Genomic DNA, 60,948 nt, shown 5'->3' on the forward strand with positions numbered 1-60,948 from the left:
AGGGGCCTGCTGACCCCAGACACTGGGCTATGTGACCCGGCCCGGCTTGCGGAACACCATCCTCCTGCTGCCACATCAACCCCACCTGCAAGACCCCGTGTTCGATCCGCTGGAAGGCTGCCTGGAGGGAAGGCTGGAAAGAGGAGGAAACGTTGATTTTCTGCCTTCCATTTCCTTCCACATAAAGGACATCTTGTTTGTACTACCACAGTTTGGGTTCCTTTGTTTGTGTGCTGCTGCTTCATATTTTTGTGTTTGGCTCCTGAGGCTTGGAAGTTTATCCTTCACCATGTTGGAAATGCAAGTTTGCATATAGTTTGCTATCTATTCTAGTGCTGCCGTTCTTTTTATTTTTTGTGATGACATTTGCCTGAATAAAAGGCTTTTTGCTTTCATTTGAAAACATGTCTATTGTTTGTTATACTGTGGGGATTATTAGGCAGCAAACCTTTAATAAATATACAATGGGTAATTTACAAAGGACACACTCCTTGGGGGGGGGGGGGACATTTGGTGTGCCAACATGGTTTAATATTCTCTAATGAAACACCAAAAAAAAAAAAAAAAAAAAAAAAAATTGAAAAAAACATGTAAAAAAAAAATATTTTAAATGGTGACATAACTAGAAACAACAAAAAAAAAAAATATATGCACATTTCTTTACAAAAATGACTACTATAAATTATGGAGGACCACCAACCAAAACACACGTCTGGCATAGAAAACATTATTAAAGGATTACATCACAAGCAAGAAATGTGACATTTCAGTATGGGACAACTCTATTGAAATTGCATCAGCAAGAGAACGGGGTTATTCTAGCAAGAGAAGAATTAATAAAACGAGGCTTGAAAATGTGGTTTAGTGCGCCTTTTTAAGACATTGTTCTCTTGCTAGAATAAAAGGTTTCTAATGACGAATGTGCCATATCCCAAACAAACGCGAGTTTTACCTGAACGAGCGCTCCCGTCTCCTCATTTGGACTGAGCATGCGCGGGGTTTTTGTACGCTGCTTTTGTGTACAGACGACCGAACATGTCTGACGGACACGATTCCAGCAGACTGTTTTAAAGCAAGACCAGGAAACAGTTGTTCGTTGGAAAACGGTCTGGCCGACGATTGTTTGCTGGAATTCTGTACGTTACTGCCTACACACGAACGAACATGTCCGCTGAAACTGGTCCGCGGACCAGTTTCAGCAGACATGTTTGGTCGTGAGTACGGGGCCTTAGTCTAATATTATGCTGCATTTCTTAAGATTATTCACCAATAAAGAATGTTAAGGAATTATCATTAATATAAAACATACAGGAGCCTATGTCAAAAATGTTGTATAACCAAATACAGTAATTAAAGGTTCTGCAATTTGAGCCAGAAAGAAAGAAAAGAAGGGAAAAAAAAGGATAAAAGAAAAGTATAATAGAGAGGAAGATAGAGAGGGAAAACACTTAGGATTCTATCTATAATGTGTGGACAAACCTCCATACATTTAAAACAAATATCTCTGTATTTTCTAGTTCCTATATTGTCAGTGCCACCTAGTGGCCATAAGGCTTTTTTCATAAATACCTCAATCTGCAAAAAAAATGTATTATGGCGACAAGGTGGTGCTTTTTTTACATATAGACCCTTTAACCACTTAACCCCCGGACCATATTGCTGGTCAAAGACCAGAGCACTTTTTGCGATTCGGCTCTGTGTCGCTTTAACGGACAATTGCGCGGTCGTGCGACGTGGCTCCCAAACAAAATTAGCGTCCTTTTTTCCCCACAAATAGAGTTTTCTTTTGGTGGTATTTGATCACCTCTGCGGTTTTTAGTTTTTGCGCTATAAACAAAAATAGAGTGACAATTTTGAAACTTTTTGCTTTAATAAATATCCCCCAAAAATATATAAAAAAAACATTTTTTTCCCCTCAGTTTAGGCCGATACGTATTCTTCTACATATTTTTCATTAAAAAAATCACAATAACCGTTTATTGATTGGTTTTCCGCAAAAGTAATATCGTTTACAAAATAGGGGGTATTTTTATGGCATTTTTATTAATATTTTTTTTTTACTAGTAATGGCGGCGATCAGTGATTTTTTTCGGTACTGCGACATTATGGCGGACACTTCGGACACTTTTGACATATTTTTGGGACCATTGGCATTTTTATAGCGATCAGTGCTATAAAAATGCATTGGATTACTATAAAAATGCCACTGGCAGTGAAGGGGTTAACACTACGGGCGGGGAAGGTGGTAAATATGTTCCCTGGGTGTGTTCTTACTGTAGGGGGGGTGGCCTCACTAGGGGAAACACTGATCCTCTGTTCATACATTGTATGAACAGAAGATCAGCATTTCTCCCCTGACAGGACCAGGAGCTGTGTGTTTACACACACAGCTCCTGGTCCCCGCTCTGTAACGAGCAATCGGGGGTGCCCGGCGGCGATCGCGCCTGCCGGGCATGTGCACGGGGGTTGGGGGCGACCATGGGGCGGGCACCTAGTGGCCTGCGCGAGAGCCGACGTTATATTATGCGCTCTCGCGCAGGGGAGCCGACCTGCCGCTGTAAAACGACGGCGGCTGGTCGGCAAGTAGTTAAGTGTATGTTAATCCACACAATGAACTTCTCTGTTTCTTTTTGTCTCTTAACTATGTTATTGAAAGCATTTTTTTTTTCGATAAGTGCAAAACAATACCTGTCGATCCTGCCAGAAATCTTGGGAGCAGATAGCTTCCCGTCTCTCTGATGCACTGTTATCAGTTTTCAACTCTCCTGAAGGGTGACAACATTAACACTTTCAAATATTAAATCTTGAGACACACACACAGGAAATACAACCTACCAGTTGAGTTATTCAATTTTTTATCCAGATAGTGCTGTACTACTCGCCCCATTCCCTTCTGTCAGTAATGTGGTAATCCTGGAATGAAGTCACTTCTAGCGTTCGAACACTTTCTGCGTCTTCCTTTTCTCATACAGCAAGCCTGAACTTTTTCACAACCAACAATCATACTCAAACATGCCTTGGAAATCAAGATGTGACTGGCAGTGCAGCAAGAAGAGAGAAACGAAGCAGAGGTTTCAGAAGTTCACACCTACTGACCCTCCATGTGTGCTTATCCTGCAGAGGATCACACAAAATGCAGATAAAAGGTAATGTTAGAAAATATTTAGCACAGCTGTTTTATCTACTGGATAACATTGATCACTCACTAATCAGTTATACATTTTACCTGGCTTTGATATTTGACAATACCTTTCCCCCTTCCCTATTCTATAAACATGTGAAGCACTACCCCCGAAGGAGCTGCTGGTTTAGTTTTGGGCCTGCCGTTACCTTCCTGTTCACCACACTCGATCTAGGGGTCTCTCCTGAAGAGTTGTTCAAAAAGAATGTCCGCACCAACATTTCGGGTTTCCTTTTCTTCAAGAGTTTTATTAAACAGGTTCTCAACAGAGGGGTAGAGGCAGGGCCGATCCGCCCTATAGGCTCACTATGCAAGCCGCTTAGGGCCCAGCAAAGCTGCGAAGGGCCCCCCAAATTACTAGAGGCCCCGCCTGGTGAGAAGTCATTTTCGCCCCCTCACCCCGCTTCTCAACTCGCTGGCTGCATGGGAGAAGAGGTAAGAAGTCAGCACCCCCTGCTTCTCAATTTAATGTAAGATGTCATTTCCGACAGCAGAACACCCCCTCCCCCCCGCTTCTCAACTTTCTTTAATGTGACATGTCAATATCGTCAGCGCCTCCCGCTTCTCATTTTTAATGTGCCATGTCATTTTGCTTAGGGCCCCAGGGAGGTCAGGATCGGCACTGGGTAGAGGGATAGGGAAGATTCAGGTACCTTGCTTTGCGGATCACGGGTACAGTCTTAGATCCAGAGGACAAATCGGTTCAACGGTGGATTTAGCAACCACCGGATAGGACCAATCTCACTGATCTAGCAGCCGGTGCGCAGCTCGTTCAAAGTCTCTGCCACAGACTTGATCAGTGTCGTTGGGTTGTTACACAGCCCTCTGCCACATGATTGTGTAACCACGCATACACTTAGCAAAATGTCAAAGAAACTATACAGCTCACGGTACCAGGATCTTTCAGCCAGGCCGGCAGCACAGTGAGGCAAGTTGATCCGGGTGCGTCCTTCAATTGGGTCCCCAATTGCTTAGCTTCTTCCTGCAGGCAAGACAGCACAGGACCACCCCTGGACCAGTAGGCCCCAGAAACTCCTATATATATATATATTACACATGCACACACTGAATATCTATACACACACAAATATATTGTACATACAGACACATACACTTTTAGAAATAAATGTAAACATTTTAAAATGTATTAAAACATTGTCGGTTTCAGTAGGGCAGTGGATGGTGTCAGTAGAGCAATAGACAGTGTTAATAGGGAAGAGGTTGGTGTCAGTAGGACAGTGGACGGTGTCAGTCAGTAGAGCAGTGGACGGTGTAGGTAGGGTAGTGAACTGTGTCAGTAGGACAGAGGACGGTGTTAGTAGAGCAGTGGACGGTGTCAGTAGGGTAGTGAACTGTGTCAGTAGGACAGAGGACGGTGTCAGTAGAGCAGTGGATGGTGTCAGTAGGGCAGAGATTTGCATCAGTAGGGCAGTAGACGGTGTCAGTAGATTTTTATTATTTGTAGACACATGTAGGTCATTAAGGAGCCCCTCTCTACCAAGTTTGAAGTTCCTAGGAATTTTCCTAGGAGCCCCTCTCTACTTGACAGCTAGTCGAGTTCTGGTGCCACCTTGTCGGCATGAATTTTGGATTCTCAGGAGCCATATCTCCGGAGCCATTAATCTTAGGAACTTCAAACTTTGTAGAACGGGTCTCCTCAATGACCTCTATGTCAGTAGCAGTGCCTTTTCAAACAGTCTACATTATTCACATAGCCACCAATGTTAAATTATTACCAATTTGGGATATTTGTCAATATCTCCGGAGCCAAAAATCCTAGGAACTTCAAACTTGGTAGAGAGGGGCTCCTTAATGACCTCAATGTGTCTGCCATGCTTAGTTTTGTATTTGTTGGCCGACAATTATTTGCCGTTTGTATGGAAGACAAGTTCATGGCCAACACCCTTCGTACAAAAGTCCTATGTTTTGTCTGCGGAAAATCCGATCATGTGTACCAGGCTTTACTGTGTGCCTAGCCAGTGTTTTTGTGTACACAGTGTGGTGCTTTTACTAGGGAGAAGAGATTGATTCTAGTCCCTGCTTTGCAGGAACACACAATCCATCCCTTCCCCCCTGTCAGAACAGAAATCTGCCTTGTTTACATAGGCAGATCCCCATTCTCTTTAAAGGTAAGTACTTAACTGCTGCAAGCACCGGTTAGCTAATCCGTGGCTAATGTGTAGTAACTATTAAACAGTGTTGGTGGTGCGCCATTGATATATATATATTTATATCTCTGTGCTCAATATACAGTGCATCCAAAAAGTATTCACAGTGCTTCACTTTTTCCACAATTTGTTATGTTACAGCCTTATTCCAAAATGGATTAAATTAATTATTTGCCTCAAAATTCTACAAACAATGCCCCATAATGACGATGTGAAAAAAGTTTGTTTGAAATCCTTGCAAATGTATTACATTTTTTATAAACTTTGAAAATTCACAGCCTCTGCTCAATACTTTGTTAAAGCCCCTTTGGCACCAATTACAGCCTCAAGTATTTTTGAGTATGATGCTACAAGCTTGGCACACCTATTTTTGGGCAGTTTCTCCCATTCTTCTTTGCAGGACCTCTCAAGCTCTATCAGGTTGGATGGGGAGCATTGGTGCACAGCCATTTTCAGATCTCTCCAGAGATGTTAAATCAGATCCAAGTCTGGGCTCTGGCTGGGCCACTCAAGGACATTCACAGAGTTGTCCTGTAGCCACTCCTTTGTTATCTTAGTTGTGTGATTAGGGTTGTTGTCCTGTTGAAAGATGAACCTTCGCTCCAGTCTGTGGTCCAGAACGCTCTGGAGCAGGTTTTCATCAAGGATGTCTCTGTACATTGCTGCATTTATCTTTCCCTCAATCCTGACTAGTCTCACAGTTCCTGCCACTGAAAAACATCCCCACAGCATGATGCTGTCACCACCATGCTTCACTGTAGGGAAGGAATTCCTCCAAACATGACGCTTGCCACTCCCAGAGAATTTTGTTTCTCATGGTCTGAAAGGCCTTTAGGCGCCTTTTGGCTAATTCAAGGTGGGCTGTCATGTGCCTTTTACTAAGCAGTGGCTTCCGTCTGGCCAGTCTACCATACAGGCCTAAATTGGTGGAGTGCTGCAGAGAAGGTTGTTCTGGAATGTTCTCCTCTCTTCTCAGAGAAACGCATGCGCTCTGTCAGAGTGACCATCACTGTGCTCATTGGGACCTCCAATGCTGCAGACATTTTTCTGTATCCTTCCCCAGATCTGTGCCTCGATATAATCCTGTCTCAGAGGCCTACAGACAAATCCTTGGACTTCATTGCTTGGTTTGTGCTCTGACATGCACTGTTAACTGTGGGACCTTATATATATATACAGGTGTGTGCCTATCCAAATCATGTCCAATCAACTGACTTTACCACAGGTGGACTCTAATTAAGTTGTAGAAACATCTCAAGGATGATCAGTGGAACCAGGATGCACCTGAGCTCAATTTTGAGTGCCATGGCAAAGGCTGTGTATACTTGTGTACATTTTGTTTAAGTTTTTTAAATTTTTATTTTAAAAAAATTGCAAAGATTTCAAACAAACTTCTTTCACGTTGTCATTATTAGGTATAGGGAAGGACAGGCAGTACGTCACCGCGTTGAGGAGGAAGGGCTCCGTGTTGTTTGCCGGCCGGCTTACTTTTGATTTTAAAAGCCAATGCTGTTTTAACCGCGATGTTTGTGAGTACCTCATCTGTACTTTATTAAATCCTTTTTACTACTGTATTACGCTATGGTGCATCCTTCTTTTGTTTCATAAATTTACATATGGGAGAGTGTTATCTGGCGAATTCCTGAGAGCTGTCCTTTTCCCTGGTATTCCTCGGTACTCTGTGGATGAAAGGCCGTGGCTGGGTTATAGCCAAACGCCCAAATTGGCTTACCCTCTGGTAAGCAGCCCCTTTTACTGGTGGAGGGATCACCTTGGTCATAATTAACCTGTCACTTAGCGGTGTGGTCTGTGAAGGAACATCTGCATGTGTGTGTCCATTAGAAGATCTATCCTTATTTCTTCCATGCTGTTCATAGAAGGAATACCTGCATGAGTGTGGACATTAGAGGATTCATCTTAAATTACTTCCATGCTGTTTCAAACCTATTATGGACTAATCCCATACTTTGCAGACTCACATTTGGATTGTTTTTTCTGAATACTATGCTATATTATAGGGGTTATTCCTTATAATTGTATTTTTTTTTGGCGCAGCTTTATTTATTGTTTTCCTGTTATATTGTGTATCACACGTCTGCTGCAGCCTTATTTTTATTTTATTTAATTTTATTTAGTTTGATCAGCGCAGTTTTTTTGTTCCTATTAGGTATTGTTTGTAGAATTTTGAAGATAATAATAAAATGTATACATTTTTGAATAAGGCTGTAACAAAACAAAATGTGGAAAAAGTAAAGTACCGTATTTTCCGGCGTATAAGACGACTTTCTGGATGCAAAAAAATGCATCCAAAGTCGGGGGTCGTCTTATACGCCGGGTACGGTCTCTGCCATCACTCACTTTTTTGTGAATAGGCGGTGCGGTGCGGTGACAGTCTCCGGCTGCTGCGAGCGTCAGTGATTTAAAAGACACTCCTTCTTCTCAGCGTGTTCTGCGATAAGTGGAACACAAATCTTCCCAGCAGCACCTCTGTTCTGTGTTCTTCCTATCACAGATGCCTTCTCATCCTCGGACGAGATCAGAAGACGACCGTGATAGGCGGAACACAGAACAGAGGCGCTGCTGGGAAATGTTGTGTTCCGCCTAACACAGGACAGTCTGAGGAGAAGTCGCGTCTTTTAAATCATTGACGCGCGCAGCACGGAGACTGCCACCGCACCGCACCGCCTGAAAAAAAAGTGAGTGATGGCACTGGGGGGCAAGTTCAGGCACAGTGGGGGGCAAGCTCAGGCACAGTGGGGGCAAGCTCAGGCACAGTGGGGGCAAGCTCAGGCACAGAGAGGGGGCAAGTGATGGCACAGAGAGGGGGCAAGTGATGGCACAGTTGGGGCATGTAATGTAATGGCACAGTGAGGAATGTAATGTAATGGCACAGTGAGATTTTAAAAAGCCTGTTTCTGTCAGCGGTTCTGGCTACCCCTCAGCTTCCAGAAAGACTAGTAGGAAGGGGGTAGTCTTATACAGTGAGTATATCCCAAAACCAACATTTTTCCTGGAAAATTAGGGGGTCGTCTTATACGCAGAGTCGTCTTATACGCCGGAAAATACGGTACTGTGAATACTTTCCGTATGCACTGTATGTAACACATGGGGGGTTATTTACTAAAGAAAAATCCACTTTGCACTTGGAAGTGCAGTCGCTGTAGATCCGAGGGGGACATGCAGGGAAAATAAAAAAACAGCATTTTAGCTTGTACATGATTGGATGATAAAATCAGCAGAGCTTCCCCTCATTTCAGATCTACCCCTCAGATTTACAGCGACTGCACTTCCAAGTGCATTTACAGAGCACTTTCATGTGCACTTGTAGTGCAAAGTGGATCTGCCTTTCATTAATAACCTCCATGATATTATTGCCAAAATAAAAAAATACGCAGACTAAATAGAATTCCCAAAATAGTTATTCAGCATTACTAACAAAAAAGATCCATTCAAGTTGCTCATTAATCATATGCATAGTAAATAATACAATGTGCAGTTTGTGTGAGACCGCAGACATAAGTACCGTATATTAGACAATGCAATTTAAAACAGTGACTGGTTCAAAATAAACAAACATGAATAAAGAGTCAGTTTTTAGCCCAATGCAGATGGTAAATTGTTATTATAGATGAGTTTATCCCCTCACCCATAACCACTTGCTGACCAGCCACCGTCGTTATATGGCGGCGCGATCCCGCGAACCGTCGTAGCTGTACGTCGGTCCCGCTGCATTGCGGGGGTGCTGATGCTCGTGACCGGCGGTTGCGATGACCGCCGACTGCGAGCGATTGCGGCCACGAGAGGCAGAACAGGATCGTGTGTGTGTTCTGTTCTGTGAGGAAATACAGATCGTGAGTTCCTAATAGCTAGGAACCACAATCTATCATTTCCTCTAGGTCAGTCCCCTCCCCCTACAGTTAGAAACACACTAGGGAACACAATTAACCTCTTGATCTCCCCCTAGTGTTTAACCCCTTCCCTGTCAGTGACATTTTTACAGTAATCAGTGCATTTTTATAGCACTGATCGCTGTATAAATGCCAAATGGTCCCAAAAATGTGTCAAAACTGTCCGATGTGTCCGCCATAATGTCACAGTCCCGATAAAATATTGCTGTCTTTACTAGTAAAAAAAATAAAATAATAAAAATTATATAAATTCCCTATTTTGTAGATGCTATAACTTTTGCGCAAACCAATCAATTAATGCTTAAAATATGTAGAAGAATATATATCGACCTTAACTGAGCGATTTGTGGCCAGAAACAGGACCCGCTCCTAGTCTCTCCCCCACTGACTGCAGGACTATGTCACAGCTGACAAGAAATCCAAGATGGCTGCCGCATGAGACACAGACACGATACTGCAGCTGACATGCAACGCTCTCCCTTTCCTGCTTCTGCTTCTTCCACACCCCTCTAAAATCCTCCAGCACCAGCCGCCACTGCCTAGGGGTGAGTGGATTTACCATTGGTAAAATTTCACCAAAGTCTCAATTTCACTCATGGATTTGCTTAGGAAAAATAAAAAATCTACTTTTGTATAATTATTTTTTCATTATTGTGTTTTTTTTATGGGGTATTTAGGATAGTTTTGCTTAGTAAGTGGTCTTTATGTTTTTTAAACACATCCATAAACATGTAAAAAAAAAACATTTATATCAATACCAAAACAAGTCTCTTTGATACATCTATGAATCAACTTTTTTCACAGTATTGTTTCACAAATAATTACAGTGAACTCAATTATATAGGTTGTTAACGTGTTGCACTGATTAATAAATAGATACGGTATCAATTAAATTGTTTTACCCCAGTCCCCTGCCTGTTTTTTTCTTTAAAAAAGTTAACGAATAAGAGGAAAGCTGACTTTATTAGATATTGACCACTAGCTATTTTATGTGGTTTTGCTGCCACCTAGTGGGCAAACGTGAAATAACCACACTGACTCGTTTAGTTGATAGAAATTAATTTAATTTTTTTTTTTTGCTTTTATGGTCTATTTATTAATGGTTTCACGTGTCCTAAATGAAAATATGTGAATCCGGAGTGAAAACATTTGTGGGCCCCTTATGCCGCGTACACACGATCATTTTTGGGCATGAAAAAAACTAAGTTTTTCGGCATGTAGAAAAAACAAAGTTTTTCCAACTTCATCATTAAAAAGACATTGCCCACACACCATCATTTTTAAAAAATGCTCTAGCAAAGCGCGGTGACGTACAACACGTACGACGGCATTATAAAGGGGAAGTTCCATGCGGATGACGCCACCCTTGGGGCTGCTTTAGCTGATTCCGTGTTAGTAAAAGACGATTCACGCTTTTCTGTCTGTTACAGCGTGATGAATGTGCTTACTCCATTACGAACGGTAGTTTTACCAGAACGAGCGCTCCCATCTCATAACTTGCTTCTGAGCATGCGCAGGTTTTTAACGTCGTTTTAGCCCACACACGATAATTTTTTACAACTCGAAAAACTATATTGTTTAAAACGTCGTTAAAAAATGCAGCATGTTCGGAAAAAAAATGTTATCGTTTTTCAGAACCTGAAAAATGATGTGAAGCCCACACACGATCATTTTAAATGACATTTTTTTAAAACAACGTTTTTTTCATGCCGAAAAATGATCGTGTGTACGCGGCATAAGAGTTAGCATTCAAATGCTAACGGTACTCTAGCTTCTCAGCTGTTATATTCTGTGGTTAACATAATTTTTAGAATTCTTTTTTTTAATCATAATTAACTTATTCCACTACTGAATTCTGTATATCACTAAGGAAAATGACAAGGTCAAATGTGCTCAACAATAATGAGAAAATATTGGTTAATAAGATCAAAGGGCCAGATTCACAGAAGAGATACGACGGCGTTTCTCTGAAACGCCGTCGTATCTCTCAGAGTATCTATGCGACTGATTCATAGAATCAGTTACGCATAGATATCCCTTAGATCCGACAGGTGTAATTGTCTTATACCGCTGGATCTTAGGATGCAGTACCTCGGCCGCCGCTGGGTGGAGTTTGCGTCGTATTCCAGCGTCGGGTATGCAAATGAGGTTTTACGACGATCCACGGCGGTTTTCCGTGTTCGTTATGTCGTTGCTAGTCTAGTTTCCTGTCGCAAAGTTAGTTGTCGTTTTACCTGCCCTAACTTTACACAGCCCATGTTAAAGTATGGCCGTCGTTCCCACGTCGAATTTCAATTTTTTTTTTCTTGCGTAAGATGTCCGGGAATACGAAAGTACGCTTAGCACGTCGCCGTTCAAAAAAATGACGTCACTTCAAAACGGAGCATGCGCAGTAGGTCCGGCGCGGGAGGGCGCCTAATTTAAATGGAACACGCCCCTTTGAATTACACGGGCTTACGCCTGAGGCCGCCGGCGTAAGTTTTCACGCAAGTGCTTGGTGAATCAGGCACTTGCGATGAAAACTTGCGGCGGTGTAACGTATATACGATACGTTACGCCGCCGCGATTCTATGTGAATCTGGCCCAAAATGCCCAGTCTAAGAACTGCCATTGGTTATCTATTTTATAGCAATGAAGCACAGTTGGCAATCTTCTTTACACTACACCTTGCAACTAGTTCACTTACCACCAGTGCACAATGGATTTTACATCTCAAACCATAAAAAAACAAATGTAATCAACAAAAAGACAAATGACAAATGTTGTGGGTAAAACTTTCGGTCCTGACTCCCTTATTGGGTTTTAAAATACATTTAATTCTATGCATGAAGGTAAAAAAATCCTCTGTGTGCAGCAGCCCCCCCAGCCTCCCTAATAGTTACCTGAGCCCCCTCTTGATCCAGCGATGTCCACGAGAAGCTTGCCTCTCCAGGGACTCGCACTCCTGATTGGCTTTTGGCTCCCGTGGCTGTCAGCTAGTTAGCCAATCAGGAGACAGAGGGGGTGAGGCCATGCCAAGTCTCCGTGTGTCACTGGACACACAGAGCTGTGGCTTGGGAGTGCACCTGCTGGGGTGCCCCCACAATAAGCTGCTTGCTGCGGGGGCACCTGGCAAGAGGACAGAGCCAGGAGTGCCAGCGTGGGAACCGAGAAGAGCGGATCAGGGGTGCTCTGTACAACACCATTGCACAAAGCAGGTATACAATAGGAGAGGTAACTGTCTGCGCAGATACAAAGCACATGTATAGGTAGGGGTATGGTGATTAGTCCATTAGAAATAATAGTAAAAGGCAGTTCAATGGTTAAAAATGCAGGTGATTTGGCTGTTCAATGGCGGCTGCTGTCCTCAGAGAGCTGACTCTGTGGTGAACAAAAGAGGGGTAGAGAAAGGAAGCGCCACCTAAGTGCAGTATTAAAGGGGTTCTTTTAATGACACATTGTACAAAACACACTTACAAGAAGGTAAGGAAAGTAGGCTCATCTGTAACATCCTGTAGTCCTCGTCCCGGATCCATGGGCTGCTTAGAAGTGAAGATAGCAGAATGTGTGGAGTCTTCAGGCCTGTCCTGTGGCCATCAGGGTGAGGCCTGTTCCAGCCTCACGGGTCACAGGGAGGAGGGTCAGACAGGGAGAACAAAGGCTGATTTGGCTATGCGCTTGGAGACACTGCTCCTTCTATTGGCCTCTATTGTAAAAAGAAATGCTTTAATATCGCTTTAAGTGCTTGGCACCTTCACCAGAGGCGGGTACCATGTTTCTGGGACCGAATCTGCAACACAGAGTGCCTAGGGACCCAGCCTAGAGTCACGGGAGAGACCTAGAGGGGCCCTGGCAGGTTGCTGTTAAACTCAGAGCTCCTGTCAGTGAGTTACATCTTCAGCTGGACATCAGAGGATCGCAGGTGTTCAGGCAGGAGTCATTCTTAGGAAGTGCTGCCAATCAAAGTGGATATGTTAACCACTTCAGCTCTGGAAGATTTTACCCCCTTCCTGACCAGAGCACTTTTTACAATTTGGCACTGCGTCGCTTTAGCTGACAATTCCGCAGTCATGCAATGCTGTACCCAAACAAAATTTTAGGGCTGTTACTGATCAAAATTTTTGTGTTCGATTAATCGACTAATTTCGATTAATTATAACGCACATACAGATCCAACTACTTTTAGCAAAAGCAGTCATAAAAACATGTAGCTAAGTATGATACTGGTATAAAAATGTGTACAACGATACCACTGCTGAATCCACATGAGGAGAGGTTAACATGAGTCTGTCGGCATGTAGATGTCCCGTGAAGGACCTATCACAAATCCCAGTGGATGGCTGTTGAATCCCAGGTTGATAGAGAGAAGTGTAACAGCTAGGGTTGCCACCTCATCCCTTTAAAAAGGAACACATCTGAATTACACAGGTTCTGAGGCTAATTTGATGCAGATAAGGCAAGTGAGTTTAATTACCACCTTAATCAGCCACAGAACCTGTGTAATTCAGATGTGTTCCTTTTTAAAGGGATGAGGTGGCAACCCTAGTAACAGCCCTTGCGTGTGGCAGATAGTAAGGTCCCACCGGCATGCAGATATGAAGGCACAACAAAGGAGCCCTTCAGATGGACACGGCAAGCTCCGTGACGTCACCGGAACTCCCTGAAGGCGGCGGAGAGGTGAGTACCAATCAAAATAATTATGATCGATCAAAAAAAATTGATCGATCAAAAAGATTAAAGATTAATCGATTAATTAATAGTTAATTTCCACAGCCCTACAAAATTTGTGTCATTTTTTTCCACAAATAGAGCTTTCTTTTGGTGGTATTTAATTACCTCTGCGGTTTTTATTTTTTTGTGAGATATTTTGAAAAAAATATATTTTTTACTTTTTGCTATAATAAATATCCCTAAATAAAAAAAAATTTAAAAAAATGTCTTCATTAGGAAAAGCTTTTTGTTTGTGTCGAACATGAGTTTGACTCGAACATTGGCTGTTCGCCCATTCGGCGAAAAGCGAACAATTTTGGGTGTTGTTAGCGGCAAATTCGAAAACCCGCAGAACACCGTTAAAAGTCTATGGGAGAAATCAAAAGTGTTTATTTTAAAGGTTAATATGCAAGTTATTGTCATAAAAAGTGTTTGGGGACCTGGGTCCTGCCCCAGGGGACATGTATCAATGCAAATTTTTTTTTTAAAAACTAAAGTTTTTTCGGGAGCAGTGAATTTAATCATGCTTTCAGACGTGCGGACCGTATGTCCGCTTTTTCATCCATCCGTTTGCAGATGAAAAAGGGACATGCATTGGTCCCTATGTGATTGCAGGTGTCAGCAGATAAACATCCTCTGACACCCATAATCACCCGCCTCCGCAAAGATCCGATTTTGCAGACGGAAGAATGTCCTATTTTTTCTCCCGTCTGCGGATCGGATCGGATGAACACGGACACGCGGTCCGTGTTCATCCGATCCCCCCATAGGGGAGATCAGAGAAAAGACAGGGCGGTCCCTGCACAGTGTGCGGGGACCGTCCTGTCAGCCGCCGGCTCAGCAGGGATATACGGAGCGATCCCCGCTGAGCTTACGGACACACGGAGGCGGATCATTACTGATCGGCGCCGTGTGAAAGGGCCCTTAAAGTGAAACAATAAAAGTGAAATATTCCTGCTGGATAATGAGTGGAGACTGCAGCGTCGCTGGAGAATGGATCATCGTTGGACATCGAGAGACATGATTACATCACTGGAATTTATTTTTTTATTTTTAAATAAAGGACTTTTCCAGCTGTATCTGTTTTACAATGTACCCCGTTACCAATTCACATGGGGGGGGGGACCTGGAGTACCCCTTTGTTAAACATCTTTACATACATCTTGATGGCCCCTACCACATCTAAAGTGTGGGTGGCTCTATCATCTGCCATGATAAAGTACCAAAAAAAACAGCTCCTTGCAGGAAAGAGAGGTCAACTCCAAAACACTTCGGGCCAGATCCACAAACAGCGGCACAAATTAAGTTAGTCAAAACTTATGTCATTTAAATTACGACGCCCTAATTTTGTGTCGTAAGTGCCGTATCCACAGCGCATTTGCGTCCAAAATTACGCAAGTGTAACTTAAATTCCGAGACGGTGTTATTGCAAGTGGGAAGGAAGTGGGCGTGCTTCATTGTAATGAGCCGTGACCCCATGCAAATGAAGGGCCGGCCGTACTTCGCATGCGCGCACGAATCTGCTCCTCACTGGGCATGTGCAGAACTTGGCTCGGCGCAATCAGTGAGATAGGTAAAAGGCCAAGTGTACTTAGTTTGAGGATCGCCCTGTGTATAAAAAGCCCCAGATAAACACACTTCCCTTGCAAAAGTATATCCCTGTGTTCCCCTTCCTAGAGCAAGTTGCTTCTGCTCTGTCGTTTGTTGGTGTGTGTTGGTGAGTTGTGTGTGAGATAAAAGTTTTGGAGGAGTAGTAGAGTGTAGTTGGTGTTTTTTTTTCCTAAGTGTATTTTCTGTTTGTTTTTTCTGATTGTTTTTTGCGTGTTTGTTTTTGAATTTGTAGTAGCTGTCTGCTTGTGTGTTTTGCTTTTTGTGTGTGTTTCTTCTGTGAGTATTTTTGTTTGTTTGTTGTGTGAGTATTTTTGTTTGTGCTGAGTGGTGGCTGTGATGGCACCCAAGCGCAGAAAGTTAAATTTTTCTGTGTTTGAGAAGCAAATACTTGCTCGGGGCATCGTCCAATATGGGCGTTATTTACATGGCCCTGAGAGCCAGAACACCTCCCCGGCCCAGAGGAAGGACATGATTAAAAAAATCACGGATCAGATCAATGCGGCGGGCGGGGGGGGGGAGACGAGGACCACCGCTGGCATACAAAAGAAGATCAACGATCTTAGGAGCCTGGTCCGTGACAAGATGGCCAGGATCAATGCCCATGCCACGGGCACTGGAGGAGGCGGACCCTGCCCCGTCAGGCTGACTGAGGAGGAATGGGCAGTGTCCCGGTGTTTCCACCCACAGCAGGTGGTGGGCCTTCGTGGCTATCAATCAGATGTTCCTGTGAGGACAGGTACATTTTTGGTTTTTCTATCTGGTGATTAGCATGTGTGGGTGGGGGAGGGAATATGTGCCAAGTGTGTGGATCCTCAAACCTGTGATTGTTTTGTGTCCTCCACAGATGGCCAGGAGATTGCTGGCCCATCAGGCCAGGAGGTTGCCGGCCCATCAGGCCAGGAGGTTGCTGGCCCATCAGGCCAGGCTGCTGCACCATCCCCAGGACAAGAGGCTGCTGAGGAGTCTCAAGAAGGGCAAAAGTCCCCAGGGGAGGGGATTGGCCACACCTCCCCTCATGAGGAGGTTGAGGGGGAGGAGGATGAGGGGGTGGAGGCTGAGGAAGAAGATATGCAGATTGGCAGGGAAGTCCTTTTGGCCTCTGATTTGTTTCCCCCTGAGGCTACCCCTGAGGCTGGCAGCAGTCAGGCCACCATCAGGGTAGCCCCTCCCACTCCTCCCCCAACAGGCCTCAACCCACAAGGGTCATTCTCTCCCCTCCTCCCAGGCCACAAGCCTCAGGGGCAGGCATGATGGCGACCCAGGAGACCAGGGGGGTGGCCGAGCATCTGCCGGCCAATCTGCAGAGGGACAATGCCCGGCAGACCCGCAATCTGGCTCAGATAAAAGAGACTCTGAGCCAGATGCAGACAAGCCTGGGAGGCAATCACTGATGGGGCCACAAACTCCTTGGCGGTCATCACATGCTTGTGTGACCTGCAGACCGCCACAACAGGCGTGGCCCAGGAGGTGAGTGCCCTGACCCAGGCTGTCCAGGACAATACCCGGGCTGGCCAGGCCAATGCGGCTGCCCTCACAAACTGTCTGACCAGGATAGCAGTGGCCTTGGAGGGCAGGCCAGCAGGAGGACAGTCACCAGGGGAGGCTCCTCCTTCCCGTGCTCACACCCCCCCCATGAAGATCCTCCTTCCCCTGCTTACACCCCCCCCAGGAGGCTCCTCTGGTTGGCCGTGGCCGTGCCCGTGGGCGGCCCAGGCGTAGCAATCGCCGCCGCCGTTAAGTTTGCAAGGGTACTTTTGTTTTTTTATTTTTATGATTTTGTTTGGTATACTGTACTTATGATTTGTTTTATGTGTGTGAATGATGTGTGAATGTGGGGGTGGCATTCCTGATTAAACAAGGGTGTCACCCTCAGTTTTGGTGGATTAGGCATCCCCAGGACCAGGGAGAAGTGATCCCAGGTCCCTGAATGGTGTATGAATGCACAGTGACATAATTGGAGCCGTGGCGGGGCGTTACTGCTCCCAAGTACCATTGGGGGGGTACTTGGATCTAATCCAATTAGATGTGCATGTGATGTGTATGTGCTAGGGACCAGAGTGGTGTGCATTCATGCATTCTCATTGTGACATAATTAATGTGTGTGTTTACTGTGCAAAGATGCATTCTGCGAGGCGTCTCCTGACTGCTGTTCCCTCAGAAGAGGGGGTACCCTCGGTTACTAAAGTCACTAGTCTAGCTATGCGCATGGATGCCCCTGGCATGTTGGCATACAGATTGTTGTCCTGCAAGTGTGTGTGCTCAGCTCTTCCTTAATGGTGTTGCTTTAGCTGACCTTTACACGGCTTGTGTAAAATTAGGGCACCTTTTATAAAGTGTAAATTTACACCATGAAACTAGCAGAAGCTCACAGGTACGCCGCACACACTTAATTTTGTGGATCGCCCGATCTCCCTCATTTGCATCTTTGCCTATCAAAACAGCGGCGTGTCTAGCGTATTTTGCGTGCGAAGAAGCGCCGGTGTAATTATTTTAGGTAGGACGGAAAAACCTGGTTTTGAGGATCAGGCGCAAAAATACGCGCGGTGTAAATTTCAATTACGCCGCGTATCTCGAGTTAAGTCGGCGCATCTGCTTTGTGGATCTGGCCCTTCTTACCTAAGTAATTTCCACAAAGAGAATTTCTTTGCAAGTCAAAAGGACCTATGGAAACTCACAGATTGGCTCAAAAGGTGGTCACTGTAAAAAAGACAAGAACAAATTTAGATCTTACAGATACAAGGGCATCATAACCAGCGGATTCATCTGGGTCACTTATTGGGCAAATGTGCACACCAGTGAATAAGAAGCAATTAGCCTTTTTTTAAAAACTGTCAAGGCTGCGACTTGTCCTTTAATGGTACTTAAGGCTAGCTTTAATTCTACACCTGGTTGGAGTAAAGCCAAAATCCGTTTTATGACAAATTTTGTAGCCTCACACCAGGACACACTTTTATGCCTAGTTCACACAATCGGCTTTCCGGAGACGGTCAAAAGACAGCCGGGAAAACCAAGGGGAAAATCGATCCCTTTTCCCCTGTGCACACGGGCAGTTTTCCCGACAGGAAAACTGCCAGGAGAACTTTGGTTGGGAAAACCAGCCGTGTGTATGCTCCCTTACAGTGTTTCCCATAGGAAAACTGTGGGAAAAAAATTTGTGATTCGCGGCGAGAAAAAAGAGAACATGCTCTCATTTTTTAAACCGCAGTTTTACTGTCGAGAAACCTGCTAAGGAGCATACACACGGCTGGTTTTCCCGGCCAAAGGAAAACACGGCAGTGTGTAATAGGCATAAGATTTTTAGTTCCTGGGGTAAATGGTTCTATAAAAGACTTTCCTGGCTCCCAATAATGTGTCATATTGAGTGCATCCAAAACTCCTCTATCCTTCAGGACTTGGGTTTCAATACTAAAGCCGTTAAACCCTAGCGACTGTAAAGCAGGAAGAAAAATTGGTCCTTTTGACAGGAGGTCTGGTGAAGCTGGAACCATCACCAAGTTCAGGGTGTTGGCATACCAAGTTCTTCTGGGCCAACAGAATCACTCCTTTCCCTCCACTCGACTACTGCATAACAGATAAGGAAGTAGCTGAATTGGTGGAAATGCATACTGTATATTAGAGAGAACCAGTCCCATGGTGTCACTAGGAAGTCTATCACAACCTCCTGAGGATCCCTTGGCCTGGAAACAAACCTGTTCAATTGTATATTGTATCTGGATGCCAGAAGATCTGCATTGATTGTGCCCCACTGCTGGCAATGTGCCCTGAACACCTTGGGATGAAGAGACCACTGCCCTGGCGCCAAACGCTGACAACTGAGGAAGTCTGCCTGCCAATTTTCCACCTTTGGGTTATGAACTGCCAACAACGCTGGAACATAAAGGTCCAACTCCTCCTGGGCAGCAAGGCTCCTGTTGCCTCCCTAATGATTGATAAATGCCACAGCTGTGGCGTTGTCTGACTAGATCCTGATTGTAAGCCCATTCAACTGCCCTGTCCAATGCAACAGAGCCAGACTGACTGCTCAGAGCTCTAGGATGTTGATGGGTAATAACCTTTCCTGAGGAGACTAATGCCTTGTTTCCACTGCACGGATCGGTTCAGGTCAGAAAGAATGGAGCGGTTAGAATGGGACCGGTCTATTCTGCAGAGCATTTCCACTGCAAATCGGACCATCCGGGACCATGCAAGGTTTAGAAAAAAAGCCTAGCACGTCCACCAATCAGTGAGATGTATTTGTAGGTCCGCCCTAATGGAACCGTTCCATTCTCTATGGCCCCACATCTGAAGCAGGACCCAGAATGGTCCGGTACGGTTCGCTTTTATGGCACGCTTTCATAATGGAAACACCCAAAAAAGCGTACCGAACCGATCCGCTCAGTGGAAACGAGGCATAAGTGCTCAAACTGAAAAGGACCCCAGAACAGTTCCCCATCCTTTTAGACTGGTATCGATTGTTAGTTTCTTCCAAGGGCTTGAAACGGCCTACTTGTCTACAACTTCCAAGGAGCAGTGGTTTTGCACAAAGCAGACCAAATACTCCTCTTCTCGGGTCCCTTGACAGTGCTCCTGGCCCCTCCTTCCTGCCTTATGTCCCCACAGCAAGCTACTTGCTATGGGGGCACCCGAGCCGAGGCGCTGCTCTGTGTATGCATTCAGACACAGGGTCGCAGCTTGGCCCCGTCCCCTCTCTCTCCTCATTGGCTCAACGACTTTAATTGACAGCAGCAGGAGCCAATGGCACCCGCTGCTGAGTCTCAGCCAATCAGGAGGGAGAGTCCTGGACAGTCTGGGGTGGGCTGCTGCACACAGAAGGTTCTATATCTTAATTCATAGAATGTATTAAGATAAAAGACCTTCTGTCTTTAGAACCACTTTAAGATCTTAAAAAACCCTATTTACTGCTACCGCCAGGTGCATAACAGACCTAGCCAAAGAAAAAGTGGCTTTCAAAAGTGTCTCTGATCTTTTGTCAGCCGGGTTTATGAAGACCTGAGCAGCATCAACTGGGTAAGTCAAATTCTTATTGAGATACAACATTTTTACGTCTACCAAAGGTGTGCTTCTCCATCAGATAATGAATGAATGAATGAAAACTTATATAGCGCAGCACATGCGAACTTAATCGCCTCTGGGCGATAAAGTTGAGCAAATCTCTGTAGCAGCACAAAAGCACTCTCTGGGTGACTCTACTCAGTGTATAACATCTCTTCCAAGAGATGATGCAAGAGAAAAGCCTGAGAACTCTGTAGAGGACACAACAATACCAGAGAGGAATACCTAACAGATGACTTAACAGGCAAGGAAATTTACCAACATCCTCTTTGTCTGAGAAACAGACAACCCCTGAGTTTCCTTCGGCTCAGATTTCCCAGATATGGAATCTTCTGCCTGACCTCCACTGCCTCCTTGTCTATGTTTACCCATTTCTCCTCCCTAACTGGAGAGGGAACAGGCAAAATCTCTCCCATTGCTTGTCACCCTGTCCTTTGGAGGAAAGCATACCAGTAAACTTCCCCTCCAAACCAACCAAGGTAGAAGCCAAGTTCTATTTAGTGACTTATGCCCCGTACACACGAACGGTTTTCCCCCAAAAAAACGATGGTTTTCCCAACGGAATTTCACTCAAGCTCGTCTTGCATACACACAGTCACACAAAAGTTTGGTTCAATTTTGACTGCCAAGAACGCGGTGATGTAAAAGACTACGACGAGCAAAGAAAAGTTCAATGCTTCTGAGCATGCGTCGAATTGTTTCCGAGCATGCGTAGGAATTTTGCGCGTCGGGATTTGTACACACGATCAGAAATCCCAAACAAATCCTTATGGGGAAAAAAAGAGATCCTGCTCTCTATCTTTTTCTAGCAGTTTTCCTGTTGGAAAAAGTCTGATGGAGCATACACTCGGGATTCCCGACCAAAAGCTCTCTTCAGACTTTTTTCAACAGGAAAACCAATCGTGTGTACGGGGCAATAAGCCAATGTAGACTCCACTGTAGACTCCCCTACAGCAACCGCAATACCAGACAGACATAATGGCTCAGACATGCCTGTAACATTGATTACATGCTGTGTCCTCTGGATCTCATGGTGGAGGCCCTGTGCTCCCCCTATGCTTTTTGGAAGACATCTGAAGCTTGCTGAAGGATAATAGGCTTTTTAGCCTGACAATCCCACTTAGCTGAGAGGACACACCTGCATAAACAAGCAGCAGCATACACATAAATCCTTTGGGGGGCCACCCAACTACCAGTGCCCAGTGGTGTATTTACATGCTCAGAGAAAAAGAGACTCCCTGTGCCCCTTAGCTGCAATGGTTCACAGCTGTAGTCACCATATAGACAAATAAGTGCCTGGAAGGATGCTAGCTTCAAAACTTTACAAATATGGCCACCGACTCTGCCCCCCGGAATGTGTTTATGCTTTTGAGCGAACATGCATCATGTACTGTACATGTTCGCCTGTACCTGTATCAGTAGAAAAGATTACTTCAGAAAAAAAGAACCCAGAGAATCCAGGGAAACACAAACACACACTGATTCTAGCTCCTGGTAATTTGGTCCAGCTGCAGCAACACAGCACAGGGGAAACAGCAAAAAATTACCAACACTGTCTCTAGTGGAAGAACGGGTTAGACACTCTAGGCAGCCCAAATTGGGATTCCCCTTTAAAGGGCTCTTGTACTGCAGGTATACCCACCTGACACTCAGGGACTCTGCACCACTTTTCCTCGGTGTGCACTGCCCTGGACCTGTACAGCACTCCACCAGAGGCACCTTGGTCAGTAACAACTGTGCAGAGTTGTATATCCTAAGGGTCCAGCGCCAACTGATCACATTACAGGCAATTCCCTGCTTAAACATCCAATCCCATTGTATTGGGTACAATCCATCTTGCTGTCCCAGCTTTAGGAATGATCTGGACCTCCTCCAGACTCTTGATCCCTGCTGGGATCAATTGAGAACCTGGTACTAATATGCAGAGAGCTGCACTTCAGTGTAGTGTTGAGCAGAATACGCCATATTCGATTTCGCGATATATCTCGAATATATAGTCGAATATTCGAGATATATTCGCTAAATTCGAATATTCGTGATATTTTATCGAAATGAAATGATTGTGAATTTTCGCTATTGCGAATGCGAAAATAATTGCGAATTTTCGATAACTGCGGTAGGAGCACTCTGATTGGCTCAGAATATTCGTGATATTTTACAATACAAAATAATTGCGAATATTCGGCAAATGCGGAAGGAGCACTCTGATTGGCTCAGAATATTCTTGATATTTTACAATGCAAAATAATTGCGAATATTCGGCAAATGCGGAAGGAGCACTCTGATTGGCTCAGAATATTCTTGATATTTTACAATACAAAATAATTGCGAATATTCGGCAAATGCGGAAGGAGCACTCTGATTGGCTCAGAATATTCTTGATATTTTACAATACAAAATAATTGCGAATATTCGGCAAATGCGGAAGGAGCACTCTGATTGGCTCAGAATATTCTTGATATTTTACAATACAAAATAAAAAGTGTTTTGCATTGGTGGTGATTCTTTACTCTATCCATCTGTCACAGCCGTTTGTCAATCAAACACCTTGAAGATTGAACACGTTCATGCTGCATGCTTTGGACTTTTTTTCACTTCACATATCAAAGACATTTTTATGAAAGATTATTTTTCTATTATTGGGACTATATTTCTTTATATATTTGTTTCACTGTGTATTTCACAAGTTATTTGCGCTTGCTTATTTTATAATTTGCCCACATGTCTTGTCACTAGACATATTTTTTATTCTTGTAGAGCGACTCCATTTTCTGTCTTGTATTAATTTATGTTGTATAACATTTTTGAGTTGCTGCTGTATTCTCCCCTTTTTTTAAGGTATGTGCAATTTTTTCCTTCTTACAAAAAAAAATAATATCAAACATACAAATATTCATAACAGAAACATACACAAAGCCCCCCCCCTTTTGCATCAGAGACAATCAGAGTTCTCCTACCACAGTTATCGAAAATTCGCAATCATTTTCGCATTCGCATTAGCGAAAATTCGCAATTTTTTTTTTTTTATATTCGACAACATAAAAGGATCGCCTCAGCTTAGCTACTCGGCCCAGGGTCTCTAATCATACCAGCAATGCTTTTAGACGTCGATAGGATGTGATCTGTTTTAAAAATAAAATTGAAAAAATGCGAATATTCGGAATTGCGAATATTCATTGTGAAATTCGAAATATATCGCGAATACTCGAATATGCCATATTCGAGCCGAATATTCGCAATACGAATATTCGTGAGCAACACTACTTCAGTGACCATCACCTTTCAGATATTGCCACAAAAAAACTTCCAGAGTAAGAGCAGGTTATATAGTGGGACTGCCTGTTTTTTTTTTTCTGCCAGTGTCCATTCATCTATAGGTGGAGCATAACTCAGGCCGTCATGATTTATTGTCTGCTCTGTTTTCCATGATGTACGAAAAAGAAAATATATTTAATGCACTTATATTCCAAAAGGAAGATTGTTTTTTTTCAATTGTCTGGGCGCAGGTTCTTCAAAATCTATACCTGCTTAAATAAACGAAATGACAAGCCAGTAACAGCTTACGCGTTTTGGAAGCAACTGTCCTTAGACATAGTGCCAAGATGGTGTAAGTCTTCCACAAAGATTTACAAATACATGCAACTGGGACATTGGTCTGTCTTGATATATTAGAATCTAGTTTTAATTAGGTCCCACTGCTAGCAAAGAGGAATGCTGGAGAAATTATTTTTTTACACTTGCATGAATTGTTTTTCCCACATGCACCTCCATTGCTGGTCATAAATTGACTGGGCTAGTTACTGTTTTCTCTATACTGTGCCAGGTGCAGCGTGAATGAGTATGCACCTATCATTCTGTATGTAGCTGATATTGAGAAGTGTTACCAACAATTCAGACAGACCATAAAAATGTTTTAAGGCTGATTGTGGCTGTCCATGAAGTCCATGTAAAAAATAAATAAATAAACATTTTTTGCATTTACAAACAAGGTAAACACGGTATTCTAGTTCACTTGGTACAGTACATGCTTAAATATTTGTATTTTTATTTTATTTCCAAACACTTAATATACAGGAACTCCCCACTTAATGACCAGGTTTCCGTTCCAATGACCAACGAGGAGTCACAAGCAATTAATCATTTAAGCATTCTTAATTATTGTACTGTATTGTATTATGAAAAAAGGGTCTAAACACAAAACTCCAGCTCAATGACCTTGTTTTAGTTTACATAAGTACAGAACACAAACGAAAATTCTGTACTGTACAATACCATACAATACAATGAAGTATAGCACACAGTTCGGGTGGGGAGAGCTGGTTGTAAGTCGGAGTGGTTGTTAAACAGGTAGGTAATTAAACGAGAAGTATCTGTATATACATATATAGCACTGCAGCACTGTAATGCAATTTGACCAGAACTGTTTTCAATAACACATTCCCGTCCAGCCCCAGCATCCCTTTTAAGTTGGTCTTTATGTCCAATGGGTAAGATGGACTTCCTGATTTGGGATGAGCTTTATGTTCAAGTCGAACATGAGTTTAAATCAAACATTGGCTGTTCGCCCGTTCGGCGAACAGCGAACAATTTGGGGTGTTCGCGGCAAATTCGAAAAGCTGCGGAACACCCTTTAAAAGTCTATGGGAGAAATCAAAAGTGCTAATTTTAAAGGTTAATATGCAAGTTATTGTCATACAAAGTGTTTGGGGACCTGGGTCCTGCCCCAGGGGACATGTTTCAATGCAAAAAAAGGTTTTTTTCGGGAGCAGTGATTTTAATAATGCTTAAAGTGAAACAATAAAAGTGAAGTATTCCTTTAAATTTCGTACCTGGGGGGGGTGTATAGTATGCCTGTAAAGTAGCGCAAGTTTCCCGTGCTTAGAACTGTCTGCACAAAATGTAATTTCTGAAGGAAAAAAAGTCATTCAAAACCGCCGCTATTCATGAATTGTCGGGTCCCAGTAATACAGATCAAAGTCATAACAGCAAACCCCCCCCCAAAAAAAAGCATGGGGTCCCCCCCAAATTCCACATCAGGCCCTTCAGGTCTGCTATAGATATTAAGGGGAACCCCGCGCCATTATTTTTTTAAATGGCGTGGGGGTCCCCCCAAAAATCCATACCCTTCAGGTCTGGTATGGATTTTAAGGGGAACCCCGCACCAAAATAAAAAAAAATAGAGTGGAATCTCCCCCAAAAATACATACCAGCAGAGGCTTACTAAGTGGGGCGCAGGCCACCCGAGGTACCACACACTGGGGGTGTCAGGTCAGCACCCCCCTCCGCGATTTAAATGGTGTCAGCTCCGCGGGTTTAGACTGTGGCACAGTGAGAGGCACAGGCAGGGAGAGGCGAGCTATAGTGGCGCTGTGGCGAATCGGCGATGCGGGGTGCAGGGTGACACCGCTCACCGCTGCACCTACCATCCCCTCCTCTCGCAGCTGAGCAGCAGAGTAAAGCCGCCTCCCCCTCCTCTCTGTGAAGAACAAGGAAGCTGTGTTTACACACAGCTCTCCCCATTCTTCAGCTCCGGGGACCGTTCGCGGGACTCCGGCGGCGATCAGGTCCGGGGGGCCCACGGTCACGGAGCTTCGGACCGGGTTGTGGGCACTTAAAGAGGACGTACAGGTACGTGCTTGTGCCCAGCCGTGCCATTCTGCTGACGTATATGTGCAGGAGGCGGTCCTTAGGTGGTTAAATGTCCTTATTTCTTCTGAGAAATGCTCATTTCCTGTTCTTCTGTCTGTAACTCACCACCGTAATGCAAGGCTTTCTTCCAGGTGTGGAGAAAGCCTCTTGAGGGGGGAGGGGGCAAGCAGGAGTGTCAGGACACCCACAACACACAGCTCATTTCTCTATCTGCAAAGTAGAGAGTGTCCTGACCCTCCTGCTCGCCCCCCTCCCCCCTCAAGAGGCTTTCTCCACACCAGGGAGAAAGCCTTGCATTACTGTGTGTAGTTACAGACAGAAGAACAGGAAGTGAGGATTTCTCCGAAGAAATAAGGACATTTAAAAGCAAAATGGAAGGATGAGGTAAGTGAAGGAGGACTGCACTAAGGTAAAGGAAGCTATTTAGGGGGAAAAAAATTCCTTTACGACCCCTTTAAAAAACTCTTTATTTTTGATATGAGACTAGCATGCAAAAAAATAAATAAACAGACGGTCATTCTTCTGATGATCTCATTATGTGTACCAGGCATAAGAAAAAAATGATTGCACTTTGATGACACCAGTGACAGCGGATATTTTATGTAAGCAGATCTTGTGTATATATGGGAAATCATTAACCAGTTGCAGCGATAGTGATCTGCAGACAGCATGGAGCAGTGTGTTCACCTCCAAACATGGCTCCTGGCTGAGGTGTATGGGGAGGGATTGCTGTGCTGCTGAATGACTGGGGATGGAGGCTCAGCCCTGGTTATGTACAATGGGCGGACTCCCAGGACAGGCCTCCTCCCCCATCACACAGCCAGACAAGCAGCAGCACAAGCTGGGACAAGTGACAGCACACAGGCTCAGCCACCAGTTGCTAAATCCCTTGTGAAGACATGGTAAGGTGATGAATGTCTCTGGACCTGATTTCCTTCTCATTAACATCTTTTCTTTTAGGAAATGTAGAAAGAAATGACTGATTGCTGTGCAGGTGGTGAGTCTCATGTGAAGTCAAAGTACATAAGTTAATGAATAGCTCAGGCTAGTGCAGTGTGATAAGGATTGGTTTCCTTTCTTCTAATGTACATATTGGGGAATCCCAATCCCAGCCTCGGATGGTCATTTAGAACCTATGTACCTACCTGAGCTCCCCGCCATGTTCTGAGCACCCATGGGCTCCAGTTTTATCTTCTGAGAGTAAGGCAGAAGTATAAAAACACTGCCTGATATCAGAGGAGTCATAGGATTGTTCTGACTCCATGGCTTTTATTTATTGTACTTATTGACTTTTTATTTGTTTACTTTTTATTTATTTACTTTGTTTCTTTTACTCCATTCTAAGGGCTTGTTTATGCAAGTGTTGTCCTATTGGACCAATACATGGTGGTTTGCTTTTAAGACTGCATTCACACCTGAACGCGGCGTATTGTACCGCGATTTGCCACGACAAATTGCAGTTTTGCCCCGCGATTAGCCACGACAAAATGCTTTGTTTTTAGCCTACAATACGCCGGAGGGGTGATTGAAACATTGTCGGCTATGCAGAACGCCGAAAGCCGCCTGAAAAAAAGGGTCCGGGACTTGTTTTGAGCTTCAGGCGTACAGCGTTTCGGCATTCGGCGTGGAGATGTGAACCATCTCCATAGCCGACAATGTTAAATCACCCCTCCAGCGTATTGCAGGCTGCAATAGCGTCGGGTGTAAAAATGCCTAGGTGTGAATGGAGCCTTAGAGGCCGCTTCAACAGGCAGTGAGGAGGTGTTATGTTATTTCCTCACCACCTGCAGCCAAATGAATGTGTGTGTATATATATATATATATATATATATATATATATATATATATATATATATATACAGAGGCGTAACTAGAAACTTCAGGGCCCCAGTGCAAGAAATCATGAAGGGCCCCCCCATCAGTGTCAGCGGTGGTGTTGAAGGGGTGGCAGCGGTGGTGTTGAAGGGGTGGCAGCGGTGGTGTTGGGGGAGATAGAAGCGGTGGTGTTGAGGGGGGGGTGACAGCGGTAGTGTTGGGGGGTGGCAGCGGTGGTATTGAGGGGGGTGCCAACGGTAGTGTTGGGGGGGATGGCAGCGGTGGTGTTGGGGGGGGGGGGTGGCAGCAATAGTGTTGTGGGGGGTGGCAGTGGTGGTATTGACGGGGGTGGCAGCGGTGGTGTTGAGGGGGTGGCAGCGGTAGTTTTGTGGGGGGTGGCAGCGGTGGTGTTGAGGGGGGTGGCAGCGGTGTTGTTGAGGGGGGTGGCAGTGGTGTTGTTGAGGGGTGTGGCAGTGGTGTTGTTGAGGGGGTGGCAGCGGTGTTGTTGAGGAGGGGTGACAGCGGTGGTATTGAGGGGGGGTGGCAACGGTAGTGTTGGGGGGTGGCAGCGGTAGTGTTGAGGGGGGGTGGCAGCGGTAGTGTTGAGGGGGGGTGGCAGCAGTGGTGTTGAGGGGGGGTGGTAGCAGTAGTGTTGTGGGGGGTGGCAGCGCTGGTATTCAGGGGGGGTGGCAGCGGTAGTGTTGGGGGGATGGCATTGGTGGTGTTGAGAGGGGGTGGCAGCAGTAGTGTTGTGTGGGTGGTATTGAGGGGTGGCAGCAGTGGTGTTGAGGGGGGGTGGCAGTGGTGGTGTTGAGGGGGGGTGGCAGCGGCGGTGTTGAGGGGGGTGACAGCGGTGGCAATAATGGGGGGTGGCAGCAGTGGTGTTGAAGGGGGGTGGCAGCGGTGTTGTTAAGGGGGGGTGACAGCGGTGGTGTTGAGGGGGGGTGGCAGCGGTAGTGTTGAGGGGAGGTGGCAGCGGTGGTGTTGGGGGTTGGCAGCGGTGGTGTTGGGGGGGGTTGGCAGCGGTGGTGTTGAGGGGGGTTGGCAGCGGTGGTGTTGAGGGGGGTTGGCAGCGGTGGTGTTGAGGGGGGTGGCAGCGGTGGTATTAGGGGTGGCAGCAGTAGTGTTGTGGGGGCAGTGGTACTCGAGGGGGGGGTGGTAGCAGTGGTAGTGCCATCCTCAAACCACCACCACCTCTTACTGATCCCACCCCCCCCATTTATCACCTCTGTTGTAGTGATGATGGGGGGGGATAGGGATGAGATCTGCAGTGGTGGGGGGATGGGATTGATTGCAGTGCAAAATGCCACTTGACAGGACTTACCAGTAATCAATCGATTCCCCCTCAGAAATCTGTCACTGTGCCTCCTCCAGGAATGCCTTGCCTCATGGGTACGACGGGACAGGTAGTCGATGCAGTCGCAGAGGAGAGAGCTCCTCCCCCGCCTTCACTCAATAGGTGTTTTTCAGTGGACTCCGCCCCCTTCATTCTCTCTGTCTCTGGATAGGCGGGGACGGGCGGTACACAGTCTTGCAATGCTGTGCTACCTCTGCCTTCCCTCTCTCTCTTTCCTCAGCGGGCGAAAGCCCCCCTCCCCGCGGCGGAACAAACCACGCGGGCGGTAGGCGGGCATCTCACGCGGGCGGTAGGCGGGCACCTCACGCGGGTGGCAGGCGGGCATCTCACGCGGGCGGCAGGCGGGCACCTCATGTGGGCAAACAGCCGGACGGCGGGCCCCCCTGAAGTGGCGGAACTACAGGGCCCAGTCGCAAGTGCGTCTGTTGCGACCATGATAATTCCGCCAGGGTTATATATATATATATATATATATATATATATGTGTGTGTGTGTGTGTGTGTGTGTGTGTGTGTGTATGTGTGTATATATATATATATATATATATATATATATATATATATATATATATATATATATATATATATATATATATATATATAATATATTAGTCGCGGATGAGCATGGGCGTGTTCGCAACTCCACGTGCCCACGCCTTCCAGGAAGCTGACACTCCGCAGCGCTAATCCCAGGCAGTGAGACATTTCCTGTTTTGCAGCTGAACAGATCGGGAAAAGTTTTACTGCCTGTGACTTAGCGCTGCGCAGTGTCAGCTTCCTGGCGGGATCGGCACGTGGGATTTCAAACACGCCCGAGCCCATCTCTACTTGAAATAGGAATAAAAGTGATCATAAGATTTTTTTTTTATTTTTTTTATGTAAATACCCCTTGTAATAAAAATAATCATGACAGTTCGGCCCCTTTCACACTGGGGCAGGTGGCGGTATAGCGCCGCTAAAACCGTCGGAATTGCCGCGGGATTCGGCTGCTAGCGGTGCGGTATTAACCCCTGCTAGCAGCCGATAAAGGGTTAATACCACCCGCAATGCGCCTCTGCAGAGGCGCATTGCGGCCGGTATTACTGCGGTTTCCCATTGTTTTAAATGGGAAGGAGCGGTATACATGCCGCTCCTCTCACTGCTCCAAAGATGCTGCTTGCAGTAGATTTTTTTTCTTTGCCAGCCCTCGGGCTTTCACACTCAGAAGGCTGGGCAGGAGTTTTTCAGGCGGCATAGCAGCGCTATTTTTAGCGCTGTACCGCCTGAAAAACTCAGTGTGAAAGGGGCCTTCCTCTTGCGAGATCCGGGATCAAAAAGACCCCAGATCTCTCATTTACACTTAAAAGCAAAACAAATAAAATTGAATTTTATATTTACAAAAAAATTTAAATAACATTTTCCTTTTATGCTGTTAGGCAGAAGTGACGTCAGACGTCGCTCTGGTCCTAAAGCGCCCCATCCCTCCGTGCTCACGTGCAGAAATGAATGCAAAAATTGTTTGCGCCCCCACATGTAAATGGTGTTCAAACCACACATGTGAGGTATCGCCGTGATCGTTGGAGAGAGAGCAATCAATTTAGCACTAGACCTCTTCTCTAACTCTAAACCGATAACCTGTAAAAAAAAAAAAAAAAAAAGCGTTGCCTATGGAGATATTTAAGTACTGTACTGTAGTTTGTTGCCATTCCACAAGCGCAGGTTTAAAACTGTCTAGTCAGGTCAGCTGGGAGGGAGCAAAGAGTTGGATTGATCTAGTAATGAAAGCTTCTAAATTGTAATTGTCTTTTTTTTATTTTATTAATTTGGGCTGTTTATTTACACATAAGCAATCAAGTGCTTTTTCTGTTAAATCAAAACTGCCCATGAACTATCCAATCTGATTGTACAATGAAATTGTGACATGTATGGTGAGCAGGATATAGATAATGAGATTTTCTTTTATGCAACCACAGTTAGTGTTGATAGGGGTATCCCTCCCGCTGAGCTCCTGGTGTGGGGGGGGGGGGGCGTATTATAAATGGATGATCTGCCTATAGAAGGTTTGAATCTCGATCAGTCACTGCTGAGCTGTTGGAGATGTGAACCATCTATGGCTGGCTTAAAGCAGTATTAAACCTAAAAGCAACATGTATTATAATGCAGCCTACCAATTCCTAGATGTGAAGGCTGCATTGGTTTTCTTTTTTTAAGCTAGCTTTTTTCTATTTTTACTTGGTGATCTGGCCAGTAAGGCTGGATTTACAACTTTGCATTTTTTGTGCTTTTTGCAGATTTGCACTACAGAACATATTCCATAGGAAACCATGTTAAATGGACTGTAGTGCAAATCTGCAAAATGCAAAAAGCAGTAAAACTGCATAGTTGTAAATCCAGCCTTACTGGCCAGATCACCAAGTAAAAATAGAAAAAAGCTAGCTTAAGGCCGGCCATAGACTAATCTCAGCCGCTTCCAGATTCCAACCATGTGTGGGGAGCAGGAGAGATTTCCCTGTCAGCACTGGCTGTTTTAATGGGGGAATCGTGCAAATTTCTTTCCTGCAACCTATGCTAATACATTTAACACTTGCCTCCCCCCAGACTGCTGTTGTCTGCTGTGCCTCCTGTTCTCATTCACCCAGACTTGTGTCTCACTAATGAGGTGTGTTACTGGTCAGATCACCAGAAATAAAAAGCCTAAAAAAAGACAACTAAAGCAGCCAGCGCATCTAATGATTGATAAGCTGCAATATAAAACCTTTTTGGTTATGGATTGTTTACCACCCCCCCAAAAAAAAAAAAAAACACCAGTCACCACTGCTCTCCCTGTCAGCTCAGGAGTCTGTGTGTATGTGTGTGTGTGTGAGCCATCTACTCCCCACCCCTTGCACCGCTATTCCACCGTGGCTGTAAAATCACTAATCATCCTGGAATCCTCTCTGTTACAGGAAGATATACTGTGCAGTATCTTTTTTTTTTATTATATAGTGAAATACCTTATTTTACAGTGCCGCTGTGCTGTCACGTGACCTCCCGGCATTCTCCTTCCCCGATCTGAGGACTACAGTGGGAGGGGCTGAGATTTTCCTCTGACGTCAGGTGGGAGAAGAGGAGGGGAGCGGCAAGAGGTCATGTGACCGCACAGCGGCATCTGAAATAAGGTATTTTGCTGCATAGTTAAAAAAAAAAAAAACAGACACTTCACAGTGTATCTTCCTATAACAGAGGGGATTCTGGGATTTGTTATTGTGATTGGTGATTTTACAGCCACAGTGGAATAGAGGTGTGAGGGGTGGGGAGGAGATGGCTCAAACAGGGAGAGGGAGAGACTGTGGGATGACGGAGGCACATAAACTGACCACAGTGTCATGGATCAGCAGCCATGATTACCGTGGTCAGTTCACATAAGGGGACACAGCAACAGGCAGGATCAACCAGGTATTGCAGCATAGAGAGGGACAAATGACACTGCACAAGCACTATGTTGTAAATCGTGCTTTTGTCCATGTGGAAGGCCAATTTCAGCCTGTTTGGATGAGTAGGGAAGGGTTACATTCCCTGTCAGGCTTTTATTTCTGTCTCCATACAAACTTTAAATATTGGATAATATACGGTTATTAGCCGCATAATTTAGGAAGAGCCTAATGGTCACAAAGTGAAAACTTTCCACGTAGTCCTGATGATAAGGTGCTTTAATAAATCCCAGCCCTATGCTGGAAGTTAGACAGTTAATGAGATGTGCATTAGAGGAGGGGAACATTTGCAGAGGGCTTCTTCCACTTCTCTCTGGCTGGTTTAATGAGCATTAATACTGACTACAAATGTCATTTATAACACAACAGAAGACATCTGGAAGCCTTTGTATATCCCATGATGCAAACAAAAACTAAATAATAACACATGTCACATATCACATGTTGTTTTTTTTTTTGTTTTTTTCAAGCAACCTAAATTATAGACATAACTTAAAGGGGAAATATGATCTTCATATTTTTGCATTTATACATTTAGTGGTCAGACTGGTTTCAGCACAAACTATATATTTGATGTAACAATTGGGACTATAGTTCATACAACAGCACAAACAACAGTAACAAAATAAAGACCCTCTTTTATGCATTTTGTAAGCACCAATTTAAACATGTGCATTGCGTTTAACACAAATGTCTTATGTTGTGTGTGTGTGTATTGTGTAAAATGTGCATTGTGTAACACAAATGTCTTATGTTTTGTGCATTGTGTTTAATACAAATGTCTTATGTTGTGTGTATTGTGCACAATGTGCATTGTGTTTAACGCAAATATCTTATGTTGTGGCAGCCCATTTATTTAAACTAGTGTAGCGCCCTGCTACTGTTTATAGCTGGTGTTGCTGTAAATTTAGAGGGTGGCCAGGGAGTTGGTTGCCTTCTGGAGCTTTCCTGGAGTACATCTCGTGTACAGGGGAACGGAATGTATAATGCCGCTTCTTATTATGTTGTGTCCTCCACACATCTACTAGTTGATATTGATGCATTTTCTTTTTTAATTTATTCCTCCAGGCCATTCCGGGCCCCTGTACACAGGACGTACTATCTATCTCAGGATCTATACATAAATTAAAGTCCCCTGCCAGTATAGCCCTTCCCCTTTTGAACTCCATGAACTCTGTTATAACCCCCATTAAATATATGATGGAGTTTTTATTTGGGCCGTATATGTTTGCCAATGAGACTTCGGTTCCGTTAATTTTCCCTCTCAGGAACAGGTATCTCCCTTCCGTGTCCGTCCTTCTTTCGTCTAAAGTGTACCTAATCTCCTTGGCAAACCCTATGGCCACACCCTTAGCTCGACTAATGGGTGAGTCTCTATAGTACCATAGCAGGGGGTAAGTCTGACAGATTATTTTACGGTTTGAACCTGCGGTGAAATGTGTCTCTTGCAGCAAAACCACATCCGCCTTCAGTGAACTCAGTTCTTACAATATATTTGCACATTTAATGGGAGCATTTAACCCTCTCACGTTGTATGAAATTATATTTAATTTAGGCATTTTTACTATTATTCAGCTCTTTTGACTCTCTCGTGACTCTCCCACCTGCCCACCCCCTTGAGGGAAAAATGGCCTCCCCGCGGCCCTATGAACCATGGCCCTCCTCAATCCTCCCGGCCCCTGGTTCTTCCCCCTAGAGGTTGAGCTCTGTGTTGACACTCGTAACAGGACCAATGCTCACCCACCTCCACCCTCCCTCCGCAACTCCCCCCCCCCCCCCGGTCCCCCCCTCAACTTTTCCTTCCACATACTGTATTTATTGGCGTATAACGCTCACTTTTTTACCCTGGAAATAGAGGGTAAACTGTGCCTGCGTGTTATACGCAGGAGGCTGTGGAATGTTTTTTTTCTGAAACTTCCCTCTTAAAGTTAGGGTGCGTGTTATACGCCTGTGCGTGTTATATGCCGATAAATATGGTACTTTTCCCCCTTCAGTTTCTCTTTTTTTCTCCTTCCTTCTATCTTCCCCCTCATTCTTTTCCCTCGCTTTTTCTCCCCTTTTTTTGCCCCCCTTTCTTTTCCTGTTCCTTTTGTTTTATCTTCCTTCTACTTGCCTTCCTTCTATCCCTCCATTTTTCCCCTTAGCCTCTTAATTATTATCCTCCTTTTTTTATCTCGTCTTTACTCCCGGCAGTTTCTTCTTCCACGCTGGCTGCCAGGACTGTAATTCTTCTAGATTATCCACGGGATCTTGTTTTTCCCACCAACCTGGGATCTCCATTAGTGGAACATTCAATCTCCTGCAGAAATTCGGGGCGTCTTCTGGGAATCTTAGGGTTGCTGACCGGCCTTCTTTGCGTCCGGTTAGGCAGGCTGGGAATCCCCATGTGTATTGAATATTCAGCATCTGAAGTTGCTCCAGTAATGGGTTTAAGTATTCTTCTTCTGGAAAGAGTCTCTGCTGCCAGGTCAGGGAATACTTGCAAAGTTGTCTCGCCGTATTTAATGGGGTGGTTAGTTTTCATATATGTCCTTATCTGTTCCTTGTCTTGATAGTTGTGGAATCTATAACATCTCTTGGCACATCTCTTGACACTTCTGGGGGCTTTCTGATCCTATGGATCCTTTCAAACTTAATTTTGTTCTTTGCTTCTATTGTTCCCAACATGTGACCAAATATCTTATCCATTTGTTCCTGTAGGTCAGGGATATGCAATTAGCGGACCTCCAGATGTTGCAGAACTACAATTCCCATGAGGCATAGCAAGACTCTGATAGCCACAACCATGAACCCAGAGGCAGAGGCATGATGGGACTTGTAGTTTTGCAACAGCTGGAGGTCCGCTAATTGCTTATCCCTGCTGTAGGTCCTCGTCATCTCCTTGCCGTTAAGGTAACCCTCTGATCCTTAAATTTTTCCTTCTGTTCCTGTTTTCTTGGTCTTCGATTTTGTATATCATATATCTTTGTTCCCTGCGCGTATCTTCCATCTGTTCCTTCAATCCTTTAATTTCAGACCCATGATTGTCCAACCTTTCTTCCACTTCCTCAACCCTTTTTAACATATGTTTCATATACTGGCGTAGGATTGCTATTTCCCCTTTTATTGACGTTTCTAGCCTTGATTCCATTCTTGCCCACATTTCCACCATTTCGCTTTTTGTTAATGCTTGCTTTTTTTGTCTAGTTTCCATACCCTCTTCCTCCTCTATCTCTTCACTAATCAGTAAGGGTGATTCCGTATTCCTTTTAGATCCAGTTTTTATTCCAGGGCTTTCTTTTCCCCCCTTGTGTGACATATATTTTTTGATGGATCCAGGACTTGCACTCGTTCTAGGGAGGTTTACTGCTGCCCCTCTCCCAGATCCTCCCCTCATCATTCTTCAATTGAATGAGTTCAGATACTGTAATAATAGGGTATGGATGAATATAAGAATACCCAATTACAGTGCCTGTTTCCTATAAATAAATATATGTCAAACTCCCCGTTCACTGTTGTCACCAGCAGTGTACCAACTATATTTGCTCTATTTTGCAAACTGTTCCACACAAACACCTGGCTGTTTAAGCAGATTCATCAGATAGGCAATTTGAGCAGTTTAAGCAAGTCAGTCCTATTAGACAGTTTATTAGTTTAGGCAGGTTAGACAGGTTCGATGTGTTAGGCAATTAATTTCAGCAAATTTAAGCTGAATTAGGCAGGTTACACAGTTAGAACGTTTTAAACATTTCAGGCAGAGTTAGACCAGAGTTGAGGAGGATTCAGGACCGAGAAATATCTCCACCTTTGGGAAGGTCTGTGGCAGAGACTTTGCTAAAATTCCAAGTGACACTCTGGCTGCTAGGCCGGTGAGAGCGGCCTATCTAGATGCACTATACCAACTCTGGCTAGAGTGGCGAAGCAAGTTGTCGTTGGAAGTAGGACTGCTTCCGAAACCCAGTTACACGCCTGAATCCATTAACCACCACTTCTTCTATCTTCTCACCTACTACTACTTTTACCATTTTTACCCCATTGGGTAATAAAGCACAGAAAAATATATTTACAGTGTGGACATTGACTTTATTACAGCTCTCATCCAGTACCACTAGACGGCGGAGAATTAGAGGTAACATGCCACCCAAATCAAACCAGCAGCTCCTTCGGGGTAGTGCTACACTAGATAATGCATCAAAGCAAACAGAAAAGGATGCATGCACGATTTCTTGCAATGCATTTAATTTTTTCAGCAACATTAGCAATTGCATTCAGAAATAAGAGCACCACAGGGCACCAATGAGCATAACATGCATTGCCACATGTTGCTGCAGTACAACAGTGTGAGTCTTGCCTAAATCATTGAGTATACAAAAACCAGAAGCCTCCATTCACATTGGAGCGATCTGTCATGCCAAGTCACATCCTATTGCTGACAATTGCACTGTTCAGATTGGTGCCACATCAATTAGAAAAAGTAGCCACATCAATTAGAAAAAGTAGCCACATCAATTAGAAAAAGTAGCCACATCAATTAGAAAAAGTAGTACATGCACTACTTTTGGTGATTTTGGGTGCGACTTAAATAGACATCTGTGCATGAAGACGCACAGATGTCTTAAAAGTCGCACTGATAAACGGGTTTGAAATTGTGCGGTTTGAGATGAAGTCGCTTGATTTCAAAGCCACAGTCAATGTGAACAGAGGCTAAAGCTGAACTTCAGAATAAGCATATGTTGTCTACATAAAAAAGGCATGTATATTCTTCCTTTAATCTAGGTGTGCTTTTTGTATTGTTTCCAGATCTGTGCAGCAATTCAGTGTGAAACGTTGCCCCTGTGCAGGAGCTTTCTGTAATAAAGACCAGTCACTGCTGCTCTCTCTCCTTGTGCAGACCGACTGGTCTTGTTTCCGCCCCTCCTGTAGATTTTTGCAGACAGATTATAGTGGTTGGAGTCTGTTGGGCCCCTCCCACATTTCTACTCTCTGTGCAGACTATGTACACTACAGTGATGATGTCTCTGCTACTTTAATTAGATAATATCTGGGTTTGCAAACTTCATTCACTTCCTGTTCTGGAAAGACAAAAGAAGTGAGAGGAGTTGACTCCATAATAAGGGGAAACAATCACAGACAGTCTTGGCCAGAATAAGTGCCCTCATTAGAAAGGGTTTTCCTTACATTTCTGTTTTGGAGATCAGTATAACAGTTTCCCATTACCTTCAGGTACAGTTTTTATCAGGACTAATAGAGGGGGTAATCTTTCCAATGGGGACACAGACAACAATAAAAAAACATTAAGCCCTGGTTCACACTGATGCTACTTTGAAATCGTGCTACTTTACTTGAAGTAGCGCGATTTCAAAGTAGCAAGGTCAGCGCGATTTCAGGTGCTACTAGATAGACATTTGTGTGGCTTCATACACAGATGTCTATAGAAATCGCACCCGAAATTGGCAAAAGTAGTGTAGGGACTACTTTCGCAAATCGGTGCAGCGCCACAAAATCGGTGTCGCACCGATTGGAACAGTGCCATTGCCGTCAATAGGCTGCGACTTGTCATGCGATTTGATCTCTCAAATCGCATGACAAATCGATCCAATGTGAACCTAGGCTAAAAGGGGTTTCAACACTTTTACATTCTAACCAAGACCTGAAAATATTGACTTTAGATGTTCGTTTGGGAAATCTAGCCCCATTCACCTTCTTAACCACTTGCCGCCCGCCAATTGCAGATTGACGTCGGCAAAGTGGTTTCAATATCCTGAGTGGACGTCATATGACGTCCTCAGGATATTGAGCCACGGCGATCGTTGTTGCAGGGTATCAGTCTGACACCCCGCAACACGGCTGATCACGATGTAAACAGGAAAAGCCGGTAATCGGCATTTCCTCACTCGCATCTGTCAGACGCGAGTAGAGGAGAGCCGATTGGCTGCTCCTCTGACAGGGGGGGTTTGTGCTGATCGAATTATCAGCACAGCCCCCAAGAGGATGCCCACACTGGACCACCAGGGATGCCACTAGACCACCAGGGATACAAAACACAGGGATGCAAAACACACACTAGACCACCAGGGATGACAGAAATAATGGATGCCAATCAGTGCCCGCAATGGATACCAATCAGTGCCCGCAATGGATGCCAATCAGTGCCCACAATGGGCATCACTGATTGGCAGGCATTGTTTGGCACTGATTGGCATCCATTAGTACAACACATACATTAGTGCCACCTATCAGTGCCCATCCGTGCCACCTATCAGTGCCCATCCATGCCGCCTATCAGTGCCCATCCGTGCCGCATATTAGTGCCTATCAATGCCACCTCATCGGTGCCCATCAGTGCTGCCTTATCAGTGCCCGTCAGTGCAGTACCATCAGTGTCCATCAGTGAAGGAGAAAACTTACTTATTTACAATGTTTTATAACAGAAACAAAAAAATACTTTTTTTTTTCTAAATTTTCTGTAATTTTTTTTTTTTTTTTTTTGCAAAAATAAAAATCCCAGAGGTGATCAAATACCACCAAAAGAAAGCTCTATTTGTGGGTACAAAATGATAAAAATTTTGTTTGGGAACAGTGTAGCATGACCGCGCAATTGTCATTCAAAGTGCAACAGCGCTGAAAGCTAAAAATTGGTCTGGGGGCGGGAAGGTGTATAAGTGCCCTGTATGGAAGTGGTTAAATGTGCTCCTTTTTGTGCGATTGAGGTTTAGGATATGCACAAACTAACAAGGATGCCCGATGGTGCTCAGGGATAGCCTTCCAGCATCATGGAAATAAGACTCCCTATGAAGGGCAAACCAACAGGTTCACTTGTCCGTTTGCATCCAGTAGAGAGGGCAAAGCCCTAAATGAGTTACAAGTCTCCAGAGTCATAAATTACACAAGGTATGGACTCCTCGCATATATACAATTTCTGAAGGTGCAGAGTGTTTCCTTCAACTCCCAGTGCTGAATAGAGCTGTGGGGAAGTGAAGGAAAGGTATGTACCTCCTCCTGTGGAATGGGGGGGAAATTAAAGCAAACCTGTTCATTTGCCCTAATGAGTGAAGCACTTGTTGGCTTTAAAGCAGAAGTTTACATATGAATATTTTTGCATAGGTACATTGGTTCAGCTTGAATACGCATGCATGTGCCCAGGGGCGGACTGACCATTGAGTCACTCGGGCATTGCCCGAGGGCCCCATGCCACTAGGGGGCTCCATCAGGGTTGCCAGGCTCAGTAAAACCAGGGAAAGTATGTAAAAATCTGTGTTTTTTTTTTTTTTTTTTTTTTTACATCTGTCCCTGATATGTCCGAAACTGACATCTGTAAGCCCGGGGGCCCCATAATCTTCTATTACCCGGGGGCCCCATGAGTTGCCAGTCCGCCCCTGCATGTGCCATACCTGGCCGATCCTTGTTGAAGCAGGAAATCACTGTAATAGGCGCCTCTAGCTCAGTGACTGCCACCAGCTTTTGGGTCACGTGCCGAGTGGTGGAGATCATGTCATTGTCCTACCTCATCCATTCAGAGATTGCTTTGCATTCATTAAGAAAATGCAAAGTGTTCTGTGAATGGCACCTGTGCCAAATGCCGAGGTAAAACGCCCTTGATTTTGTTTGCCAGTGGAAAGAACCCCCTCCCCTACAAACAGCTACAAAGATCATTGGAGTCCTGCAGGTGCCAATGCCAATTGGCATCGGCCTTGGAATTCTGCAGGCACTATCAATAGGGGGTCAATTAGACAACCTCTGGAGGGTTACACAGAACCCTGGATGAGAATGATTGGTCCAAGAGGAGAATGCAACTTGCATTGGTGGGATTTTTTTTCTTTCCTTTTGCATCGCCATTACAGGAAATAAAGGGAATTTTCTCCAAAAGGTCAGAATCAGAAAAAATTAACTGATGGGTTATAACCCTTCCCTGTTCTGAACTAAATTGTTGGCTATACATACAATTTAAGCAATACAGTAGTCACAAAGTACAGGGAGCATATTTACAAAGAAATCTTCAGTACTTGGTTTGTGCTGTTTATCTTCAAAGAACCAGCCCAAAATATTCCACATGTCTATGCATAAGGAAAGAATTAAAGTGATCTGCAGAGGACAGGTCCTTTATTTATTGTAGTGCTGTATCCTAGAAATGCAGATGTATTTAAAATTTCACATAATTTAAACTACCAGTAATTCCTTCTATTAAACATAAGTGCATACCACTCATTATTTTGGCCCTACCTAGTGATAGGCCTTACAATGTGCTTACTGTTAGCCGGATTTAGGTAGAGCGGCGTATATATGAGCGGGCGTAGCGCAGCTCATATGCGCTACGCCACCGTAAAATAGAGAGGCAAGGCCAGTATTCACAAAGCACTTGCTCCCTAAGTTATGGCGGTGTAGCATAAATGGGCCGGCGTAAGCCCGCGTAATTCAAAGTAGGCAGGTAGTGGGCGTGTTGTATTAAAATTAATCGTGACCCCATGTAAATGAAGCGCCGAACGAACGGCGCATGCTCAGAATCACGTCGAATTTACGCCCTAAGATACGACGGCTCAATGGCAACAACGTGAACGTAACCTACGCCCAGCCCCATTCACGTACGACTTACGTAAACGATGTAAAATACGACGGCAGTTCCGACGTCCATACCCTAACATGACTTAGAACAGCTATTTTGTGGTTTAACTTTACGCCGGACGTACGCCTTGCGTAAACGGCGTATACTCATGCGACGGGCGCAAGTACGTTTGTGAATCGGCGTATCTTGGTCATTTGCATATTCGACACGTAAATCAATGGAAGCGCCCCTTGCGGCCAACGTAAATATGCGCCCAAGATACGACGGCGTAGGAGACTTACGTCGGTCGGATGGAGCCAGAATTCAGGCGTATCTGGTTTCAAGAATACGGCGCATCCATGGACTTATGCGGCGTATCAGTAGATACGTCGGCGTAAGTCTTTGTGAATCCGGGCCTGTGCCTACAAAGGTCTAAGTAGAAGACAATCAGGCAGAGCTGACAACACAACATGTAGTGGAGACATAGATGGGAACAAAGTAACAGAACCTCTGTTAGAACTCCCATTGGCAAAGATGAGATATAAATTTCTGAACCAATGCCACTTTTTACCCTGGTGTCCGACTCCTAGGCATTGGCCTGCACATGGCTTATTCATTTTATAGGACCGCCCTATAGACAGCAGTCTATGGCTGCTATGTATATACATTAAATGTATATTTTTAGCTGGCCTCCAGCATAGCTTCATGAACTCCTATGATATAGGCTGGTGGATGGTCACATGTTTAACCACTTGCCGCCCGCCAATGACACATTGACGTTGGCAAAGTGGTTGTAGAATCCTGACTGGACGTCATATGACGCCCCGGGGGCGTGCATCGCGGCGATCGTTGTTGCAGGGTGTCAGTCTGACACCCCGCAACACCGATCAAGGTAAAGAGTCTCTTACGGAGACTCTTTACCACGTGATCAGCCGTGTCCAATCACGGCTGATCACGATGTAAACAGGAAAAGCCGGTAATCGGCTTTTCCTCACTCGTGTCTGTCAGACGCGAGTAGAGGAGAGCCGATCGGCTGCTCCTGTGACAGGGGGGGTTTGTTCTGATCGATTATCAGCACAGCCCCCCCGAGGATGCCCACTGGACCACCAGGGATGCCCACTGGACCACCAGGGATTAAAAAAATAAAAATAAAGGTATGCCACCCTAGACCACCAGGGATGAGGACACAAAAAATGGATGCCAATCAGTGCCCACAATGGGCATCACTGATTGGCAGGCATTGTTTGGCACTGATTGGCATCCATTAGTAAAACACATACAATAGTGTCCATCTATGCCCATCCGTGCCACCTATCCGTGCCGCTTATCCGTGCCCATCCGTGCCGCCTATCCGTGCCCATCCATGCCGCCTATCCGTGCCCAGCCGTGCCGCATATCTGTGCCCATCTGTGCCACCTATCCGTGCCGCCTATCCAAGCCCATCCATGCTGCCTATCCGTGCCGCCTATCAGTGCCCATCCGTGCTGCCCATCAGTGCCGCATATTAGTGCCCATCAATGCCACCTCATCGGTGCCCATCAGTGCCGCCTTATCAGTGTCTGTCAGTGCAGTACCATCAGTGCCCATCAGTGAAGGAGAAAACGTACTTATTTACAATGTTTTATAATAGAAACATAAAAAACAATTTTTTTTCCAAATTTTCGGTCATTTTTTATTTTTTTTTGCAGAAAATAAATATCCCAGAGGTGATCAAGTACCACCAAAAGAAAGCTCTATTTGTGGGTACAAAATGATAAAAATTTAGTTTGGGTACAGTGTAGCATGACCGCGTAATTGTCATTCAAAGTGCAACAGCGCTGAAAGCTAAAAATTGGTCTGGGCGGGAAGGTGTATAAGTGCCCTGTATGGAAGTGGTTAAAGTCTGAATGCTAAATTATTTTTACCACTATGTCTACATACTAAGCACACCCCCCCCCCCCAGCAAACTTCTCCCATGAACAACAGCACCTACACCCTACTCTGTCCCATATGTTCTTCTGATGTATATGTGTACTTTCCAAAATGTAATGCCTGAGACAGTATTTAGGTGTCTTCGTAATTGTCACCAGAATCAGCCCAGACAATTTGCACCCATCAACCTTCAGTCAAATAACAAATCTAAAAATGCAGACTGGTATGGTTTGGTCACTTTTGCAGAGAAGTAGGTTGCCATATACTGTATAAACTCCCTGGCGAGAGTGACCCATCCACTGGAGGGTTCAGTGAGCAGCACTGCAAAAACATGGCATAAATGAAAACCTAAGGAACCAGCCACTAACCATTGATGTGGTCAGAAATATTGCCAAATGCCTCGTACACACAACCGGTTTTTCCAACGGGAAAACTGCTATGAGAGCTTTTTATCGGGAATCCCAGCCGTGTGTATGCTCCATTGCAGTTTTTCCAATGGGAAAACTGCCGGACAAAAAAAGAGGGCAGGATCTCTTTTTTTTTTCGTCTGGAAAAAATCCTGGTGGGAAAACCATTCGTCTGTATGTTTTTCCGAGGGGAAAAAATTGAGCATGCTCAGAAGCATTGAACTTCAGTGAATCAGCCATGATGGCCTCATTATATGAATGAAAATAGACTCGTAGCTAGTCTTCAGGCGTGAACGGTGCTAGTTTTCATTGATTTCCATTGCAAACATTCTTCTCCTCTGAGGCCTTTTATGGATTATTTTATTTCCTTCTAACAATACAGCTTTGTTTTTTTTTTTTCCTTATCGTTAACTGAGCAATATTTATTTTTTCATCTGATTGCGAAGTTACCAGATATCCCTCTGTCACTGCGCATCACGTGAAATAAGCAATGCATGCAATATCGCTTTTTTTTTCCTGTTTACATTCATCATGTACACAACACATCATGGACATTAATAAGAGATGGTCTCCAATATCCTATATCGGTATGGTTCTGAAATATAATAAATAATAGATGTTTTCATATTCTATATCAGGGCATGAAAACATTTGCTATATTAGGAGGACAAAGTTTCTTACAAGGAAAAGTATAGGATATTTTTAGGAATTACAAATACAAATTGTCAGTTACTATTGCGCTGTGTGGTGTTTTTTTTAATGCTTAAAGGGGTTGTAAAGGTACAATATTTGTTTTTCTCCTAAATAGCTTCCTTTACCTTAGTGCAGTCCTCCTTCACTTACCTCATGCTTCCATTTTGCTTTTAAATGTCCTTATTTCTTCTAAAAAATCATCACTTCCTGTTATTCTGTCTGTAACTCCACACAGTAATGCGAGGCTTTCTCCCTGGTGTGGAGTGTCATGCTCGCCCCCTCCCCTGGAGCGTCCTGACTCTCCTGTAGTCCAAGGAAGGGTGCAAGCATGACACTCCACACCAGGGAGAAAGCCTCGCATTACTGTGTGTAGTTACAGACAGAAGAGCAGGAAGTGAGGATTTCTCAGAAGAAATAAGGACATTTAAAAGCAAAATCGAAGGATGAGGTAAGTGAAGGAGGACGGCACTAAGGTAAAGGAAGCTATTTAGGAAAGAAAATTGTACCTTTACAACCCCTTTAAGCCTTGTATACACAATGAGAATATCGGGCATTATCCTTGCGTTTTTTTTTTTGGATTGTGTTGGAACAGCATTGCTCAACCAGGGATGCATGGAACATTATTGTAATGGCTACCCAGGTAGTGAGAGGGTATCAGCCGTTGGAGATGTCCTTTTCCCTGGCAAGTTGCGATATTCAGATACAGCCGGTATATCCCATCCACGAGATCCAGAAAGAGAGTCAGGTTCAGCTGTAAAATGAGCAGAATAGTAATCCCATCGAACGCCCTTTCAAGAACGAGATGGGGCTACGTTTTGAAGGGTCAAGTAGGACTGCATCTATAATGGTACATTCACACAGTTTATATCTGGTTACAAGCTGTTACAGGAACAATTAAACTCTCCGCCCCCCTCACACAGTGGGGGGGGCTGGCTTCAATACAGATACTTTAAAATAATTATATCCTCTTGAGTTAATCACTTAATCAGTATCTAGACGTTTCGGCCCCGAGATACATTTAACATGACCTGATCAGACACATTCCTTTATCAATAAAATTCAAGTAACCTTTAGAACAATACACACTCACAGATAATCCCATCAGCATACACCTGACAGGAGACTGCAAACTTAAGGGCAATAGACAAAAGAGAGTCAATTAGCTGAAGAAGGGGACATTAGAAAAGAGTCACTCTACAATTAACCCTTTGTATGCCTCACTGCATGATGATTATAGATGTCCAGGCAGAATACATAGTTCCGTTACAATTATTGTTCCTCTTGATGTTGCCAGGGGTTCCTTGAACAGTGAGCAATGGTGGAGTGATCTCCCCACATACATTAACCACCAAGGTAAGTGGGCAATTTTCCACTAACCACCAATGTAAGGGGACACTTCTACACTGACCGCTAATGTTTGACGACAACATAGTTTGTGCTGACTGCCTGTTTTTTCAATTTTGCATTTCAAAAATATTACTAAAAATTATTTTGTAGGGGTTTGACAACAAAATTAGCAGCTCTGGGTTTCAAATATGCGAGGTATGCCATATTACTTTATATAAAACTCTCTCTCCAACCAATTGATCACACCAATGTACCATGGACTGTAGGTATTATCCATTTTAGCACTGGGTACCTATACTTTTTTTTTTTTTTTTTTTTCAAAGGTTCATCAGGCATATAAGGGTTGAACAAGGCTCTGCTGGAGTGTAGAAGGGTGAATACCACATAAGTCACCATACTGAAGTGCAATTGAAAATAAATGGCGCTGCATATAAAACAGTTCCCTTGAGCATGTTGCTGAAACATGTAGGTGGAAATGGGCCCTAGAAGAGATATAAGCATCTGTAAGTTCTAGCAAATGACACTTTGCATTCATTTTATATGTGTATCTCTGTTATGCCAACAGGCTGGGAAGGCTCACAGACTCAGCGGGGAAGAACGAGATCAGCTCTTGCCTAACCTCAGGGCAGTTGGATGGAATGAGCTGGATGGCCGAGATGCTATTTACAAAGAATTCCATTTCAAGGATTTTAATCGGGTGAGCAGGACACATATTTAATATTCTGAGATCATCCTAATGAATAGTCTGCAAGTCCATTTTTAATGTCACACTGCTGAGTGATGTTATCGATTGCTGGTAGTCGCTTCATTTAAATCCATTGAACTTCGATGTGCTGCAAATTGGATTACTGCTAACAAGTGTTAAATTTGCTCTTTAGCTTTAAACACTTTATTCACAAAGCTGGCAATAGATGGGCAGATGCAGGGGCGGACTGACAATTCTGGCACTGCCCGAGGGCCCCATGCCACTAGGGGGCCCCATCAGGGTTGCCAGCCTCAGTAAAACCAGGGACAGTATGTAAAAATCTGTGTTTTTTTTTTTACATCTGTCCCTGAAATGTTCCTTACCGACATCCTTTTGGTCTAAAAATCCCAAGCTTATAGCTGCCCCGCCTCTCCAGTACTTTCTCAGTGTGTGTGTGTGTGTGTGTGTGTGTGTGTGTGTATACTTTGTGTGTGTACTGTGTCTGTATGTGTATTCTGTGTGTATGTATACTGTATGTGTGTGTGTATATACAGTACTGTGTGGCCCCATAATCTCCTATTGCCTGAGGTCCCCATGAGTTGTCAGTCCACCCTTAGGCCCCGTACACATGAGAGGATCCAAATCTCAGCGGATCGGTTTCAGCGGATAGATCCCCTGGTGTGTACGTTCCAGCGGATATTAATCCGCGGATATTTCCGATTTCCAGCAGATAAAAATTTGTAGACATGCTTACAAATCTATCCGCTGGAATCGGCACCAGCGGATCGATCCGGTGGTCTGTACAGACTCACCGGATCGATCCGTCCGAACCCATCCCTCGCATGCGTCGTAATGATTAGACGCATGCGTGGATATCCTTATATGACAGCGTCGCGCACGTCGCCGCGACACGTCACCGCGATGGGAATTCGGCGCGGATTTCAATCCGATGGTGTGTACACTCCATCGGATTAAAATCCTCAGAGGATTTATCCGCGGATACGGTCCGGCGGACCGTATCCGCGGATCAATCCTATCGTGTGTACCAGGCCTTAGGCAGATGTCTTCCCAACAGCCACATGTCCATCAGCCTGATGTAGCTGCTGACTTTTAATAAACACAAACAGGCTGGAACTCCGCTTTAATACCTGTATGCCCCATTGTACAATTCCTTTTATTTCATTGCAGGCCTTTGGATTTATGACCCGGGTAGCATTACAGGCTGAAAAATTAGATCACCATCCAGAATGGTTTAATGTCTATAACAAGGTAAAGCAGTCAACATAAATGTATTAAATATGTTTCACTTCAATGTAAGTTTTCTACCTTAACCTCCTGTCATCTGCATAACGCAAGAAAAGTGGGCTCAAGGCCTGATTCACACCTTTGCAGGTTGCAGTTTGCATATTGCGGGTGCATTTTGCGTTTTTCAATTCAAGCTTTTGATCCATTAAAGTCTATTGAACATAAAACCAGAAAAAAAGTCTCTGGCTATTTTTAAAACAATGCACAGATGTGAATGTGACCCATAGCAAACCATGTTAAATAGACTGTAGTGTGTTTCTGCAAAACGGAAAGCGCACTAAAAAAAAATGCATAAGTGTGAACCAGGCCTAAATGCCGTACCGTTGCCACGCATACACATCCACGGCAGAGATTCTGTGGTGAGGGCACACTCCCAGTTCCCACAGCTTTTGATAAGGGACTAGCAGGACGGGTCCACATCATGTGACTACCAATCAGCGGGTGCCGATGATGGAACCAGCGAGCAGTGGGAAGGTGAGAGGAGTCTCTACTATTAGGTGGTAGCATGACTGAACATGGACTCCTTCACTACAGGTGATGTGGTGCTCAGGGATTATACAGGTCTCTGTATACAATTTGGGGGGGGGAATCTCCTGGTGTAATTTTGGTGTAACAGTACAGTTTTTTCCTTCCAGGAATCAATATTTAAAGTGGTTGTAAACCTCACACATGAAATATGAACAATGCATATCCCTCTATAGTGTGTGCTTGTCTCAGTCCAGAGCACTAAGTATCATTTTTGTCTGTTGCTTCATTCCTCTATCAACATATATCTCTTCTGACAAGATTTCCTGACACCAAGTGAAAAATGGTGACACGGGAGGGAGCTCCATCAGCCTCAGCTCTCTTTCTGTGTGGTGCGTGAATTTGGGGGGGGGGGGGGGGGGTTTTCTTTTCTCTTCTCTCCAACCAGCTCTCAGACTCTCCTCACTGTGCTCTGCAGAGTGGAACTTTTAACTCCCCCCCCCCTTTTTTTTTCTGACCGCTTAGACAAGCTAATGAATTCAGTACCTTGAACAGATGTAGAGAAGACTGTAGATACATAGTTAGTCAGGTTGAAAAAAGACACAAAACCATCCAGTTCAACCACAAAAAAGAATAAAAAAAGAAATAAACAAACAAAATAAAAAACACAATACAATCCCATACACCCAACTCCATACCCACAGTTGATCCAGAGGAAGGCAAAAAACCCCAGCAGAGCATGATCCAATTTGCTACAGCAGGGGAAAAAATTCCTTCCTGATCCCCCAAGAGGCAATCGGATTTACCCTGGATCAACTTTACCTACAAATGACAGTACTCAGTTATTTTATGTACATTTAGGAAAGTATCCAGGCCTTTCTTAACGCAATCTACTGAGCTGGCCAGAACCACCTCTGGAGGGAGTCTGTTCCACATTTTCCCAGCTCTTACTGTGAAGAAATCTTTCCGTATTTGGAGATGAAATCTCTTTTCCTCTAGACGTAAAGAGTGCCCCCTTGTCTTCGGTGTTGACCGTAAAGTGAATAACTCAACACCAAGTCCACTGTATGGACCCCTTATATATTTGTACATGTGGATTATATCCCCCCTTATTGTCCTCTTCTCCAGAGTGAATAAATTCAGTTCCTCTAATCTTTCCTCATAGCTGAGCTCCTCCATGCCTCTTATCAGTTTGGTTGCCCTTCTCTGCACTTTCTCCAGTTCCCCAATATCCTTTTTGAGAACTGGGGCCCAAAACTGAACTGCATATTCCAGATGGGGTCTTACTAATGATTTGTACAGAGGCAAAACAGGTACAACTTATGTAGGAGGACTTATTTCCTCTCTGTATCACCTGAGGATAGTTCCTGCACTGAGTATTTGGAAGGGTTTACACACTTTTTGCATTCAGTGAGATCTGCAATGTAACCTTTAGCCCCCAATCACATCAGCGCAATTTGACATCAAATCACAGCCTGTCTCCAGCAACGGCGCTGTCCCATTCGATGCGACGCCGCACCGCTTTCCAAAATTAGTTCCCGCACTACTTTTGGCGAATTCAGGGGTGATTTCAATAGACATCTGTGCATGAACCCTCACAGATGTCGTTCAAGTCACCCCCGAACTCGCACTGAAATGCGGGTTTGAAATTGTGTGAATTGAGCTGAACTCGCACGATTTTGAACGCGCCTTCAGTGTGAACGAAGGCTAAATTATGAATGTGACAGATCAGTGTGTATCTTCTTCTTACAGATGCAGTGCTGAACCCAGGATCAGTCAAATACTTGCTGTCTTTATAGGAAAGCTATTGCTGATGTAATAGGATACTGTGTTTTATGTTTGCTTCATTATTAAAGGGGTTGTAAAGGTTCGTTTTTTATTTTCTAAATAGGTTCCTTTAAGCTAGTGCATTGTTGGTTCACTTACCTTTTCCTTCCATTTCCCTTCTAAATGTTTTTTTTTTTTTTTGTCTGAACTTTCCACTTCCTGTTTCTCCTCAGTAAGCTTGCCCCCATCATCTGAGCGGTGGTTAGTCAGCCAGAACAGCTTACTGAGGAGGAACAGGAAGTGAGAAATTTAGACAAAGAAAAAAAAAACATTTAGAAGGGAAATTGAAGGAAAAGGTAAGTGAACCAACAATGCACTAGCTTAAAGGAACCTATATAAAAATGGACCTTTACAACCCCTTTTTATACATGCAAATGGACAGTAAATTTTGGTGTATTAATAACGTGTCTAATATGTTTTGTTTGTAGGTTCATATCACTTTGAGCACTCATGAATGTGGTGGTTTATCAGAAAGAGACATCAATCTGGCCAGCTTTATTGAGCAGGTTGCCAATACCCTGTCCTAACAGTAGGTGGCAGCATTGCCATGCATTCAGATGTCCAGTCTTTGCTTTATTGGTGATGTGAATGATAGGAATGGGTCATTCATTTCCTGAGCCTTCAGCTGTAAGCCTTCTCCAAAGAAAACAATCAAGCGAGGGAAGAAACTCTGCCATGGCCTCCTGTCATTATTCTTGTACTCCATTCCTCATTTGTAATCATTTCTTACAGTAGTTAAATGTTGGAATCCATCAACAGTATTAGACTTTTTTTTTTTTTTTAATAAACGATGCCCTCTTGTTTTTAATCCAATTTAATGTGAAAATTGATTTCATTCCGTTGGGATTTGAACCAATGACTACAGTGCTGCAAGGAAGCAGCGCAACCACTAAGCCACTGCAAAGCATTGCCCTGGAACATAACCATGCACATCCTTCCAGGGACCATACACGGTTCAAATCGTTACTGGGCAGGCTGAATGTACCACGTTGAACGTTCACACTCTACACCCACAGCTTCAGTACAACCAGCCTGCCAGATTCTCTTTCGATTATCGCTAGCAATAATTACTGGCTGCTCCTGCCAGGAGAACACTCCCAGAATTAACACTGTGTTGATGGGGTTATCAAGCTAAATTTTCTCCGTCTGTGGTCAGCTTAAATCTTTTAATATGGAGATATGAAAAAAAAAAAAAAAGCCTGCCACAGGGTTTCCATTTCTTTCCGCAGTGGCTCTTGGCAGATTTGACCACATTATTCAGTGTGCATACATTCCCTCTAGAAATCATTTAATATTTTGATCACTTTTATTGCTGTCACAAGGAATGTAAACATTCTTTGTGACATTAATAGGTGGTGACAGGTACTCTTTATGGATCGAAAAACTTTAAAGGGGAAAGGAGGGATCGGGGGTCCTTTAGACCCCCGATCCCTCCTTTCTCCTTTAAAGTTTTTTAGATCGCCAAAAATGCCCATTCTGAAAACTGTGTATTTTTTTAAATCCGGCGCCATTGGCAGCCGAGTAACCCGGAAGTAACGTCATGACGTCGCTTCCGTGTTTACATTGCGGAGACTGAATCAAAGCAGTTTACTTTTTACAATTTGGCAGTGTGTTGCTTTAACTGACAATTGCAACAATTATCAGCAGACACAAACACCGCTAAACGTAAAAGATTCCTGCTGTATTTAGGTAATTAAAATAGATTTGTACATTTTAAATTGTTGTCTTTTACCTATGTGTTTTGCTAATGCCCCAAAGCAGAGCAATTTGTACATTGCATTGGTGTTAGTTGTGATAAAAAAAAAAAAGAGATGCAAACATACATTTTATTACGACACATGGCCTATAAGGGCTGTACATCAGTAGCAAGGAGTGTATTTCTGTGCCTAGGAGTCAAAGGTGCTTGCATACATCTGCAGGCAGCAAGATTATATGCAGATAAACATTTTTGAGCAGCCCAGTTTGCATCCAGGATGTGAGGTTCCATGCATGCAAAGCTGCAGAATCTGTCAGCCTGTCATTGATTCGCACAAGCTGGGTGTGGAAATGTGCTGTGTGTGAATGAGGTCATGGGGATCATTTACATGGGGCACTGTGGCCTGTAAAATGTGAGGATTTTTTTTTTTTTTAAGCTGCTTGCAGACAGCCTATGTTAGTCTATGGGGTCCCAGTGGCTGCATGGACAAAAGTCACAGGTCCTAACTTAAAGGAGATGTAAATAGAAAACATTTTTTTTGCTGACATGACTGTTTACAGGGTATAGAGACATAATAGTTACCCGATTCCTTTTAAAAACGATTAAAAATAGATACAAATCAATCATAATGTACCTCTAGTTTTTGCATGTTTCCTGCCTCTCTACTGTACAGAGCCACACAGAGCCAATGCAGGGCAGTGATGGTTTGGAAAACGAAACTGATTGGTTCTGAGGGGTTTTAGACACACAGTAATCACACCTCCTTGATTAGTGACCACAGAGAGAAAGCTCCCAGTACTGTGGTTATCAGGAAACAGACAACCAGGAAGTGTGGAGATCAGAGAAGAATTACAGCAACTTGAAAGCAAAAACGAACAATGAGGACATGAAAACAGCACTGCATTAAGGTAAAGGAAGCTATTAAGATAAAAAAAAAAAAAAAAATCCTTTTCAAACCCTTTAACAGGTGGGAAAAAACAAACTGTGCTTAGAGATTAACAAGCTGACAACACGCCACTAGACACATAGTGCAAAAAACAATAGTGTAGCGCTAAAAATGGTGAAACAAAAGATATAGAAATACCTGGATGACCCAAAGTATGGTGTGAATGATGACAAAAATATTATTAGTAGACAAATTCATAAATTTATATATATATATATATATATATATATATATATATATATATATATATATATATATATATATATATATATATATATATATATATATATATATAATAGTGAAATGGGTGAAAGTGGATTTGCCTTTCGTAAATAACCCCCATGGAGTCATTACGCCTTGCTCACATTATTGAAGGATATTTTAGCTTGATTTTATTGTGCGTTTTTGTGTGCATTCTCAATTCTTTTAGTAAATTAGCTCCACTGTTGCTGAAAATTTAGACAGTAAAGTGCTGCACAAAGAGAAAGGGGAATAGGGAGGTACTCTTCATGCATTTGGTTATCAAAAAAAGTTTACAGAGCTCAATGGCTCAAGCTGACATTTACACATGTAAAGCTGATGACATATAGTAAACCGTGCAGAGCAGACTAAACTAAACAACAAAAAAAAAAAGTAGTCTACTTTTGTAGCTGTATTAAAGAAAATACATACAAAACCATTATACATTCCAAGTCCAATGGAGCCCTTGTAAATTATTATGATACCAGGCTGCATATACAGTAATAAATAGGAGTCTTTTACACCAGCAAGTGTAAAAGTACCCTGTTCAGATGAACGACGGCTCTCTCACACAAAGCAGCGGTTTGGACCTCCGGTGGTCTGATGCCTCCGGACACTGCTCCAGTCAACAGCACTGCCCCCCCCCCAAACATTATGTACTTTTCCTATATGAAATGCATACATTAATCAAAGAAAAAACAAGTCACAACTGTAAAGTAGTAATTTGAGACTTTATTCCAGGATCACATACAATAATCAGCCACCTACAAGGTGATACAAGGCACTTTATTATTGAGTTCAGGTGTAAGTACGGTAGTTTTGTTGACTCCGTAATATACATGGTCTATGGCATGAATGGGACTATACATGACTTGTGTGCACATGTGACTAACAGTACAAGTACATAGACAGTTATGTTTATTTGTGCTGCAAAAATAATTATCCCTGAAATTACACTTTCTAAAAAGGAAAAAAAAAAAAAAATCCCTTTACATTGTCTGAAAACATCCATTACAGTGTCTGTTTGCCATGCTAGCTTAGGAACAATATACACCTACAATACATGGAAGCTGCAAACAATTGTAATAAGTGTGCATAGAAGCCAATCCGCTTCCAGGTTATATTGCCAAAGCTTAATTGAACAAGCTGAAGTTAGGCTGGCAAATACACGCTGCAAATTTGTTTCCTGCAACCACAGGATGCAGGAAAGAAATTCGCACCATTCCCCCAGTGCTGACAGGGGGGGAAACAGTAAGGGTCTTCTACTGGCGCAGGGAGCGTGCCCGCTCGGAGAAGACAAGGATTATCGCTAGCAACGATAATCACAAGAGAATGTGGCAAGCTAGTTGTACCCAAGTTGATCAACTTGGTACATTCAGCCTGTCCCATAACGATTCAAATCTCAGCCCGTTCCTGCTGAACCGACCGAGATTCAAACCGTGTATGGTCGGCTTTAGAAGCCGATTGGCTACCATGCACAACTACACCAGATTCTGAGTGCTTCAGTTTTAGTAAATGAACCCCACAGAATGGATGAAGCAGACAGGTTTGCAGTACAACATGCCCCTTCTAGCCAGCCTAACCTTGGTGGAAGTTTCCATGATAATATGTTCTGAATTGCTGGCCACAGCTCTTAGTTGAGGTGGTGGGTAAACATATGGACAAAACGAATATATTGATGGCAGCTATGTCCCATCTGACAATAAACTATAAAGCCAGCATTTAATAATTTATGGAGGATCAGACCCTCCAAAGAATTTATTTCCATCCATATAGCTGTTTTAAAGTGATATTAAAAGTATTTTTTTTTTTTTTTAAATAACAACATGTTATACTTACTGCTCTGTGCAGTAGTTTTGCACAGAGCAGCCCTCGGGTCCCCCCGCCAGTGCACCAGGCCCCTACCTCCTGCCAAATTCACCCGAAGCATGTGTCCTTTCACACACGGAGCGCAGATCAGCCACACCCCCAGCTCTCCCCTCAGTGGCTGTGATTGACAGTGACGAGAGCCAATAAGGAGGGAGAGAGCCGAGGCCCTTGTGCACTTTGCTGGATCGAGATGGGGTGCAGGTAAGTATTGGGGGAGCTGCACAAAGGTTTTTTACATTCATCCATAGAATGCATAAAGGTAAAGAAAGATTGAAGCACAAGGCAGGTGATCACTGCAGTCACAAAAGAGGAATCTTGGAAAGCTTAACCAATTTCAACCTGTCCAACGTCACTTGCATTTCATAGAGTGTTTGTGCTCGTTATCCCTTGCAGTTGCTTCACACGTATGAACTGTTGTATGAAGGTGCTAAAAAAAAAATGTAAGAATGATGTGTATCATTTCTAAAAGCATTACCTACTTAGAGCCAAACTACTGCCACAACAATCTTTTTTTTTTTTTTTGGATAGTGTAGGAAAAAGGTTAGAACCTCTGTTGGATTTTTATTGCTTTCTGCGTCCCCAGTACACAGATTGTTGTGGCAGTAGTTGGAGATTTCTCCTCACAGGAAGTCATTACCATTACCTCTTCCTGTTCCCTACTCTACCCTCTCTGTATCCCTTTAGGAGAGATTTGCCATACTTCCTGTGTGGTCACCAGGACAGAAAGTCTCAACTCATCCCCATTCTATTTGAAACAAACACTTTGGCTGTAGTTGGGCATTCAATTGTGTATCAAACTCAAGGACATACAGTCACACAAATGTTAGTTTGTTGCATATTCACAGTGACTGGTTAAAAAAAAAAAAAAAAAAAAAAAAAACTGTACTAGATTCATCATAAAAAAAAAAAAAAGTTGGAAAAGAAAAAAAGTTATGACATGGTAAAACGCCAACTATTCATCACATAGGATATTAAGTGCACTTGATAACACCTACTATTGGTTTTCAATGCATGCCTGTATCAAATTCTGATAAATTAATAATAAAAATTACCAGTGCCTAGAATATGTGAGCATCGATGGTACTTTTCAGCAGGCAGGAGTAAATGCTTTTATTTTTATTAGTGGTTAATATGGCTTCATAATGGACACTATAGTTACAGATTTTAAAGATTAGCATGCATTGGTAGGGAATTTTATTCTCTACAAAAAAAACAAAAACAAAAAAAAAGAATTTTGTACCCATAAAATCTTTTTCTATGCGTTCATTGAAAGACAGAGCTCTGCTTCAGATAACCACCAGGTGGCGATATACCACAGTTGGCGACTGTCTGAAGCAAAGCTGTGCCTTCCAATGAAAAAAAAAAAAGTAAGGCCCCATTCACGTGGGGGGGCCGATTGTGTCCACCTGTCAGTTTTTTTAGGCGGCCCATCTATTTCCCTCTTTGGAGTGGTGAGTGTCAACGGACATGTGACCACTGACACCCGCCGACATCCGATCCTGTCCACTAAAAACAGACGGATGGGGGATCCGTTTTCCATACGTCCAGCAGATCGGATCAGATGACAGTCGGATGTAAATGGACAGGCGGTCTGTTTACTTCCGACTGCCCATACAGAAAAGTGGAGAGTACATGGACCTGTCGTCCCTCTCAGCAGGCGGATCTGTTGGCGGAGAGTGCCAGTGTGGATTTCTCTCTTGGAACACCAATGTTCTAACCAATCTAACATCCATATGGAAGTCAGTCCATCTGAACACCCCAAAGTGGTACTGCAGCTCAGCCCGTTATAGTTGAGGGTTAAACACAAGTTTAAAGTCAGGCCCTGAGTGATAATAAGTATTGCTGGATTAGCTTTCACCTTGGCTGATCCAAACCAGCATACTGAGCCATCTGAGGAAAACAGACATTTAAAACTGGAAGGTGTCTCTATTATTTTACAGAAAGTAAAAAACCACCTTGGGGGGTAATGCACAATCCTACCCACAAAAATAAACAAACTGGCACAGTTTGGTGTGGCACAAATTGGTGAATGTGGACAGATGCAAGTCCCAAGCAGTCTTCATTCAGGGACTCATGTCTGTATGCATGTGTCTCTTTATGCAAGTAGTGGTACAGACCTCTTTACAACCAATCGATCGTCTACAGCAGCTGTTGCAAAACTACAAGTCCCATGAGGCATTGCAAGGCTAACAGTTACAAGCATGACTCTCACAGGCAGAGGCATGATGGGACTTGTAGTTTTGGAACAGCTGGAGGGCCGCCAGTTTGAAACCCCTGGTCTACAGGCAGCTGTTTGCAGCACCTGGGGCTCCCGGGCACCAAATGATGCCAGTCTGTTTATACTGCAAGGAGGAATGTGCCCACACGTCTGCAAGTTTTCAGTGATAGAAGTAGTTACAAAAGGAAAAAATAGGCAATACAGCCTAAACTTCACTAACAACAAGGTACAAATGCCCATTTCAGTGGTGATTCTGTCCGTCGACAGGAGATCAAATAAAGTATAAAGCAGGGGTGCCCGACATTGGTCACCTGAAGGATAATTAAAGCAACGCATTTTGTTACATTATTATGTGAAGTGTATGTACTGCATTAGGACCAGGTATATCTCATGAAGCAGAAATACGGATTTAGAACGGGACGGCCTGCAGCATCTTCAGCCTTAGACCCCTTTCACACTGAGGAGTTTTTCAGGCCGTACAGCGCTAAAAATAGCGCCTAAATAACTCCTGCCCAGCCTTCTCAATGTGAAAGCCCGAGAGCTTTCACACGGAGGTGATGCGCTGGCAGGATCAAGCAGCATCTTTGGAGCAGTGAGAGGAGCGGTAAAACAATGAGAAACCGCGGTAAATCCACCCGCAATGCGCCTCTGCAGAGGCGCATTGCGGGCGGTATTAACCCTTTATCGGCCGCTAGCGGGGGTTAATACCACACCGCTAGCGGCCGAATCCCGCTGCAATTCCGACGGTATAGCGCCACTATTTTTAGCGGCGCTATACCGCCACCCGCCCCAGTGTGAAAGGGGCCTTAAGCTAACCACACAGAGATAGAGAAAAATCAATAGAGAAGATCAATAGATTCCTTTATTCTGCACTGCCAGCTATTGTGTTCAAGCAGCTGCTGCAGCGCCCACAGCTGCCCGAATACCCAAACAGTGACTGCATCTGATGGTATGTAGCCACAGCTCAGCCAACAATTTTGCACTTGGTTACTTTGATTACTCAATCGAGTTTTTTTGAACCAGGTGGTGCTGACCAGGAGACCCACAGCTCAAAATCTGACCAATTCAGCGACAATTGTCCAAAATCAGACCAGTTGACCAACCGAAAGTGGCTCTCAGCTCCTTACTGCTGCCAGATCCCAAAGTACAGCTGGATATGGGGAGGCAAGGTCAGCGATGTGCTGTGTATTCATCTCTATGTGTATGGCGGAGGAAGATAGATGTGGGGAAACCAAAGCCACTTCCTTCTGTATCAAAGAAAAGAACCCCCGGCAAGCCAGATGGTACTAAACTGGCATTTATGTTTTCTGAGGTATGTGCCCCCCTAATCCTTTACATCAGTTATATGACAGAACAGTACATTTATGTGCAACTGCAGTTATCATTTAGATGAATTCAGGATTGACCGACAAGTCCAACCTGCAGAGTATGACTAGACTACAGACCAGTCGTGTTTCAGGCACTGGGGGAAAGAGGACCTGGATACAGAGCCTAGACATGTTTTAGACCAGGATTGTGATAACAAATGGGTAGCAGGCAAAACAAACATCATCAATCTCCTTCTAAAGTAGCCATATGCTTGAAGTGGAGACACAAATTACCTGCACTGGATAAGCTGAAAAGTGGCCATTTTATGGAATGTTACCTTACAAAAAAAACATTCATCACCCTGTATAGGAAACAAAGTGATGTTTGTTTAGAGCAGTGGTTCTCAACCTGGGGGTCGAATGATGATTTGCCAGGGGTCACCAAATCCTGGGCCGTTCCTGAAGCCCGCACTGCTCTCCCAGACTTTTTGCGGCTGTCTCTGGAGCCTGTGGCCGCCCAGCTGGGCTGTCTCTGGAGCCTGTGGCCGCCCAGCTGGGCTGTCTCTGGAGCCTGTGGCCGCCCAATCAGCCTCTTCACAGCCACCCACTGAGTTCACGTCAAGGCTGGGGGGCAGACACTAGAGGTCAGCTGACTGGTGAGGAATGTGAAGTGGGAGGGGCTGAAGGAGACCCCATCTCCTGATTTCAGCATAGGTGTCACTGCTACGCGGGTTAGGGGCGAAAATGACTTGCCTTGTTTTGGGTGCCGACAACCCACGCTACGAAAATAATTTTACTGTTAGGGGTCCCCACAACTTGGGAAATTTTATCAAGGGGTCACGGCACTAGGAGGTTGAGAACCACTGGTTTAGAGGCTGAAGCTTCATTGATTGTTCCCATCCAGGCAGAAACTATCTGGAAGTCTAAGGACTGAGCCTTAGAACACAACGCTGACCTTTGTTATTGGTCAACCTTCATTGTGGGCCGATTCTCTGGGCATAGTCGGTGAGTTTCCTGCACTCTCTTTTCTGTAGCATTCCCTGTTGCAGCCTCATTTTTCTTACCTCACAGAGAAAGCCGTAGGAGTGCCCATCCATCGGTTAGTTGCAGCAGGAAGTGCGAGACTCCATAAGCAGGTGGGTAGAGGTAGGAAACATGCAAGTATATTCCTCTATAGACCTCCCTGTATATAAGAAACTTGTGAATGACTCAAAGCACCATCATCCACTCATTCCACAACCTCTAATTTTGGTGGACTGGGAAGATTTCACCAGCATTTTAAAACTTGATAACATCTTTATATTCAGCTATCATTTTTGTTATCACCATTATGACTTTATTCCTGTAATAAAAGTGACTACAGCTAGAAATACTGAACACAAAATTACCTCTTATAAATACCTTGATTATTATTGAAAGAAAATAAAAAAAAGTTATATATTTGGTTTCCCTTAATACTGGAACATGTTAATTATTACCAAAGAGATGCAAGAACCTGATTATGAGAAATTATAATAAATATGGCTTCCTTTTATTATCATTGCTTTACAAGGCAAGAAGATAAAGTACTTAAAATGTCACTAAACCCACATCATTAAAAATGATCATTTTTTCAATTGTTCATACTCGGTCACTATGGGATTCATTTTCTGTCAAAAACTTGGTTAATCTACTGTACTCTATCCCCTTCCCTGTCCATGTCCCCAATTCAGCTAAGGATTTTGCAGAGCAGTGTTGGCAGCTCTGCACATGCTCAGTTTTTAGTGAGTTTCTATGCCAAGCATCTCCTCCCCATCGCATCTGATCAGCCCATGTGACTATAGCGTCACACATGTGGGCATATACACAATGGTAAATGACAGCCCACTAACCAGCTAAACACAATGGGGGTGGGATATAACATGTAAATTGATGGAGGAATCACCTCCCTCTTATTCTAAGACACAGGCTGGGAGGGGCGTGACACAGCCTGTGACTGGCAGAAGTCTGCCCACATCATGTTATTGCCAAAACAAATTATAAAGATTTGATTTTAAATATATATTTGTATGACAAATTGAAAAAACTGTTTAACGATATTAATTATTTTTGCTCCATTCCAAAGGCTTTTTTTTGAACATGTGACCAGCAGAAGAGGACTAGAAGTTCCTCCTGCTTACATTTCCCTGCAGACAGGCTGGGAAAGATCTGTGTCATGTGACCTCTGTATATCGATTAGGAAAATGGTACTTAGATGTTTTTATTTAAATAAAATAATTGCAGTGCCATCATCCACATACAGAAATAAAAGGGACAATGTAAATCAAACAAGTGTGTGTTCAATCATTGTCAGCTCTGAGCCAACCACCTTTTTTTTTTCATAATGAACAAGGAGCTGTGCCAATACATAAATTGTCACAGCATTATCTGTCAGCCGATGGGCAGACATGCTGGTATCCAATGTCTCCTCCTGGAACCGCCATTAGTCACAGTCAAGGAGAGGACGGCCAACAGCAGTAGTCAAATTCGGCCCAGGACTATGGCTGTGAATATCATATTAGAAGAGTCTTGGGCAAGACAGAAACTTTTAGCATTGTATCTGACAAAGATAAGGTTTTCAGCAGCATGTGTGAGCTCTGTAGCCCTTCCATATCAAA

General features: G+C 44.0%; 1 protein-coding gene across 3 annotated transcripts; it reads left to right on the plus strand.

Moving 5' to 3' along the window:
- Positions 1 to 26,976: 26,976 nt before the first annotated feature.
- On the plus strand, positions 26,977 to 50,815 carry PCBD1 (pterin-4 alpha-carbinolamine dehydratase 1). Of its 3 annotated transcripts, XM_040320493.1 has the most exons (5): positions 46,190 to 46,219; positions 46,320 to 46,451; positions 47,628 to 47,708; positions 50,465 to 50,593; positions 50,662 to 50,815. In XM_040320493.1, exons 1-4 carry the CDS (start codon positions 46,205 to 46,207, stop codon positions 50,561 to 50,563), a joined length of 327 nt encoding a protein of 108 aa, XP_040176427.1. In that variant the 5' UTR covers positions 46,190 to 46,204; the 3' UTR covers positions 50,564 to 50,593; positions 50,662 to 50,815. The 3 variants fall into 3 exon arrangements, with proteins under 3 accessions (XP_040176428.1, XP_040176427.1, XP_040176426.1); XM_040320494.1 differs by lacking the exon at positions 46,190 to 46,219 and adding an exon at positions 26,977 to 27,160 and having other exon boundaries at positions 50,465 to 50,815; XM_040320492.1 differs by having other exon boundaries at positions 50,465 to 50,815.
- Positions 50,816 to 60,948: the final 10,133 nt, after the last annotated feature.

Source organism: Rana temporaria, chromosome 8, assembly GCF_905171775.1.
Source record: "Rana temporaria chromosome 8, aRanTem1.1, whole genome shotgun sequence".
NCBI classification, from domain to species: domain Eukaryota; kingdom Metazoa; phylum Chordata; class Amphibia; order Anura; family Ranidae; genus Rana; species Rana temporaria.

What these genes read in the sequence shown, in the direction of transcription:
- PCBD1 (XM_040320492.1), top strand. An exon ending in ATTTCAAGGATTTTAATCGG is followed by an intron (nt 46,452 to 47,627) that starts GTGAGCAGGACA and finishes ATTTCATTGCAG; the next exon opens with GCCTTTGGATTTATGACCCG. An exon ending in GGTTTAATGTCTATAACAAG is followed by an intron (nt 47,709 to 50,464) that starts GTAAAGCAGTCA and finishes TTTTGTTTGTAG; the next exon opens with GTTCATATCACTTTGAGCAC.